Source organism: Adiantum capillus-veneris, chromosome 8 (assembly GCF_014529385.1).
Source record: "Adiantum capillus-veneris isolate H3 chromosome 8, ASM1452938v2, whole genome shotgun sequence".
NCBI classification, from domain to species: domain Eukaryota; kingdom Viridiplantae; phylum Streptophyta; class Polypodiopsida; order Polypodiales; family Pteridaceae; genus Adiantum; species Adiantum capillus-veneris.
In genome coordinates this window covers 39,338,190-39,410,278 of record NC_140938.1, presented here as the reverse complement: position 1 = coordinate 39,410,278, position 72,089 = coordinate 39,338,190, and positions in this window count along the sequence as shown.

The window sequence follows — 72,089 nt, the reverse complement described above, 5'->3', positions numbered from 1 at the left end:
GGCTTGGGATATGCTAGAATAAATTCAGCGGGTTATGTACGAGAGGATGGAAACTGCGGCTCTAGAGCGAAGGCTCGCTATGCTAGAACATTTTAGGAAGCTCATAAATGAGAGATTTATGAAGGTTGAAATTTATCACGATTGGAAGATTACATGGAATGGCAAGGATGGCATTTTTGTTTACATCAATACTATGAAAAATTGAGTACTTATCCACTGAATTGAAGAATTATTGTTGAGCGCAAGAGTTGCGGATCTTCCAAGTTTTCTATTGTTAGGACTTCATGAGAATTCAAGATTACAACTCATGAAGATCCTCTAATATATGGTCACATAACCAAGCATCACAAGCGTCGCACATGTTAGGATTCTCACCCTCTGGAATGCTTCTACGAGAAACAGCTTGAACAATTTCTCTGGTATGAGCTGAGAAAAGAAAAGGACCTTTAAGAGGAAGACTCCAGATGGTATCGAGAAAAATTTTGGAATGTGGGATAAACTGCACAAGCAAAACAAACCTTGCGGAGAACCCAGTATCTTGTGTCCTTTTGACGCAGTAGTATCAAGGTCCAAGTTCCAGAGCCTCTGCAACCATAGCAAGTCGGGTATTTTTGTAGAAATGGTCTCTACTCCAGAGAGTCACTCTTGTGAGATGTCACCATGTCTTCCATATCGTTTGGCTGACACAAGAATTTGGCTGAGGAAAGAGGATATCTTTGTATCGCTCTAAGAACTCTCTTTTAACTGCCTCATCTGCACTCTGCAAGTGAGATCGTAAAAGTAAGAGGATAACAAGTGCTGATAAAGAAGGGATTACCAGTAGCTTATAAAGAGGAAGTAGCGTATCGAAGAAGCCACAAGCGCAATGACTTATTCAAGAAGATGGCTTATTAACAGGGATTTCAAAATGACCTGATCACACTATAATTTCAGGTTAATAACAATATAAATGCAAAATAACAAATATTTTGTTAATTGACATTTATCTTTTTTGACCTCCAGGGAGACCTGGAGACCGGCTTGTAGCCTGCTGGGCTAATTAGTTGGCCCGCCGGGCTAGTGAATTTTCCCGACGGTCACGCTGGGTAAAGCTATTTTCCCGCCGGGCCCGCTGTGGCTATATAAAGGTGACGCCGATGCTTGTTTTTCACAAAAGAGGTACATTGAAAAGTCTTTACCAAAATTTCTGCAGCTTTCCACATTCTCAAAGCAGTGTAGCAGTAATTTTTTAAACCCTTCCTTATTTTATTGATGTTTTTTTGCGTTAAAGGTTTAAAATTTCTTTTATCAAATCATCGTACGTGGATGCACTGGCACATGGTTGCAATTGCAGCTAGGTGTGTCATTGCAAAAGCGTACTATGATTATGTTTTATATTGCTCCCAGTCATTCATGCTTTGGCACATGGTTGCAATTGCGACTAGGTGTGTTGCTGCTAGAATGATAGGAGCATTTGTTTGAAAGAAGTAATCGTGTGTGAATGCACTGGCACATGGTTGCAATTGAGGCTAGGTGTGTCATTGCAAAAGCATAGGGTGATTCTGTTTTATGTTGCTGCTAGAATGACAGGAGCATCTGTTTGAAAGAAGTCACCGTGCGTGGATGCACTGGCACATGGTTGCAATTGCGGCTAGGTGTGTCATTGCAAAAACGCAAGATGACTATGTTTTATGTTGCTTCCTATCATTCATGCTTCGGCACATGGTTGCAATTGCGACTAGGTGTGTTGCTGCTAGATTGACAGTAGCATCTAATGCATGAATGTGTGCTCAAATAATTTCATAATGCTTCATATGCTTGAATCTTGAAAGAAGACATTGTGCGTGGATGCACTGGCACATGGTTGCAATTGCGACTAGGTGTGTCATTGCAAAAGCGTAGGATGACTATGTTTTATGTTGCTTCCAGTCATTCATGCTTCGGCACATGGTTGCAATTGCGACTAGGTGTGTTGCTGCTAGAATGACAGGAGCATTTGTTTGAAAGAAGTCACAGTGTGTGGATGCACTGGCACATGGTTGCAATTGCGGCTAGGTGTGTCACTGCAAAAACGCACGATGACTATGTTTTATGTTGCTTCCCGTCATTCATGCTTCGGCACATGGTTGCAATTGCGACTAGGTGTGTTGCTGCTAGCTTGACAGGAGCATCTGTTTGAAAGAAGTCACCGTGTGTGGATGCACTGACACATGGTTGCAATTGCGGCAAGGTGTGTCATTGCAAAAGCGTAGGGTGACTATGTTTTATGTTGCTCCCAGTCATTCATGCTTCGGCACATGGTTGCAATTGCGACTAGGTGTGTTGCTGCTAGAATGACAGGAGCATCTGTTTGTAAGTTGTCGTACAGTGAGGCATTGGCACATGGTTGCAATTGCGATTAGGTGTGTCACTGCAAAAGCGTACGAGATCTATGGTCTATATTGCACTTTTTCTTTCACGTAGAAAAGATCCAAATGCAGTGGCACATAGTTATATTTCACAATGTGTTGTTTGCAATAATACCATTGCAGGCAAAATGGATCCTTCTGCTACTTCAATGATAGAGTTTAAAAAGAAAATTAGACAATTGTTGATTACGATCGTCAGTGCACTAGATCCCGATGATATAGTGCAGATTGTTGCAGATGAGTCTAGATTGCAATCATTATACAGTGAGATTGCCCGCAAAATGTTGTTGTTATATCCAGTCAAAACAACCGAATCAATAAACTCATTATTGAGCAGTTGGGTGGGCAATTTGCCCAAGGTGGCCTCTGATTTGAAAGAGGAATGCCCTCAAGAAGTAGACAAGGGTAAGCTAGAGCATTGGAACACTAGATGGAGAGCTGAAAAGGAGAGGTCAAGGCGAGCATCCCACATAGACACACAGTTTGGCCTAAGCAAGAAAATGTGAATGGCTATCACCAAAGTTGTGGGAGCAGCCAAGTTGGAGAACCGTTTATTGAGGGAACATCGGGTTCTACTGCTTCTACCAGTCACCTGGAGAGCAGTATGTAAAATTCTGAATGTAGTATGACTCTAGGCATTCCAAATAAGTCCATTAAGAAGATCAAGAAACTTGGGTCAGGGGCTTATGGCACAGGGTGGCAAGTTCAAATCAAAGGGATCAGTTTCCTTCCTGCAACGAATACTTATTGTGCCAAGGAGTTCAAAGGACAGGCCAAGCATCAATGGAAAAGCTTTGCATCAGAAAGTGGGGTAGATCTCAACCATAGAGGGATTGTGAGGAGTATTGCCCACTCTATAACGTTGCCATGGTTTCTAATATTCCCCTACTTCAATGGGGGAACTTTAGGTGATCTTATGGAGACAGTGCCCCATCCACATGGCTCTTTCACGATGCTTGTAGCGCATCAAGAGGGGAAAGGAAAGATCCCTGAAGACTTTAAATGGGAGCAGCCCTGTGAAGACCAGAAAACACGTATCAAGAGCCTATGCAATCATGCTCCCTCGTTGATCCATGCCTTGGTGAAGGCATTGCAATTCACACATGACGAGGGAGTGATCCACAATGATCTCCATCCATGGAACATCATGTTGGACTTTACCAAGGATCTCACTCCCCGTATTGGAATAATTGATTGGGGATTGGATCTGCGTGTTGGATTAGAGACACAAAAGACCAACAATACCGATGAAAACTGGCAAAAGCTTCATCCTTGGTGAGCTCCTGAGTTACTAGATGGCAATCACTCGTGCCCATGGACCAAAGCCACAGATGTGTATGCCATAGGATGGGTGATATGGAAATTTTGTAAGTTTTGTGGAGAGTTCTCTGACTACTACAACACAGATTGGTTCAAACATAAGGTTTCAATGGAGGTACAAGCCATATCTAGGATTGTTGTGGAAGGTTGGGTGAGGAAGAAATCCACAGAGAGAAAGACCTTGGCACTTTTGGACGAAGAATTAGAAAGATTTGAAGCCCAGCCAGAACGATGCTTATGCCCTCCCTCTGAAATGAGTGTAGCCTTTTTTTGATGGATATATGATGTACTTTATGAAACAATTTTTTGATGGATATATGATGTAATTTTGACTTATAAAAGCACTTTTAAAATTTGGGTTTTATGCGCCATGGATGATGTATGAGTAATAAAAACACTTTGTTATATCTCAATAGACAACAAATTTTCTACGAGTTTTGTTTTTTTCTCTTAAGTTTCAAGCAATAAGCCACGTGGAATCACTGATTGTCATTCATTGATTTAAAAATGGTGGTTACTATTATATCAATTGATTGTCGTAAGATGGTGGTTATTCTTATATCAATTGATTGTCGTAAAATGGTGGTTACTCTTATATCAATTCATTGTCGTAAAATGGTGGTTACTCTTATAGCAATTGATTATCATTAAGTTTGTATGCCGTAATTGAAGTATAGTGTTTAATCAGGATATGGATAATGATAATCAAAGGGCTAAGCGCGCTTTTGAGTGTCTCAGATCCATGTGTCAAGGCGGTGGAGTGAATGACACCACTCAAATTGCAGCTCGTTGCTCCCAGTGGGCCAACCCAGTGGGTACACAATGCAAAGAGGTGAACTCTAGGATTGCAAGAAATGGTCAAATCCATATGGCCAGGCGTTGCAGATGACAACATCAAGAAAGGCCGACTCAAGCTATCACAATGCATTAATACAGACATACGAGACAATGGAGAGAACATATATCTCGATGTTATGGGTCATCCTATGCATCATATGGATTGTCCATTGTGGTTTGCCAAGATGTTATACATGCATTATGTCTTGGGTGAAGCAGTGGACTTCAGCTCAAGGACACCTCATATGACGGTTGAGAACATTCGCAACAGTGCAATCACCGTCACATAGCAAGAGATGTCATTGGCACTAGAAGGTGCATCAATGGAAGTGCACCAAGTAAAGGAGGAGCTTCAAACTCAACTCAGGAAAGCATCACAAGATACACAAGGCTCTCATGCAGAAGCAACCCTAAATAGAGACTTGCAAAGGGAGGTGAAGGTGCTATCTCGCCACGTAAAAGAGTTAGAGGCGACTATAAAAAAACAAAATGCTACCACATTGATTGAGCACCCAGCATCTATTGAGGCCCCTCCAGCTTCTGGTGAGCACGGTGGTCCTTGCCCCATATGTAGATCATTATTTCATGAGTGGTGTGGTCACTTCAGCTTGCCATGCGGACATATGTACCATATATCATGCTTGATGCAAAGCATGATGAATAGCTTTCATTGTGCTATATGTGAGTATGAGATATCCAAAAATCTATATGCAATGTTCAAAATGTCTGAAGACTATAATAAGCTTAAAGGTCAGTGTGAACAGGAGAATGAAGATATTCTCACAAATATTTCACTATCACTTGGATAGTGAAAGTTTTTGTAACATTTGAAAACATTTACTCGTTGTCTTGCGAGAATTTATTAGTGAATTGTGAATTGTCTTCACTTCAGCTTCAATTATGATATGTGATAATGCAAAGATTTGTTAGGGCTTTGTATATTATGAAGCTTTAATAGTGATTTGTGGCCTTGTAAAGGTTTTTAAGGGCTTCGTTTATTATTAAGAAAATGTCTAAACCTTAAACTAAATTTTAAAAAAAAGCTTATAACATAAACAGTTTCTGAACTTAAACAGAAGTCACTCAATGGATTCGATAATCTATTAATTAAACCACCGTCGCTTGCTGTGACGGGTCAAAGTTGGTTCAATTTCCAAATTCTCTTCAATCTCTTCTAAAGTACATGTAGTTTCTACTTCATGAGATTCCCCTTGCAGCTCACTGTCTTCGTCCACCTCATCATTGGTTACATCATAAGTCTAGTGCGGCATCTCCTCTTTGTAGTTCTCAGCTTGCACTCTTGCCAATAGCCGATGGTTGCAGTACATATACACCAATTTTTCAGCTCTTGAATTTAGAAGGCGGTTTTTGATGGTGGAATGTACATATTTATATGCACTCCAGTTTCTCTCAGAACTTGAATTGGATGCACATTGGGCTAGGATTCTAACAGCTAGGCGTTTAAGGGTGGGTGCACTACCACCATTCATCATCCACCACTTCCACGCTGGTTGCTCCGTGGCAAGTTTCTGCACAAATTCTATACCAAACTTACCCTCTTTGAGTTTAAACTTCGTAAGATCAGTAATAGCTGATGCATGCTCATCAGGATCAGCATAAAACCTACCTATCACATCATAAAGGTCTTCCAGCACCTCCTCATCAAGTTTGTCTATTTCCATTGCCCAATACTCTGGATCCAATAAGAAAGCTACGCTGTGTAGTGGACTATGTGCTCCAACCCATCGACCATGCACATACTTTCTCAGAATTTCTCTCCTCTTTTGAGCGAATGGTGTCTTCCAAGGCTTCACAATTGGCTCCTGGGACTCGTCTGGATTTGCAAGGCTTTCTTGAACACTCCACCAAGCCATCCACACCTTACCTATGTTAGGCAAGTCAGAATCCAGTTGGCGTAATGTGAGCATAATTGGCATCATGACATTGTGCACATCCACCACATCATCCCAGAAGTGGCGATCAGCTAGTAGATCTCTGATCACCCCTATTTTGCTTTTTATCTTCTCCCTTTGACCGGCCTCCCATTCTGAAAAAGTGGCACAAAAAAATGTCTCCATCATAGCATTCTTATTTTTTATTAATGATTCTACCGTATAGTAGTTGTTGCAAAATCTAGTTTCGCACGACAGTTTTAACATAGTAGACATCCTCTGACGGTACATTTCAAGAACCCTCTGACGCTTCAAAACAAACTTGACTATTAAGCGAGTATTGTCTACTATCCATTTGAACCACTCTGTGTCATTACTCTTGTACCAATCTTGCAATACCAAGTTCAAGCTGTGTATACTGCAACCAGAACTATATAGGTGAGAGAAGCGACTTTCAAGTATCCTACCTGCAACCCTACAATTTTTGGCATTGTCCATTATTACTTGGATAACATTTTCTTTTCCAAGTTCCTCAATTGCGTCGCCAATGATGTCAGCTATAAAACTGCCAGACTTTATTTGACCAAAGCTATCCACAACTTTGATAAAACATTCACCACAAGGACATACAGCATGATGTTGATCGATGGCCGCCTTTGAACGTTGGACCAACCATCACTAACTATGGTGTATCTAGATTGTTCTGTTGCATTTAATATTACCCTTTGAATATCCTGTTGTGTGATTGTGTAACATTTATCCAACAGTTGGTTTCTCATATGGTGATATTTTGGAGGGGTAAATCCAGCACCATACTCCCCAATGCGTTTCCAAGCTGACTTCCATGCATCACGGGTGACAATGGCCAATGATCCCCCAGTGAAATAGACGGATTTAGCTAGTGCAAGTTGTGCTTCTTCTAAGGCAAGTGTTTTGAAGCTCGTTTGTAAGCTAACCTGTCTACTTTTTGACGATCCTACCTGAAAGTCAGGAGATCCATGGTTTGGAGGTGTAGTTCCATCGATATGAGAAGTTGGTTTCCTGCTTTGAGTGCTTCCATTGGTGGGTGTTACACCCAATGATCCCTCGTCCTGGTTTGATCTTATCGATACCGGGGGTGTGATGGTTGAAAGTAGAGAGTTTTGATCTTTTTCTTGTGGAAATTAGCTTACCAATTAAAGTTTTTAAGCGCATAGCTGCTTCTTCTGCACCTAAGCCCTTGCACTTTCCTCCTTGGATTCTGGTATTGCCACCTAGCAAATGATCCCTTATTCTTGGTGCTCCTCTAGATTTCTCTTCGCCACAAAAGTTACATTTCCAATCTTGATACTTATTTAAATTTGTGGCAAAATTCCACTCGGGTCCTGGACTTTTTCACCTGCCTTTCGCTTGCCCTGCCAAGTGGTGCCCTGCGAAGCAAGACCTGGCATCAAGGTAGGAGGTCTCCTCAAGGAAGCCAGGCTTGAGACACCAACATCACCGCTCACATTCCCGGTGGAAGACATACTTATTGGATGCTTGCAATACCAATAAACATAGCTCAGTATGCTATCTCTTCTTTCAAGTATTATTCAAACCAAACATTAGTGTTATAATCAATATCACACACAAGAGTAGTAGTGAAGCCTGAAGGGAATAAACCTCAATCTACTTAAACATGAGCAAGCAAATACAACGGTGAATCAAATATGTGATCATTCCATCCCAAAAGTAGAGATATCGACCCAAAGATTCACCTTCCTACCTCCTTTCATGAATCAGTCTAGTCCAAAAAAGAACTAATGACCCATGATTGGAGATCTAATCGGAATAGCAAGCAAATACAGCGGTGAATCAAACATGTGATCAGTCCATCTCAAAAGTAGAGATATTGACCCAAAGATTCACCTTTCTACCTCCTTTCATGAATCAAGCTAGTCCAAAAAAGAACTAATGACCCATGATTGGAGCTCTAATCGGAATAGCAAGCAAATACAGCGGTGAATCAAACATGTGATCAGTCCATCCCAAAAGTAGAGATATGGACCCAAAGAGTCACCTTTCTATCTCTTTTCAAGAATCAGTTCAGTCCAAAAAAGAACTAATGACCCATGATAGAAGTTCTAATCAATATAGCAATCAATTTAGCAAATATAACGGTGAACCAAACATGAGATCAGTCTATCCCAAATGTAGAGATACCGACCCAAAGATTCACCTTTCTACCTCCTTTCAAGAATCAGTTCAGTCCAAAAAAGAACTAATGATCCATGATCAGAGTTACATTAAGTTTTAATTTTTTTAAAAGACTATTCATTTTTTTACCTTTAGTTTTTCTTCTAAATTTTAAAGAATGACCAAATTTAGAGGAAGAGGTGATGTGATGTGATGTCTATAAAAGGGTTATATAGAGCCACCAAATATGAAGGGGGTACACGACGGGCCCGGCGGGATTCTTGCTTGTCCTGTCGGGCCCGTCGGGTTTCATATTAAACATGCCGGGCCTGCCGGGATTGTTGGTTGTCCCGCCGGTTCTACGTTTTCTACCGGTTTACGTAGGTCATGACATTAGTGTTATTAACATGAAAAAAATAGTGATAATAGCAACAATAATTAACATTTAACAAAATGCGTCATCGCGTTGTCGTGCTGTGACACGTACATAGTGGGAACGCATGCTACAAGATCTATCTTGTATTTTTTGAGATACATAATTATATTTCCTATAGTGTACATATGCATATTTAAGTATAATAATAAGCCTTCTATCTCATCCTATTATTTTTCTCAAGGGTAACATATCCTTACTTTACCATCAGAAAATACTATGGGAAAAGCATCAATAGCTCCGCCTCTTTAACTTGGGGCAAAAAGCATTGATTCTTTATTTCTACTATTTCATTATCATCTCACACCCTAGCTAGATCCTATATCTAGGGTAAACTCCAATATATATATATTCTATGTATTTTTTATACTTTTCTTATATTTCTTTTTAAAAAGCTACTAGGAGAGAATCAAATCCTAGTGGGACACTAGGTGGCAGGATTTCAAAGATACACTTATTTTAATGCATTATTGCAAGCATGATTACAAAACTTTGTCAAAGAGCAATGTCATGCTTTCATATGGCATGATGTGTCCTTTGGAATTAAATGAAAGTCTAGGCTAAGGAGACCACATGAAGACTTTTGCTGCCATAAATGGACCCTATTTTGATGAATTTTTTACACAAGGTTCCAATTCGAATTGGAAAACGATTTTAAAATGAAAATCGTAGCTAATGAGCTGAAGTTTTTGTCCATATTTTTACTTTTTTATTTGGAGCCACGGTTGAGGAGATATGATCAAAATACTGGACCCCAGTCTGCCCACATCATGCAGGGGCAGCTCATTTCCAACTTTTCCAATTCTTGTTCACACTGGCTCCTCTCTTCTTGTGTAAACCCTTGGGGGTTCCCTTCACCTATAAAAGGGGACCTCTTCTTCCTTGAAAAGGAACTCAAGCATTCAAGCCATTGATGAGAGGAATTCTTGAGGGAGTGAGTAGTAATGCCTAATTGTACTTAGCCCCATTAACATAAGCCCAAGCCTACACTTTCTCCTAGAGGAAGACTAGCCATTCTTGTACGCTATCCTTGGAAGATCAACTCTAATCAAAGAAGGTGTTGTACTTGGCATATCAATCAAAGTGGAGTGCTCCCCTCTTCTTCTCTCTCCATCAATAATGGTGCCGAAGGGTTTGTCAAGTAAGATGTGTTCTACATTGATGTTTTCTTGATTTCTTATTGTTTTCTTTTTCATCTCTAATCCGATATATATATATGTATCTAATCTCGTCTCCTTAACCAAATCTATCTCTCTCACTCTTAGTAATTCATCCTCTCTACAAATTTTAGGTTCTCTTTGCTACAGGTACATCTCTCCCCGCAGTATCCTTATTGTCTACGGGCAAGAATAGGGCTTGGGAGGGAAAATTCTCATCTCTTCACTTCTCTCATATCTACATTTCTCACATACTATCCTAGATGAATAACCCACATGATGATCATTTCTATCGCTTTCACTCTGTACAATCTATTAGAATTAACGTATGGATTAGCCGTAAAATACACTTTCAACAACGTATAGTGTTTCTCTTTGGCCCTGAAAGGCTCAATGAAATACTTCTATCACCGGATCCCATCATACTACCTCTCATAGACTATAATTTTTCTTTTGATGTAAGCGTAGTTATCTTGCTATGAACCAAGAGGATTTGTACACACAATTAATCCCAATCACTAGACAAAATATATATATTATGGTAAGCACAAAACTACAATTCCAAAGAACAATTCGTAGCCTATTTGGTCAGCCAAGATTGAATGCCATTAACTCATCCATTAACCCTTTCATATTACCCATGATACGATATGACCATAGCCTTGATGTTTTCATCTTCGTATTGTTTTGACATTCTCTTTTGCGTTCTTTCTTTGTGTGTGTGAATGCAAGAGAGAAAGAGTGAGTCTTCTTTGATTGCACTTCTTTCCAAACCCTAGTCTTCATGGCATCTATGGTTTAACTCCTTCATATAGTTTTTGTTGAGTTCTCTCACAAACTCTCATAGCCATAAGCCCGGTGCTTTCTTGGCAAGACCGCAAATTTCTTGACAGCGTAATTAAAATCCCTGCTTATTAAGAAAGATTTCCCATGACTCCAATATTACATTAGTAAATTTTTGGGGATGAAGAAGTGTAAGAGAGAAGTCAAGTTGAAAGCATTAACAAGAAGTTAAGTCGCAAGTCGTATCCAAGAAGCTTCATCAATTACGTATTTTATTTGCGTTGAGGGTAATTCTTTCTTTTTTTGTTGGGGAAAGATGCTGCCTTCAATAGACTCAAAGACTTCTTGACCTGCAGTCCCGTCCTCATCAACTCTGACTAATTTCACTCCTTAGCTCTTCTTTACCCGAGGGAGTTCAACAAGAAATCCAGGTAGACCCCTATTTTAGACCTCTTCTACAAGAGATTCAGCATGGAACCCGAGGGAACACTTAACTGACTATACCTTAGTAGATGGTCTTCTTTACTACCTGGAAAGCTTCAGCCCCTAGATATTCCTCAGATGAGGTGGGAATGTCTGAGTATGGACTTTGTTACCAGTCTTCCAAAGACAATTGGAAACTATGATTCTATTTTTGTCATAGTAGATAAGCTCAATAAGGTGGCTCATCTAATTCCAGTCAAGCAGACAGCCACTGCCATTGACATAGCCCAAGTATTTGCCAAACAGGTAGTACGATTACATGGAATCCCTGCAAGAATCATCAATGATCAGGATACAAAATTTACTTCTAAGTTTTGGCAAGCCATGTTTCGATCTCTGGGTACCCAATGGAATCTCAGCTAAGCATATCATCCGGAGACTGATGGTCAAACTAAACGAGTGAATCAAGTCATTGAAGATATCCTTTGAGCATACTGCAACCAGCAACCCCAGCAATGGATCAAGTTTCTTTCCCTAGTTGAGTTTGCTTATAACTCTTCTCACCATCGCAGCCTCGAAATGCCACCCTTTAAAGCTTTGTATGGTCAGGAATGTTTAGTCCCTCTTCGATTAGCCGACCCAGCTCTTTATGTTCATGCCGCTAAGTCTACCCTAAAAGAGATAGATCATCAACTTCTAGTCATTAGAGACAACCTCAAGAGAGCTAGTGATAGGCAGAAGAGCTACACTGATCTTCACCGCTCCGCTAGAAGCTTTAGCAAAGACGAACAAGTTTTCCTCAGAGTCAAACCTAAACGCAGCTCCTTAAAGCTAGGAAAATTTCGTAAGCTTGCATTCAGATATTGTGGACCTTTTGGAATCAAATCAATATCTCCCTTTTGTCCAAACCCTTGATCATATTTTGGTTGGTTCTTCGGAACAACTTATAATTATTTTTCAAGATATCGATGACACTTTTGACGTAATTTTTATACAGATGTAATCAATTATCATATTTATGGAATTCAAGCATCTCAAGTCAGTCAATTCTTTTGAGATTCAAATCGTCTATGGTGTTTTAACAAGTCTAGTTGTTATGATACGTGAAGTATCTGATTACCAAGTGAAAGATGAGACAGTAAGTTATAGACATAAGAGAAATAAGGATGGAGAAAATAAATTAGGTACACAAGGGAGGAGATATTGCAAGATTTAATTGAAAGATCAGTATAAAATCCTTAACTGTCAAGAACATGTTATCAGTTGGATGATATTAATAGATAAATGAATCAACGCTCAAAACGGAAAAAGTTAAAGTCTAGTAAGAATGGTAAGATTTTTACAAAGCGTATTGAGGCTACATAGAGAGCGAAGTGAAGAAATGATCTTCAGAACTCACAAGAGAAACACAATCCGGTCACACCAAAGGAAAATACCTAGTTGAGTAAGATCTCACTCAGTAATTAAAGTAACCCCGAGTCATTAAGACTTCTTTATGATTAAGATTTTTGAGTTAGCACTAAAAATACAAAAGAAATGTATTATTCAAGGTCCATACTAGCTTCACTATCCTTTAATCTAAATACCCTAAAGTTACTGACCATCTTCAATCATAAGTTGACCAAAGATAGAGTCTGACTATTCTCTAAAGCATGTCCCGAGCTGAGGATAGCTCTTTCTTTTTGTTGGAGCGTTTGTATGATCCCTCCCTAAACCCTAGAGCCATTCAAAACTTTTTTCGGCCTAGAAAATAATTTAGAAAAAGCAAGACCGACAAAGAAGTCATGCGGACAACGAGACTTTACTCCAGAATGAAAAGACAAGGATATTTTGGATAAGAAATTACGTCATCCCTATATTTTTCCAAAAAGATTAAGATTATTTTTATACTTCTTCGTAAAGATCCGCGTGGGAGCTGATGTAGATTGGGAACTGGGAGAAAAACAGACTACCTTGATTGAAAGATAAAGTAAGAGATAAGAACTAAGAAGAAAATTGGGGTCCAATAGGAATTAAGAAGAGAATTGGGGTCCAATAGCATTTGAGAAGAGAAATGGGGTCCAATAGCAATTGAGAGGAGAATTGGGGTCCAATAGGACTTGAGAAGAGAATTGGGGTCTAATAGGAATTGAGAAGAGAATTGGGGTCCAATAAGAATTGAGAAAACAATACCCACCATTTCTTATATAAACACCCCCTCTCCTTTGTAATTTTACACACCCACATATTGCTAAGCTACTTGCATATACGCTCAAGATTATGCTTAATTAAATCAAGGTTTCCATTAAACCTTGCTCTTGCTCTCTCCCTCTCTTGAAGGCCAAACCCTTGAGGGTTTTGTGAAGAAGCTCCTCTCTCTTTCCTCTTCATCCTAAATCCCTTTCCTTCTTTCTTGAGCCTCATATCTCTTCAAGAAGGACTTCAACCACACTTTCCTCTTGTTTAGAGGAGGTAATCTTCATTTCTAGTAGGATTAATTAATCCATGTGTTTTAATACTACGAAGGTTTATGTGCATCATTTTAGGTTTAAGCTTTAATGGTAACCTTGGAATTAGGGTTAAGTATTGATGGTAGTTATACATCATTAAGTTAAGCTTCAAAGGTAGATTTACACTCGTAAGCTAAGCTTTAGTGACTACCTTGTATTTTTAGGTTTAAGCTTTAATGGAAACCTCACAATTATGGTTAAGTGATAAGAGTATCTATGCATCATTAAGTTAAACTTAAAGGTAGATTTGCACTCATAAGCTAAGCTTCAATGGTAACTTTGCACTTAGATGTAATCTTTAGTGACCACCTTGCACTTTTAGGTTTAAGCTTTAATGGAAACCTCGCAATAAGCGTTAAGTGATAAGAGTATCTATGCATCAATAAGTTAAGCTTAAAAGATAGATTTGGACTCATAAGCTAAGGTTTAATGGTAACTTTGCACTTAGATGGAAGCTTTAGTGACTACTTTGCATTTTTAGGTTTAAGCTTTAATGGAAACCTCGCAATTAGGGTCAAGTGATAAGAGTATGTATGCATCATAAAGTTAAGCTTCAAAAGTAGATTTACTCTCATAAGCTAAGATTTAATGGTAACTTTGCACTTAGATGTAAGCTTTAGTGACTACCTTGTATTTTAGGTTTAAGCTTTAATGGAAACCTCACAATTAAGGTTAAGTGCCAAGAGTATCTATGCATCATTAAGTTAAGTTCCAAAGGTATATTTGCACTCTTAAGCTAAGCATTAATGGTAACTTTGCAATTAGGTGTAAGCTTTAGTGACTACCTTGTGTTTTAGGTTAAAGATTTAATGGAAAGCTCGAAAACTCATAAATTATAGGATGACCTTCTAGCGTCTTAAATGGAAAGCTAGGCACCATAATAAAAGAGTAGTTGTCTAAGCTCGATAGAAGTAGTTCAATTTTTTGTATTGAAGAGTATTTCTAAAGTTTTCAATTTCAAGTTTGTTTGCAAATACGGGATGGGGGAGATAGGGGATAGCTTCGCGGAATTGCTCTCCGTGTTGTTTGAACCGAAAACTCTACAAGCTTCTATGGAGATGCCCCATGGATGGCAAAGGATTGCAAAAACCTGGGAATCATACAAAACGGGGATTGAACTTAAAAAGTTGGCATTTTCGAAGAGACATTAACCTTCAAATGCCTATGGCAAAAACTCGCTTGTATTTTCTAATAAACTTGGCTGGTAGATAATTAATGAAAGTAGAAATTAAGGTTTATCAATGAATGGACCTGAAAATTACCAGCTAAGAGTTAAAAAGGAATCTCGAGAGGTGATAGGAATAGCCCATTGCAAAACATAGATTTAACTAGGAGTTTTGAAGATTGTCTGGAAATGACCGAAAACCAAGATGGATCTTCTTGGGGTCAATTTGATTGAAAGGCCGGCCCATTGAGAGGATTCTCTGGGGGGAACTTGACGGAGATTGGCCCTTTTCAGCTAGGGCAGTGTAACCGGCAGGTTTTTATACCTAGGTCATTCATGCCCGAGGGATAAGGGATGAATGGGTTTGTTTTTTTTTGCCCGGCCAGGTGAAGTACCCACGGTATCTTATTGGAAATCGGCCATAATCCGGGTATGGCCTGATAACAATAGTTGGATGAGAAGGTCATACTCAGGGAGGATGATGTGAATTTAATTAAGGAAATTTATTCGACTTGGTTGCTTAAAAAGGAACTGAAAAGGCTAGGAATTTAGGGGCTATCCTGTGCATCTGTCACCAGATGGTGCTATACCTCTCGTAATAAAATACTTAGGAAGGAATGATTAAATTACTTGATGAGCCTTTCCCAAACACTTGACTCTGGGAAATATTGTGAAGATGTTGCCATTTTGATGGATTGTAACCGATTATCTTGGCCTGAATGTGGAGGCAAGATGAATTGGTTGAAACTAAATGTGTTGCATGATTAGTTAGGAAACTAGTTACAAGCTAATTATAGCAGATAAAGGAAAGGAAATGAATTAAAAGTTTCTAAATAAAGATCTGGCGAAAAAAACCAGATGAATTTCTATGTATGAGGGTATGCAACAGATTGCATGCTGCTTGTTGTTTGATGATGTCTGATAGACTGCTGTCTTCTTGATTTTGTAGTAGTCAAGTACTACCTCGGGAAGGGATTTTCATGAAATGGTTCGGTGGGTGGGCGGATCTGGAGGGTCAAATGGCCGGATGTTGATTACTCTAGGACTACATGGGATAAAAATGGGTAATCGGGGACGAGAGAGACCAGATAGGATTGCAAGATCCCTCTTATTGGGGGAAAGTGATAACTGCCGTGCCTGCTTGTCAGGAAAAAGGGGTTATCGTCATGAACCAAGGGAGAACAAGAAAGCAAGAGCAGATCCCCAAGTTAAAGATAAAGAGAATCAAGACTAAGGACCATGATTTTGGGTGCAGAAAGCTATCAAGGACAGATTGATTATGAGAAGTGGATAGAATCGTTGAATGAAGGGATGTTTACCCCCTTAGGTTGGCATTTGAGATAGACTAGAGTCCTGTCTCAGTGTCGGTCCCAAGTGGGAGGGATACCTGCAATAGATCTACGTCATTCCCTGGAACGGTCTAGAGGGCTGAGGGAGGTGAGTTAGGTTGAGTCTGGGTATGGCCCTCACATGATCTAGGTGACCATTCTTGGTACATGCGCTAATCTAATAGTAAAACATGAAAATGCATGGATTACAAGAAGCCTGAATATACACTCTGCAATTTTGATGAGATACTTGAGCACAACATCGTAAGTTTTCTTGGGATCACATTTTCATGCGGTTGTAAGCAAAGGGACTCTACTACATGCTTACCTTCAAAAGAGATGTACAAAGGGTCATTGATACATTTCCAAAGAATAATGTGTGTGTGAGTATGTGATATATGGACAATAATGATTATAACATATTCTCAATGTGAATCTAGTCGAGATGCAATTGCACTATTTAAAAGAATGCAAGTGAGAAAGGTAAAGCCTAATAGGGTCACCAAACCCTCGACATTTGCAATATCCACCAGGGATTGGTCAATGTACTTTTTTGTGAGTGCTTGCATGAGGGTGTGGCTTGAGCTAAATTGCTCTTAGACAAGCTATTTGAAAGAATGCAAGTGAGAAAGGTAAATCCTAATAGGGTCACCAAACCCTCAACGTATGCAATATCCACCAGGGATTAGTCAATTACTTCTTTGTGACTGCTTGCATGAGGGTGTGGCTTGAGCTAAATTGCTCTTGAACTCTCTCCCAGATTGGTGTTAGAGCAACCGGACCTCAAGAATGCCACCCCAGAAGAGGTAAAACACCAGCTACATGGAGGAACCTAATTGTGTTATCCCAATTCTAGAGGACTCAAAGTGAGGATTTGAAACAGACCAACAACCTGGCAATGAGATAGATGTGGGTCTCAAACTAGGCATAGCTGAAGAATCAAGGGATTCTCAGCATTCTACTCATGGCCAACATAGGCAACCTAAGAGGGTTGAGAGAAGGAATCGCTCCCATGGATCTCAGAGGAGCCATAGACATAATAAGGAAAGTGATAGTAGCTAAAGAAGCCATAGATCAACATGAAAATTAGTAAAGAAGGAGGACACAAGCTCAAAGACAGAAACAGATGACTGCCATGCCAACATTGACCATTACAGTAAGAAGAAATCTAGCGACATGAAACCAATACATAAACCCAAATCTAGTCATGTTATTGAAAATTCCAACAACTTGAAGATCTCATTTCTAGTATGAAAGGTGAAAAACAAGATGACCTTGTGTACACATTCAAGCCTTTGAACAATATGCAGAACTGAAGGGCATTATTGAAGATGAATGGGGGAAATATTTCCCACAAACTCTAAAGGAGGTTGCTCGCAAATGGTACTGTCATTACCCAGCTTGCCACCTCAAAACATACAACAAGCTTATTAAGTTCTTCAAGCTAGAGTATTCAAATAACAGGGGTGATGAAGACATTTTTTGCAAATTGGATAAGACTCAAGCAAGGGAAGTTATCGGTCAGAAGCTATGTAGAAAAGATTAAATAACTGACTAGACAACTACAAGAGCCAGCCTCAGAGAAAATAATAAAAGACTAGTTTTTAAATGGTTTGAAAAGCAATAAACTATGAGAACAAGAATTTCCAGCACCAACTAAGAAATTCAATGATCTGGTACAAACAGCATCGAAGCTAGAGAAACAAGCTAAGAAGGAAAAGGGACATAGGAGGAGATAGCCCAATGAGAGTGAGTCTTCTACTGATGATAGTTCTAGTTCTAGTAACAGCTCAAGTTCATCTGAGAGTGAATCAGATGACAAGGGTAAGGGAAAGAATAAGGGATCCTAGACCAGAAAGATAAAGTAAATGTCCAACCCGTAGTGAAGAAAATAGAGATCTAGTGTTCCAAATGCAAATGAAAGGATCACATGTCCAATGAATGTTCCCAATGTACTTATTGCAAATCCTTTGGCCATGTCCATTTCACAGCACAATGCCTTGATACTCCCAAGCCAGAAACATTCAACCAAAAGGCACCAAAACAATGTTAGTAAGGGTGGTGACTAGAAGTAAAGGTGTAATTATTAAAGAGATTTTTTATGAAGGGGAGAAGAAGCAGATTGTTGAGGCTAAGAAATGGGAGCAGTAGCGAGCGATCTAGAAGACTCAGGGAAAGGAGAAGGTAGTGGAACAATGGCAAGAGCAGAGGGCACTTACATGCAAAGATTATTGAAACTCTATCAAGAAGCTGCTAGAACAACCAGAGTGTTATGAAGGTCACACAATTTAGAAGCTACCACCTTAGCCTTCATAACCCCAAGAGAGAACAACATATGGCCTTGAGGAGTCCATGATTGCTGTGGTGGAAGGTTAATGAGACATGGAAAGTCAGAGAAGACTTGGTTGAGGCACGATTGGTCTGATGAAGAATCAATCAAAGGATTCATCACAGAGATAGCCGACAACCAAGAAAGAAGGAATGGAATGGACCTATGAAGATACTCAAGAAGAGAAGTCTTCTGGTTCAAATAGTAGCAACTTTGGCAATGAACACGATGAGATCTATGTGAAGATACTCAAGAAGAGAAGTCTTCTGGTTCAAATAGCAGCAACTTTGGCAATGAACACGACAAGATCTATGTGAAGGTCTGTGAACGAATTCAAAAGCTGACAGTAGAATTGGATGACATCAAACGCATGTTGCCATAGGCCGCAAAATTCATCCAGCAAAAGAGAAAAGTGGAATCAAAAGCTAGGGCAATGGACTTGGCAGAAATTTAGGAGGATGAGACTCCATTAATTTAAATAGATTACAAGCTTTGAAAACAATGGGAACCATTGTTTGGGGTCATTTTGGATGGTGGAGCTCGAGTAAATGTCTCTGGCAAGCATTGAAGATAGAAGATGGGGATTATTGAAATGAAGCTAGCACCATTCAAAGCAAGGAGTCTTACCAAACGGTGAGCGAACATTCTCAGGCAAAGAGAAAACCGAGCGACTTTCTCACAAACATTGAGCAGAGAGAGAGAGAGAGAGAGAGAGAGAGAGAGAGAGAGAGAGAGAGAGAGAGAGAGAGAGAGAGAGAGAGAGAGAGAGAGAGAGAGAGAGAGAGAGAGAGAGAGAGAGAGAGAGAGAGAGACGGCATGGTGGTGGCATCAAACCTCCCAAAAAAAAACCCCTTGAAACAGTCAACGTGGTTTGTTTTAGGATTTTATTTTATTTTTTGTTTTTGGAGAACTCTTTGAGGGTTTTTTTTTTTGTTTTTGGAGGTTTGATGCAACCACCATGACGACTCTCTCTCTCTCTCTCTCTAACCATTATTTTAGGCTTTTTTCTTTAGTTTTTTAAGGTTTGATGTCACTACCATGCCTGACACTCTCTCTCTCTCTCTCTCTCTCTCTCTCTCTCTCTCTCTCTCTCTCTCTCTCTCTCTCTCTCTCTCTCTCTCTCTCTCTCTCTAAACTTGGAATTTTGATGTTGCTACCACGCCGACCACTCTTCGAGAAAAGTGTGCCTCAGCGTAGCCTTGAGCCAATTTTATCACGAATGTTTTAGTTGAGCATTGGATGTTGAAAATTCAAAATAGCCAATAAAAAAGAGGGGGAGAAGGAGAAAATTTGCTAGGAAAATTCATGAGAATAGAGTCCTATTTGAATCTACCATAAAGGGAATTTAGTATGTTTGCAAAATTGATCTCTCTTTCTCTCTCTCTCTCTCTCCCCCCTAAACTCTCCATATGCCTTGAGAAACTTCTCTCTCTCTCTCTCTCTCTCTCTCTCTCTCTCTCTCTCTCTCTCTCTCTCTCTCTCTCTCTCTCTCTCTCTCTCGTGTATGCACTCTAGTGCAAATGCCTTGTTCTCATCCCTCCCTTGCGTGTCTGAGATGTGCAGAGGCTATCGACCAAGGACTGAAATAATGCTTGGCCATTGGACTACACCATGCAAATCTCCTCAAAGTGGCTGCATCACATCACCTCCCTAACGTCAGGGAGTTGGGCTTCATCCTCCGCAGCTAGAGCCTAGCCATCTCAATCTCATAAAGAATGTGTATCTCTCACATTGCCTCTCTTACAGATCTGAATATGAGGGAACACGCCATTGGAGATGTCATATAGATGCTTAAAACGGATTGGCCTATAGTAAAGTGGGGTGTGATCACTAGGGCCTACATGGTAGCCAAAGTATGGTGTAGTATACCCATGAGCTTCCTTCCATCCATTGCTTGAGATTACTTAGCTTAGCTTCTCTATCCACCCACCAAAGCGTGTTCAAATAGCTCGACTACAACCTTGGCAAGCTGCGTTGTAAGCATAGCTGCCACAACAAATATGCTTGTCCGCGAGACACAAAGAAGTTTCAATTATCAAAAATTCACCTTAGGCCTTCCCTACTTTGCTTACCCCATCTGTATTCTCTTCAGAAACGTGTCTCTCTCTCAATTAAAAATAAAAAAAACTACTGGAAACAGTGCGCGCCGGCATGGACTGTTTCCAATAGTTTTTTTTTAGTTTTTAATAGAGAGCACGGCTGGCCATGCTGACGAGAGGGCTGATCAGTGGGCGCGTTGTGTACTAGCTAGAGAGAGAGAGAGAGAGAGAGAGAGAGAGAGAGAGAGAGAGAGAGAGAGAGAGAGAGAGAGAGAGAGAGAGAGAGAGAGAGAGAGAGAGAGAGAGAGAGAGAGAGAGAGAGAGAGAGAGAGAGAGAGAGAGAGAGAGAGAGAGAGAGAGCTGACAAAGGAGACTGATGCAACGTGGGTTGCTGTTGGCACGCGCGTGTGTGTGTGTGTGCACCTGGAATGGCTGCCGCTTGTCTGGAGAATGTATCCCCTTTGCATGCTTGATTCAGCTACACTACCCATCAGCGCATGTTTATTTGCCTTCTTGATGGTGTTGCTACTTATTGTGCCATCATGGATGAAGGTCTTAGCAAGGGAGATGCCTTCTCTTTCTTGTAGAAGGTGGGTATTGGGCTCTAGGTAGCAGGTGCGAGAATTTCTAAAAGGAACCCGCCAACAACACCGTTGTGTGTGTGTGTGTGTGTGTGGAAGAGAGAGAGAGAAATGCATGCAGCAGTAGCTAGCTTGTTTCATGTAACTCGTGTTGTGTAGTCAAAAGAGGGGAGAGAGAGAATGCTCTTCCACAAGGTAAGCTTGAGCTGGGGAACTTGTTCTACTTCTAGAAGCCATTAGCGTTGAGAGATCTAGTGTAGAGGGAAAAAAAAACTACTAGAAACAGTCCGCGCCGGCGCGGAGGTGTGAAAAGGACAGAGAGCAAGAGCGAGCGAGAGAGAGGATCAGAAGAAGTAGACAGCATGCAGGCTCCTTGACGAGAGGGTACGATCACTAGGGGCCGAGGTGAAGAGAGCATGGGTGGCCATGCTAACGAGAGGGCTCTAGAAGCCAATTCAGCGTTGAGATTTGGTGTAGAGGGGAAAAAAACTACTGGAAATATTCCACGCCGGTGCGGACTGTTTCCAGTTTTTTTTTTTGTTTTCAATAGAGAGAGATAGGGCTGCACATTAATTGATGAGAGAGAGAGGGGGTGTCAAAAGCCCGCAGAGGGAGAGAGAGAGCGAGCGAGAGAAAGAGAGGAGCAGAAGAAGAAGATAGCATGCAGGGCAAGCTTCCATAGCCTCACATGCTAGGGAATCTCCAACTCATTTTTAGGAACCTCTCATGCTCCCGGCACGTCGCCACAATAGACAGACGTTGTGAGCGGGATGAAAACACACACAGTGCCTCTATAACGACCCGACACACACTCTTGGGAAGATACACACACACTATGGGGCACCACTCGGCTTAGACAACACACCTGGCCGAGACAGGGAACACACCTCTGGAGTGAGAGGAAAGAGACTATCCACTTGCCCACTCCACACAGAAACACACACACACACACACACACACACACCCAAAAAATTCAGCTCAAAAGAGGATAATTTCTGATGTTTAGATACAATTAAGCTTGGGCCAACACCAATGGCGCAAATAGCTCACACAATATGGGTAAAATAAGCCAGATACAATCACAAACTAGAGCAGAAACTTCGCTCATAGGAGAAACTTACACAGAAAAACAGCAGGAAAAGAGTGAGGAATTTGGCAAAATGGACAGCACCATCGCGTCCAGAACGGCCCAAAACCCCAGTCTACAATGTCAAAGTGCTCAAATCTGACCTCGGATGAGTAGTTTACGGCCAAAACAAGCTCCAAAATGAGCAAAAACACACCTGCGGCTGTTCCTCCTCTCTTCTCCACGTTTTTTCTGGTCTTCTCTCAGTTTTTTCAGTTCCCACACTTAGCTTTTTTAGTTGGGCACCCTTGGCCTTTTAGATGAACTCAAACGGACCCCGAACATGCCAAAAACTGACCTCGCAGTGCATAGTTGTCACCTTTTTGCATCATCCGCACACCTGGCACTCATTTCTTTTCAATAATGCGTCTCGCAACCACGTGAAGTGGCCCCAAAAAGTGGTCCTAATGATGACCTTTCTACATAACTCTCACAAGAAAACACCCACGTTGTGTTCGTCCTCATCCACGTGCAAATATTGACCCCATTCGCCCTCCTGACGCCACTAGATGCCATCTGACGCACCTGCTTACCTCATGTCGTCGGCCCGCAGATAGCTTCCTCGAGAAGTTTTACGCGCTATAAACTCCTCATTATTGTAGAAAAAACATACTGGTACTGGCGATAGTGAAAATCGATACACTATGTACATGCTGTCCTACCTGTACACATGTGGGCCCCACGTAACCAACTGGCTCTGGAAAATGGGCAATTCTTTATTTGATGCACCATGCATGTGTATGTACATATGCGCAATCCCTTGCTCCAAAAAACTCCTGACATAATTTGCCCCTCCCCTAGCCTGCTAGATCATTCATGATCAGCAGCAGCAAAGAGAGATATGAGACTCGCCGCATCACAGGTCTCCTCATCTCTCACCAACACTGCTTTATCCACAGACAGCTCATCTTGCTCCACTATCATCAATCTAGCATGATACAATTTAAGACGCAATCCATTTACCCTTGAATTATGTAGAACACCATCCAGGTTAGCCAGCTGATATGTGCCATTTGGAAAACACTCCACTACCTTGAAAGGGCCTTTCCACTTAATTTGAAACTTCTTTTGGAAGGTGTTGTCCAGCTTACTGTTGTAGCGCAAAACCAAGTCATGTTTCTTGATATCCTTACTTTTGAACTTTTCATTTATCTTTGCCAAAGCCTTATCCTGCATCTGCCCATAATGCTCCAATGCGCTCATCCTATCCAACTGGACCTCTTGTAACTGCAAGAGCCTCTCTTTGAATGCATCACTAGGCGGCCCAAGTAACTTCTCTAACATCTTGACCGCAGGCAACTCTACCTCCACAGGCAATAGTGCTTCCTTTCTATACACCAAATGAAATGGAGTAAACCCTGTACCTGTCTTCACCGAAGTACGGTAAGCCCATAATGCACTAGGCAATTCCAAATCCCAATTCTTTCCTTGGTGCTCTATCACTTTAGAAATAATTTGTACCAACTCACCATTGAATCTTTCATTTAAGCCATTACACTACGGATAATAAGGAGTGATATGCTGGTGCCTAATCTTCATCTTTGTGCATAAGAAGTCTAGCAGTTTAGCTCTAAATTCTGGCCCCTTATTTGAAAGTAGCTCTAATGGCACCCCAAACTTGCAACATATTTCATCATACACAAATTTTTCCACATCCTTTGCAGTGATCTGTTTTACTGCTATAGCCTCTGCCCATCTAGAGAGACAGTCCACTGCCGTCAAGATAAAGCTTTTGCCTCTGCTTGTGATAGGTAACGGGCCTATTGCATCAATCCCCCACTTTTCAAACACATCAAACGCCATAATGGTTTTTCGTAGCTCTGGCTTCAACACTCTCTTCCCAAATGCTTGACACCTATTGCAAGACCTACACCAATGGTGAACATCCTTGTGCAAACTAGGCCATACATACCCCTCTTGCAAAATCTTATGCAAGGTGATCTTTAGAGAAAAATGGCCACCACATTCTCCTTCATGATTCTCTTCCAACACTCTGTAAAGCTCCTCCCGCCAAGGTACATGTCTCAACACGAGATCAGCCCCTTTCATGTATAAGACATCACCAATCAATTTGTACCTGTATGCTCTACGCACAAATCCATACTTCTTAGACTTCTGAATCTCCTTTGGAATGATTCCTGTTAGCAAAAACTCCTCTTCTTGAGCCAAACTTTCCCGGCCATGATAAAGAGGTAAAGTGGTCCTCAACACAAATAGCTCCCCAATCATGCCTTGAGCTGCTTCATGTGCCTCTCCATTTAGAGCACGTTCAATGTGTCTGATGCTCCATGCTTTGAACTTTTTTAACAGGCCTTTAATTCTGAAGCACATTTCCTTCAATGAGGTGTTCTTGCTCTTCCACACACCCAGCACTTGCTTCACCACTAACAAGCATCACCTTTTATGCTCAACCTTCGAACCCCATGCTTCAAACAAATGTGTAATCCGGCTTCCAGAGTAGCATATTCAGCCTCATTGGTACTATGAGCATCCAATTTGAACCCTCTCTTGCATACTAACTTCCCCTCTGGATCATAAAGTGCTATACCCCCTGAAGCTGCATCATGGCTCTTTCTGTATGAACCATCAAAGAACAACACATGTGCATTGCTGATCTGTGGCACTTCTTCAACTACCTTTCTCACCACCTCTTCCTTAACAATAAGGGGATTCTCCTTGTAGGTCAACAAATCAGCTAGGGTAGCCCTTGTACTATCTTCCACTAGAAAAGAGAACTCAAACTCTTGCAGCTCAATTACCCATTTCTTCACCACATTTGACATGTTAGTACCATTAATTAACTGTGGCAAAAAGGCATAACTCGTCAAGAAAACAAAAGGCCGTGGTAGCAAGTAATGACGAAATCGTCGACAAGCAAATATTACACTGGCCATCACTAGCTCTACTTCCGAGAACTTTCTCTCTGCTACCAACTTCACTCGGCTTGCACAATACACTGGCCTCATATAATGGATGCCGTTTCCCTTTTGCAATAGCATGGCTCCAATGGAATCATCCCCTACTAATGGATTTACATAAAACACTTTCTCCCAATCAGGAGCCTGCATGGATGACAACCCCCCTAACACCTCTTTCACCTCTTGAAACACTTCTTCACACTTGTCATCCCATTGCAATGGATCATGCCTTGCCACTTGCTGTAATGGATAAAGAAGCTACGAAGACAATGGAATAAACCGTGCCATGTACTTCACTTTGTGTATAAAAGTTGCCAATTGCTTCGTACTCGTAGGTGATGGAAGAAGAATAATAGACTTAACCTTTTCTGGATCAGCCTCAATGCCATTTTCTGACACCATATGGCCCAATAACTTCACCCTTGGCTGTGCTAGATGAAATTTCTTTGGATTTAGTTGTCCTCCACATTCATCATATTGAGCCAATACCATCTGCAGCTTCTCATGGTGTTCAGCCCTACTGCTATAAACACAGAAGCCATCCATAAAAGCTTTAACACAACTACCAATGAATGGTTCCAACACCCAATTTTCTCTCTCTTGATAGAAGGAAGGTCCATTTGACAACCCAAATGGCAATACTGTGTAGCAGTAGCAGCCCCATGGAGTAATAAAAGTGGTCTTTGTGAGGTCTTTAAGAGCAATCCTCAATTGAAAATAGCCTGAAAAACCATCACACACACTGTACCTCTCATAACCTGCCACTGAATCCAAGATCTGATCGATGAATGGAAGAGGATATGGGTTCTTCTTAGTGGCTGCGTTTAAGGGTTTTAAATCTACACAAATTCTCCACTTCCCATCCTTCTTTGGACTGACTACAACTGGACTCACCCATTCTGTGGACTGCACAGGGACTATGAACCCTGCCTTCAACAACTTGTCCACCTCTTCTCGCAAGGCTTCCATTTGCTCTTGACCCATCCTTCTTAGCCTTTGCCGTAGTGGCTTAGCACCTTCTTTCAGCTCTATATGCATCTCTTCACCCTTGAACCCTCTGATCTCTTCATATGAAGTAATGAAAAAATCAGGAAAACTAGCCAGCATGTGCATATATATATCCTTCTCCATAGCTGAGAGGTCTCCACTGATCATTTGTGTCATCAATTCCTGCTTCTTTGACAACTCAACCTTGGTTTGCATCAGCCCTTCAATCACTTCATAAGGCCCTTCACTTTCATCTTCAACCTCATTCGCAAATGCAACTAAACCAAACTCCTGGATTTCTTTGTCCATCAAAAGAAATGCAACATCAGCATCCTCATCACTGCTGGTAGTGCTATCACTGTCCTCATCTGTCACTGTGGAAGAGTCTTCATCACAAGACTCATCCTCATCTTCATAAAGCTCCTCTAATCGTTTCCTTGTGTCCATATTATAAAGCTTCTTGGTACCTGTCTTTCCATAGAGGCTAATCGTACCATGTCGCCAATCTTGAACAACTCCCACTGCACGTAACCATGGTCTACCCAGTATAATAGGATATGCTCCCAACCCTGCTGGCATCACATGAAAATCAACCACTGCCTTTGCATCATATGCCTCCACTTCTAAGCTCTTTACAACACCCAAGCATTTTACTTTTTGATGGTTTTCCAATCTGATCCGAAAACCTGACACCCCAGCCACTGTGAGACCCATCTTCTCAACGCATGAGTGTGTTATGACGCATATTTGGGCTCCGCCATCCACATAACCTTGTCCCAAATTTTTCCTTTTATGCCACACATCTACTATTGGACAAATGTCTGGTAGCTCATCCATTGCCAACACCTTTACTGAACCTCTCTCTGGCTCTTTCTCCATTGGGTTAACCATCCTCTTCCACTGTTGCTTTAGCTTAGGCACCATCTCTATAAGCTGCCCAAAAGTAACATCTGCCTTCCTGCTTGTCAGATCCTCCTTCAAGTCATAGCTTAATTGCCCATCCCCTAGTGGAAAATCTGAAACATGAAACTTTCGACGAGCTCTCCTTTTCCTCTTGGCCTTGACATCCTCGCCTTCATGGCTCTTTCCTTTCTTCTTACTAGGACCTGGGGCACTTCTTCCTTCCTTATCCTCTGTGGTCCTCTTCCCAATAGGCATCACTAATGTATCCTCTAGCTTTGATGCCTTCTCCAAGGTCACTACACTTAGCACTTTTGTCTTTCCCTTTTCCTCCTAGGTTAGTCCACTGGTTCCTTCGTCTCCCTTAATTTCGATGCCATAATCATTTGACCTAGTTAGCACCTGTCTTGGCAATGGATACATGTCTCCACCCATCCTTGGTGGCTTATCACATTGCGGGCTGATGTGGCCCAACTCTCCGCAATTATAACATGTGGGCGTCTACCTCCAAAACCTACCATTGCTTTGTCCAACACCATTCCTAGGCCTTTCTTCACCTCCTGGCTGATTTGCAAACCTCCCTCGACCTCGATTATTTCCCACTTGACCTAGCATGTTTAGGATGAGATTCTTCATCAAATCTACCACTTGCCTCATGTCTTGCCTTAGCCCATCGTCTTGCACCGATGTAGTGACCACTGCTGGCATAACCTGAGTAGTAACAGGAACCACTCGTTCATGATGAACCCCTGACATGCGACCTTGTAAAGACTCTATAGGCTGAAATTCAGACCTCATGGGCAAAGACTCCACCCCTAACTAGCTTATTTTCCTTGATACCTCTAGTGCATCTTCATATGTCCTAGGCTTCTTTAGCTCCACTCTCCAACGTATATTCTCTCAAAGACCAGCTAAGAACCTTTCCTTCTTCATCATGTCAGGCGGGGGTACCTGTGGTGCTAAGGCCTTGCACATTCACTCCCATGCCAATGAAAACTTACGTATGTACGCATCTACTGGCTCACCTTCCTTTTGCACCAAAGCTTGTACTTCTTGCCACACTTTGTCAGGATCTTCTATCTTCACAAACTCCCTTCCAACCCATGTTGTAGATTTTCCCAACTCAACCTTACAGGTGGATCAGCCACACGCAAATCCTCTTCAAATGCTTTAGACCAAACTCGTGCATCACTCTTCAAACAAATTTGGAGAAGGCGTAACATCTACGCAGGGTCATGAATCTGGTTGCTAATGCAGGCAACCTCCATCTTTTCCAAAAATTCTTCCACATCTTCATCACTTCTTCCATGAAAGTCCAGATAAGAGAAAGCCATGGCTACCCAAGTTTCAATGCTTTGAGAACCCCTTTGAACACACGTGCAAGAACCCATAACTTTTGACTACCCAATCCCCAGAAACTTCAATGGAGATCAACTTTCGATAAGGACAAACACATGCACATCAAATGAGTTTTCATAGTTGATCATCGGAATTACAACAGGCAAAGGACATTCCAAGATCTCTCATAATCTTCTTGGCCCGAACATAAAGACTATGCGATGCTGGAAAAAAATCTTCCTGGACACATGAACATTTATCTGGATTCTTTGAGTTAAATGAAATGGAGTGAATTGAGGGCCATTTTGATCATCCATTAAAGCCAACCATGAAGCTCCCAAGAAGGCACACCTGACTTAACCTCTGATTTTGCCAAAATTTCAGCAGCATAACAGCATAAATGACTCAAAAGACCAAAAAACCAGCCATTATAACTTGGAAAAATTTTGGCAAAGTTTCCCCAGAAATAGAGCAGTAGGAACCCAAAATATAGATTGTATATGTATGCATAAACTGTCAACAATAGAACCCGAGCATCAAGTAGGACTCACTAGTACATAGCCTATGGCGAGGTCACAAAAAGGGTGCTCCAGCTACCTGTATCACCGAAAGGATCTCTACATTTGAGAATCCCCCAGCTCAATAAAAACCTCACGCTATCGACCCTCACATGAAGGCTAATGCAAATCGCGTATAGTCAAGTCTCAGAAATGACTATCTTCCAGACCAAGTCTCAGAAATGGCTGGGACTGCCAAATACAACCAAGTATGGCTCCACAAATGCGTACAATGGCAGTTTCCACAAGTAACGTACAATCCAGCAGACAATGCGCTCAAATAGGCGCCAAGTGATGCATACCCACAACAATTGCAAGTGACATCACTGCTAGTATATCACTGTACTCCAGCTACCTGTACCTATGTGAATCACTTGTACCTGTACATGTCCCTGTAACCTGTAACCTGTAACCTGTAACCTGTAACCTGTAATCCCGAATCTCAAAGCTCGAAGCTCGAAGCAGAAGGTACTCGAAGAAGATCCTCCGTGGGGGCGCCAAAAGAATGTGAGCGGGATGAAAACACACATAGCGCCTCTATAACGACCCGACACACACTCTTGGGAAGATACACACACACACACACTATGGGGCACCACTCGGCTTAGACAACACACCTGGCCGAGACAGGGAACACACCTCTGGAGTGAGAGGAGAGAGACTATCTACTTGCCCACTCCACACAGAGACACACACACACACCCCCCCAAAAAACTCAGCTCAAAAGAGGATAATTTCTCATGTTTAGATACAATTGAGCTTGGGCCAACACCAATGGGGCAAATATCTCACACAATATGGGTAAAATAAGCCAGATACAATCACAAACTAGAGCAGAAACTTCGCTCATAGGAGAAACTTACACAGAAAAAAAGCAGGAAAAGAGTGAGGAATTTGGCAAAATGGACAGCACCATCGCGTCCGGAATGGCCCAAAACCCCAGTCTACAATGTCAAAGTGCTCAAATCCGACCTCGGATGAGCAGTTTACGGCAAAAACAAGCTCCAAAATGAGCAAAAACACACCTGCGGCTGTTTCTCCTCTCTTCTCCACGTTTTTTCTGGTCTTCTCTCAGTTTTTTCAGTTTTTTGCATAGTTGTCACCTTTTTGCATCATCCGCACATCTGGCACTCATTTCTTTTCAATAATGCGTCTCGCAACCACGTGAAGTGGCCCCAAAAATTGGTCCTAATGATGAACTTTTTGCATAACTCTCACAAGAAAACACCCACGTTGTGTTTGTCCTCATCCGCGTGCAAATATTGACCCCATTCGCCCTCCTGACGCCACTAGATGCCATCTAACGCACCTGCTTACCTCATGTCGTCGACCCGCGGATAGCTTCCTCGAGAAGTTTTACGCGCTATAAACTCCTCATTATTGTAGAAAAAACATACTGGTACTGGTGATAGTGAAAATCGATGCACTATGTACATGCTGTCCTACATGTACACATGTGGGCCCCACGTAACCACCTGGCTCTTTAAAATGGGCAATTCTTTATTTGATGCACCATGCATGTGTATGTACATATGCGCAATCCCTTGCTCCAAAAAACTCCTGACAACGTGGACAAGAAGTGCTATTTCCTAAAATTCCAGTAGGTGTTACCCACTTTTAAAAAAGAAATAGGAGATGAATCATGGCAAGATGCCATGCATGCATTAGATATGCAGCTCATGTCAAATCGGCATGGTATATACTACAGACAGAGAGAGTGTTGGCAAGACTCAGTAGGGTAGAGGCATTTAAAAAACGTCTAAAAACTAAAAGAAAGCCTTTCAAAACAATCCACATTGGCACAGACTGTTTCAAGAGCTTTTTTTAGAGAGAGAGAGAGAGAGAGAGAGAGAGAGAGAGAGAGAGAGAGAGAGAGAGAGAGAGCGAGAGACAGAGAGAGAGAGAGAGAGAGAGAGAGAGAGAGAGAGAGAGAGAGAGAGAGAGAGAGAGAGAGAGAGAGGCTTTCAACTAGGGCTAGAAAAATACTTTTTTGCTAACCAAATAAAATAAGGACAAAATTGAAATTCTATTGGTTGTTCTTCAATACAAGGTACCAGGATTTAAGAATTTCAACAGTTCCAAATACATTAGACCACAGTTTTTCGTAACATTGGTTTCCACTACAACCAATTGTGACTTATGCAGCTTAAAAAAGACACAAGAACATGTGGCCTACTAAGCAGGCATGAATGGGAGTAAAGACGGAGTGGTGGCAAAGACGATATGTGTTGTTTTTCTCAACGGGAGAGAGAGAGAGAGAGAGAGAGAGAGAGAGAGAGAGAGAGAGAGAGAGAGAGAGAGAGAGAGAGAGAGAGAGAGAGAGAGAGAGAGAGAGAGAGAGAGAGAGAGAGGAAAAATTCAAGGTGCCCTAATAATATTCACAAATATGTCTCTCAGCAAAGAGTATCATAAGGTGGTGAGTCCCATTAGTCTTTAGTTTTGTACAAGTTTTTTGTAATAGTTAGGCAAGCAATTATCGCCCTTGCAAGGGAATATGTGCGCATATACACAAAATCTAAGGAGGTGGTGGATACATGCACACGATAGGGTGGATCCAACTAGTGTTGACTGTGTGCATAGTATACACGTAATCGGGCATGCATACCTTGAGAATAGATTGTATACGTTTTTTTGTCGAGACATGAGCACAAAGAGGGAGAGAGCAAGAGAGAATCTGACAAGCACACCTATTGGACCTGAGTGTTGTGCATCCTGCGAGAGAGAAGAGGTGAGGATAAAATCTCCCTCCATGCAAGAGTGAACATTTCTCTGTTGCATGTATTTATTTGTAGATAGTAATCTATGCTCAAGAGCGATTTCAATTATCCAATTTATCATTAGAATACTTTTACGTAATTGTAATCTTCATTTCCCTTTTTTTGGTTTCGTTTGTTTTCGCGTCTTGCCTTCCTCTATTCTTGCTTTTTTTTAAAATGTGAATTATTCTCCTTTTTTTTTATACTAGGGGAATCACTTTTGCTTTTTCGTCCCCTGACTACTAAAATGTTTCAATTAGCCGGGTTGTCTCTTGTCTGCTTGTGAATTCAGTAGGCAGTTTGGAAGGTTAACCTATTAAGGAATCTTCGAATCTATACCTATTTTCGGTTCCTCGAAGCATTGCTCGTAAAGAGCACTCAACTAATAAAATTTCCAGAAACTATTTAATCACATAAACCATAAATCAACTATGCATGCCACTTGTTAGCATCATAATTAAATACCCACTACATACCTCTTACTTAAAAGACAACTATCTTTAATTGTTATAATTGTAAGGTCCCTCTCCCTAAACCCTAGAGCCATTCAGACCTTTTTCAACCTAGAAAATAATTTAGAAAAAGCAAGACCGACAAAGAAGTCATGCAGACAACGAAACTTTACTACAGAATGAAAAGACAAGGATGTTTCGGATAACAAATTACGTCATCCCTATATTTTTCCGAAAAGATTAAGTTTATTTTTATACTTCTTCATCAAAAGTCGCGTGGGAACTGATCTAAATCGAGAATTGGGAGAAAAAGGGACTAACTTGTTTGAAAGATAAAGTTAAGAGATAAGAACTAAGAAGAAAATTGGGGTCCAATAGGAATTAAGAAGAGAATTGGGGTCCAATAGCATTTGAGAAGAGAATTGGGGTCCAATAGGAATTAAGAAGAGAATTGGGGTCCAATAGCATTTGAGAAGAGAACTGGGGTCCAATAGGATTTGAGAAGAGAATTGGGATCCAATAGCATTTGAGAAGAGAAACGGGGTCTAATAGGAATTGAGAAGAGAATTGGGGTCCAATAGGAATTGAGAAAAGAATACCCACCATTTCCAATATAAGCACCCCCTCTCCTTTGTAATTTTACACACACATATTGCTAAGCTACTTGCATACTTGCCATGCTCAAGATTATGCTTAAGTAAATCAAGGTTTCCATTAAACCTTGCTCTTGCTCTCTCCTTCTCTTGAAGGCCAAACCCTTGAGGGTTTTGTGAAGAAGCTCTTCTCTCCTTCTTCTTCATCCAAAATCCCTTTCCTTCCTCCTTGAGCCTCACATCTTTTCAAGAAGGACTTCAACCCCACTTCCCTCTTGTTTAAAGGAGGTAATCTTCATTTATAGTAGGATTAATTAACCCATGTGTTTTAATACTAGGAAAGTTTATGTGCATCATTTTAGGTTTAAGCTTTAATGGTAACCTTGGAATTAGGGTTAAGTATTAATGGTAGCTATGCATCATAAAGTTAAGCTTCAAAGGTAGATTTGCTCTCGAGCTAAGCATTAATGGTAACTTTGCACTTAGGTGTAAGCTTTAGTGACTACCTTGTATTTTTAGATTGCTCTAATGGTAACCTTGGAATTAGGGTTAAGTATTAATGGTAGTTATGCATCATTAAGTTAAGCTTAAAAGGTAGATTTGCACTCATAAGCTAAGCTTTAATGGTAACTTTGCACTTAGATGTAAGCTTTAGTGACTACCTTGCATTTTTAGGTTTAAGCTTTAAAGGAAACCTCGCAATTAGGGTTAAGTGATAAGAGTATCTATGCATCATTAAGTTAAAATTAAAAAGTAGAATTGCACTCATAAGCTAAGCTTTAATGGTAACTTTGCACTTAGATGTAAACTTTAGTGACTACCTTGCATTTTTAGGTTTAAGCTTTAATGAAAACCTCGCAATTAGGGTTAAGTGATAAGAGTATCTATGCATCATTAAGTTAAGCTTAAAAGGTAGAATTGCACTCATAAGCTAAGCTTTAATGGTAGCTTTGCGCTTAGATGTAAGCTTTAGTGACTACCTTGCATTTTTAGGTTTAAGCTTTAATGAAAACCTCGTAATTAAGGTCAAGTGATAATAATATCTATGCATCATAAAGTTAAGCTTCAAAGGTAGATTTGCTCTTGTAAGCTAAGCTTTAATGGTAACTTTGCACTTAGATATAAGCTTTAATGACTACCTTGTATTTTAGGTTTAAGCTTTAATGGAAACCTCGCAATTAGGGTTAAGTGCTAAGAGTATCTATGCATCATTAAGATAAGCTTCCAAGGTAGATTTGCACTCGTAAGCTAAGCTTTAATGGTAACTTTGCACTTAGGTATAAGCTTTAGTGACTACCTTGCATTTTTAGGTTTAAGCTTTAATGGAAACCTCGCAATAAGGGTTAAGTGCTAAGAGTATCTATGCATCATAAAGTTAATCTTCAAAGGTAGATTTACACGTGTAAGCTAAGCTTTAATGGAAACTTTGCACTTAGGTGTAAGCTTTAGTGACTACCTTGCATTTTTAGATTTAAGCTTTAATGGAAACCTCGCAATTAGGGTTAAGTGCTAAGAGTATCTATGCATCATTAAGTTAAGTTTCAAAGGTGGATTTGCACTCTTAAGCTAAGCATTAATGGTAACTTTGCACTTAGGTATAAGCTTTAGTGACTACCTTCTATTTTAGGTTTAAGCTTTAATGGAAAGCTCGAAGACTCATAAATTATAGAACGACCTTCTAGCTTCCTAAAATGGAAATCTAGGCACCATAAGAAAAGAGTAGTTGTCTAAACTCGATAGAAGTAGTTCAATTTTTGGTATTGAAGAGTATTTTTAAAGTTGTCAATTTCAAGTTTGTTTGCAAATACGGGATGGGGGAGATAGGGAATAACTTCGCGGAATTGACCTCCATGTTGCTTTGAACCGAAAACTCTACAAGTTTCCATGGAGATGTCCCATGGATGGCAAAGGATTGCAAAAAAATCTGGGAATCGTACGAAATGGGGATTGAACTTAAAAAGTTGGCATTTTCGAAGAGACATTAATCACCAAATGCCTATGGCAAAAACTCGCTTGTATTTTCTAAATAAGCTTGGCTGGTAGATAATTAATGAAATTAGGAATTAAGGTTGATAAATGAATGAACCTCGAAATTACCAACTATGAGTTAAAAAGGAATCTGGAGAGGTGATAGGGATAGCCCATTGCAAAACATAGATTTAACTAGGAGTTTTGAAGATTGGCTGGAAATGACCGGAAACCAAGATGGATCTTCTTGGAGTCAATTTGATTGAAAGGCCAACCCATTGAGAGGATTCTCTTGGGGAACTTGTGGAAGATTGGCCCGTTTCGGCTAGGGCAGTGTAACTGGCAAGTTGTTATACCTAGGTCATTCATGCCCGAGGGATAAGGGATGAATGGGTTTGTTTTATTTTTGTCCGGCCAGGTGAAGTACCCACGGTATCTTATTAGAAATTGGCCATAATCCGGGTATGGCCTGATACCAATAGTTGGATGAGAAGGTTATACTCAGGGAGGATGATGTGAATTTAATTAAGGAAATTTATTCGACTTGGTTGCTTAAAAAGGAACTGGAAAGGCTAGGAATATAGGGGCTATCCTGTGCATCTATCACCAGATGCTGCTATACCTCTCGAAATAAAATTCTTAGGAAGGAATGATTAAATTACTTGATGAGCCTTTCCCAAACACTTAATTCTGAGAAATATTGTGAAGGTGCTGCCATTTTGATGGCTTGTAACCGATTATCTTGGCATGAATGGGGAGGCAAGATGAATTGGCTGAAACTAAATGTGTTGCCTGATTAGTTAGAAAACTAGTTACAAGCTAATTATAGTAGATAAAGGAAGGAGATGCATTAAAAGTTTCTAAATAAAGATCTGGTGGAAACAACCAGGTGAATTTCCCTGAACGAGGGTATGCAGCAGATTGCATGCTGCTTGTTGTTTGATGATGTCTGATAGACTACTGTCTTCCTGATTTTGTAGTAGTTAAGTACTACCTTTGGAAGGGATTTTCATGAAATGGTCTGGTGGGTGGGCGGATCCGGAGGGTCAGATGGCCGGATGTTGATTTAAAATTTTTATGTTAAACGCTAAGACTACGCGAGATAAAAATGGGTAACCAGGGATGAGCGAGACCAGGTAGGATTGCAAGATCCCTCTTCTAAGGGGAAAGTGATAACTGTTGTGCCTGCTTGTCAGGAAAAGGGGGTTATCGCCATGAAACAACGGAGAACAAGAAAGCAAGATCAGATCCTCAAGTTAAAGATCAAGAGAATCAAGACTAAGGACCACGATTTTGGGTGTGGAAAGTTATCAAGGACAGATTGATTATGAGAAGCGGATAGAATCGTTGAATGAAGGGATGTACCCCCTTGGGTTGGCATTCAAGATAGACCGGAGTCCTGTCTGAGTGTCGGTCCCAAGTGGGAGGGATACATGCAGATAGATCTACGTCATTCCCTGGAACGGTCTGGAGGACTGAGGGAGGTAAGTAGAGTCGAGTCTGGGTATGGCCCTCACAATAATGTTATCATATAAACTTCATAACTTGTTGAAAATGGTGGTTAGAATTACATATCAAAAGCATGAAGCAGCAAAGCTAAATGAACTAATTTTTTTGCATCTTCAATCCTCTAAATACTTCATATTTTAGTGGCACATACCACTACAATAAGCACTATTGACAAATCTACACTAATGTTGCCTAAACCAATGATCTACATCTATGGTCGTCGTTTAAACTGATGAATCTGTACTTGTGCTGCCTAAACCAACTGATCTGTATGAAACAAACGGATGAATCTGCACTTGTGCTGCCTAAACCAACTGATCTGTATGAAAAAAATTGGTGCTACTTAAACTGGTGAATCAGTTGGAAGATTGGGACAATGGGTGCTCAAATTCTTCAAACTTTTCTCTCTCTCTCTCTCTCTCTCTCTCACACACACACACACACACACACACACACACACACACACACATCAAACCTCTCACCATCTCTCCCTTAATCAAGAACACACACAAATAGACAATGAGACACACACACACACACAAGAATAGATCTGATGGTGATAGCTTGTAAGAGAGAAAGATATTGACACAATTACTACATACAACTTAGCATAAGAGAAGAGAGAGGAAATCTTGCAAGAGAATGGCTTAAATTTGTAGCCCCCAAACTCCACAACACCTCTTGTGGAGTTGAGTATTTAATTTTATTATTAACTAAGTTGGTTCCAAAGAATTAGAGTCCTCTTTCCACAGTTTAGTTCATCGGTGGTACCTATTGCTTATTGCATGACCCTTCATAGGGTAAGTTCTCACTAAATTTGTATAACGAATCCATATAGGCTTATTAGCTAAATAATTATAAAATTATGAAAAAATAAATGGCCGATAAGTATTATTTTATTTTTGGCACCTTCTTCTTATCTTCAAGAGTTCCAATCTACACAACATCAACTCACTATAAGTGAAAAATAAAGATAACATAACAATAAACCATTAGACACAAGCTATCGTAATTGTAATGCTATCCACAAACAATAAGAGGGTGCCCAATATCATAGCATCCTTCCCAATAGGGATAGAAACTGTCCTCACTTTCTCAATATAGAGAAGCAATTGGACCAAGAGTGATGGAAAGTGTTGAGAAGATTTCAAAAGTTTATGAAATTTTTTAAAGGCATCTATTTGGCATTTTCTCTAGGGTGACCTTTAAAAGTCTAAAGATAGTGGTTGTAAACCATGTCAGTGCAATGAGTGGTATTGCTATAGGTAAGCTATAAAATATGCAGGTAATCATCCCATTTCTTTAGTTGAAAAGAAACATAAGCTTTCAATAATCATTGATGGTACAATTAGTTACTTTCGTTTGACCATTAAAGTCAGGATGGAATGTAGAAGTAAAATCAAGTGTAATGCCAAGATTTTCAAAAATTGTAGTTCAAAAAGTACTACAAGATTTGGAGTCTCGATCAGATATTATTACCTTTGACGAACCATGAGGCGGAAAGGCAACTTTAAGAAAAAATAATAATAGCTTGATGGGTTGTGAGAGTTTTCTTGCAAGGAATGAAGTATGCTTATTTAGAGAAGCGATCACTGATAGTCCAAATTACATCATACTTGTGAGAAGTGAGTGATATTATTACCTTTGACAAACCATGATAAGAAAAGGTAGCCTTAATAAAAGAAAAGTACAGCTTGACAGTGTTGTGCGAGTTTTCTTGCAAGGAATGAAGTATGTTTATTTAGAGAAGTAATTAGTGATAGTCCAAATCATATCATGCTTGTGACAAGTGAGTGAAAAACCAATAAAAAAATCCATAAAAATGTGTTTTCAAGGTTTTTTGAGAATAGGGAGAAAGTGTTAAAGGCCCAATTTCTTACATGTTGTTGATTTAATCTTTTGGAAAATAAAAAAGATGAAACAAATCGCTTAACATCACTTTTCATAGTCCAACATAGGCTGCTTTATCCAACTCAATGATTAAAAGACGAAAAGCTTTTGTGACACACAATTTTTGTTTAAAATAAAGAAAATACTCTTTGAATAATGTATTCAAAAATGCGTGCACAGACTTTTCAAGCATATGCAACCATGTGGTTTTGAAATCATTGTCTTGTGCATAAGTATCAAGCATCACTCTTTGGATCAACATGAATTCCGTTTTTTGATACAACGTGTCCCAAATATTCAATTTTGGATTGAAAAAATTAACTTTTTTGGGGCTTCAAATACAAACGGTTTTGTGAAATCCAATCAAATACATGTATTGGATGTTCATTATGCTCTTGTTCAAATTTACTAAACACCAAAATATCATCAAAGAAGACAACGAAGAAATCTTGATGGTCAATAAAAATCTTGTTCATCATACGTGTGAAAGTGGTTGGTGTATTTGTCAGACCAAAGAGCATGACAAAAAAATCATAGTAGTCAGTTTGTGTCTTGAATGAAAACATCTTTCTCAAACATTTTGACTTGAGGACACCTTGATTTACGTTCAATTTTATTGAAAATATTTTACCCCTTTCAATTTGTCTAGTAGATCATTGAGTCTGGGGATAGCAAATCTATTCTTAAAGATGATCTTATTTAACGCCCTATAGTCAATACACATATGAAAGGTTCGATTTTTCTTCTTAACAAGAAGTACTGGAGCTGTTTATGGGGAACTGATAGGTCATATAAGTCCTCGATCAAGTAAGTTTGTGATCTGGTTTTGTATATTCCAATGTACAATTGTGTTTACATGATAAGGTGCTCTACAAAGAGGTTCACTACCGGGGATAATGTCAGTTTTATGGTCTTCAAGGTGTGAAGGTGGAATTCCAGGAGGCAAATCATGCATAAAACAATCCTTTAACTATGAGAAGAAGAGATCATGTGAAGAGTGATGTGGAGTTTCAATTTTAGCAGAGAATTGATTTACATGCACTAAGTATGTCTTCTATTTCTTTCTAATGGCTTCTTGTTTGGCTTGGGTACGAGAACAAAGTGGAAATTTATGATGCTTGAGTGTTGATTGGATGGAATATTTCTTGTTTCCATGGGTGAGAGTCAATGTGAGTGTTTTGTAGCTGATTGGTGGGTTAAACTCAAGACAGAGAGACATCCTCAAAATAATATCAATACCATACAATGGTACTACCAAAAATGTACGTGTCTGTGAAAATTTACCAATGCAAACTGTAAAGAATGAGGATGCAAGAGAGCTACACAAGACAAGCACAAAGCACACAGAGATGGAAAGCTTCTTCTTCTTCTTCACAGAAAAGAGAGTACAAAATGACTAAGTCCTAAAGCTGAAAAGTAGCACATATGTACATGCGGTCACTAAGTGTGAACTCGCTAGAAGCGTACTAGGCTGGCACTATAAGTGTAGTCCAGCTGTAGAATCACTGGCAGAGATCCTCCGTGTCGGTCACCTAACGCACCAGTGAGTAAATGCTGTAAGCGGCCAAGACCCGTAGTGGATGCCAGCTCAAGGTGTAGAGCTCGACATCTCAACACTCCCCCTCGAGCTCTGCATGTCGCAGAGTCCAAGCATAGTCCGGAAACGTCGAAGCTTCTCAGCTCCGAGGGCCTTGGTAAAGATATCCGCTATCTGCTCCTCTGTGCTGACGTAGACCAAGTCGATGTCGCCCGCCAACACTCGCTCTCGAACGTAGTGGTAATGGACCTCTATGTGTTTGGTCCTGGCATGGAACACTGGGTTCCTAGCCAACTGCATGCTGCTGAGGTTGTCACAATGGATGAAAATCTGCTGGTCCACCTGCACTCCCAAGTCCTCAAGTAATGTGCATAGCCAAGCTACCTCGCACGCCGCAACTGCTGCACCTCTGTACTCGGCCTCTGTGCTTGATAAAGCAACCGTAGGCTGCCTTTTGCTGCTCCAAGTAATAGCAGCACTCCCAAAAGAGACCATGAAGCCACTCGTAGATCTCCTATCAACAATGCTACCTACCCAATCTGCATCTGTATACCCATACAATGCTAATGGTGCATCTGCTGCATAGAACAATGCGTAGTCAAGAGTACCTTGCACATACCTAAGTGTGCGTCGTACTCCATCCAAATGTGGCTTCCTCGGAAGTTGCATGAACTGACTCTCCAAGCCTACTGTGTAGCTCAAGTCTGGCCTCGTGATAGTCAAGTAGATTAGACTACCCACAATCTTCCTGTACATGTTGACATCCTCAACAACATCACCCTTCTCTGCACTCAGCTTTGCATTCACATCCAAGGGAATAGAAATTGGCTTACAATCAGCCATACCATACTTTGACAACATGTCCAAAGCATACTGTCTCTGTGATAGCCATACACCCTCTGGAGTCCTGATCACTTCAATGCCAAGAAAGTAGCGCAACTCGCCTAAATCTTTCATTTCAAACTCCTGTTTGAGAAGACCCTTCACATGGTCAATCTCCATAGCATTGTCACCAACAATAATAAGGTCATCTACATATATGGTAATGACCACAATCCCCACATCACTCTCACGTACATAGAGTGAATGATCAGCATGAGCTCTCCTAAAACCAATACTGACAAGATACTTGGCAATCCTGTCATACCATGCTCTAGAGCCCTGCTTCAAACCATACAAAGCTTTGAGAAGTCTGCATACATAATCTGGGTAACCTGGATCGACATAACCAGGTGGCTGATCCATATACACTTCCTCTTGCAACTCACCATTCAAGAAGGCATTCTTTACATCCATTTGATGCATAATCCATCCTCTAGATGCAGCCACTGCTATGACAGCTCTCACTGTCGTCATCTTTGCCACTGGAGCAAAGGTCTCCTCATAGTCTATGCCATACGTCTGTGCATAACCCTTTGCGACCAGCCTTGCCTTGTGACGCTCAATGTTACCATCAGCCTTATGCTTGGTTTTATACACCCATTTACAGCCAATAGCTTTCTTGCCACTTGGCAATGGCACCAACTCCCATGTGTCCTTTGCTTCCAATGCAGCCATCTCTTCATTCATTGCATCATCCCAATGCACATTTCCAACTGCATCCTCAAAACATGTGGGTTCCACATCCTGTATCACCTTAGCCATGTAGGCTTGGTGATGCGCTAGATACCCATCATAAGTCAATTTCTGAACTGGATTTCTGACTCTATTAGATCTACGCGGTCCTGGGTCACTCCTTTGCCCTCTAGCATCTTCTTGTACTTTCCTTACACCAGGTGTCCTGACAGCCGGAATTCCAAATTCCTCATCAAGACTTTGTTTAGAACCATCTGAATCCATGTCTACATGTGAAAAACCTGATGATGCATCAACCATAAAGGGAGGTTCATCAACCTTTTCCTTTCCTTTTCGTGATACATTCCCTGTACCTGTTGGTGGAGTAACCTGCGTACGTAGTCTACCATTCCATGGTTTCTCAATAGAGCCACGAGAAGAGGACTCTTATGGTCCACTCAAAACCTGTGACTGTGGCCTCACATTTTGTACAACCACATCATCTTTTACATCAGTCCCAATAGTGCCATGTGCATTACTGTACCAGCTGCTCATCTCATCAAAGACTACATCTCTGCTCACTCGTAATTCTCGTGTAGTAGGATTGTAGCACCTGTACCCCTTTTGTTCAAGGGAATATCCCACAAGAATACATTTCTCTGCTTTAGGATCCAATTTCCTACGCAACTCATCTGGTACATGCACATAAGCTATGCAGCCAAACACTTTCAAGTGTGCCAAATCAGGCTTTGTACGTGTAAACTTTTCCTCAGGTGTTACATCATGCACCGCAGCTGTAGGTGTCCTGTTCATAATGTACACAGCTGTATTTACAGCTTCAGCCCAGAAATGATGAGGCATGTTCTTCTCATTCATCAATGAACGTGCAACCTCTGCAATGTGCCTGTTTTTCCTTTCTGCGACCCCATTCTGCTGTGGAGTATATCTGCATGTAAATTGCCTGTGTATACCATGCATTCGCAGAAAATCTGAAAAATCATTGGAGAAGTACTCTCCCCCTCCATCTGACCTCAATGTCTTGATTTGCATATCTGTCTCCTTCTCAATCATGACTTTGAAGTCTTGAAAGTGACCAAACACTTCACTTTTGTTACGCATGAAGTAGACCCATACTTTCCTTGTATGGTCATCAATGAAAGAGACATAATACCTGCAACCATGTATACTTGCAGTATCGGTTGGACCCCAAACATCTGTGTGCACCACCTCAAGTGGCCTTTTACATACATTGCGCTCATATGGAAATGAGCCCTTTGACTGTTTTCCAAACTGGCATGCTGCACACACTTTATGCATACCATCCACCTTGAATTTGGGCAAACCTTTTACAATCTGTTTTGATTGCATGCTGCGCAATCTCTGCTCATTGACATGGCCAATGCGTTTGTGCCAAATGTCAACATCAGCCACAACACCTGTGCCCTGTGCAAATAATGCAGCTTTTACCTCAGGCATGTCTACATTCAGCGTAAACATTCTGCCCACACATTTTCCCTCTGTGATCAGCTTACAACCATTCTGGAAATCTTCTACATAACAGCCATTTGGATTGAAGCGAACCTGCAAACCCTGCTCAACCATTTGTCCAACAGAAACAAGATTCTTTGTAATGTTTGGGACATGAAGTACATCTGCTAAGTACTTTGATTTCCCACTCTTCGTATTTAGAGGTATGTCCCCTACATGAGCAATGGGGTGAGCTGTATCATCTCCTGTCTGCACATAGCCTGACACATCTGGTTTGCGCATATCTCTAAACCACTCTCCACGAGACGTCATGTGATTAGAGGCACCTGAATCCACATACCAAACATCATCTTGGGTGGAATTCTCTACAGTCATTGTATTCATTACATGTTGCATAACAAACATGCGCTCGTTTTTGCTGTCATCTGCATCTCTGCTAGTAGATGCATAGTTGCCCTGTTCTCTCTTTCTACTTGCTTTTCCCTTTGGATAGTCACGTGACATGTGACCTCTTTCACCACAAGTCCAACATTCTCTACTATCTGGAGTATATTGCTGCCTGCTTGATCCTGCACCACGACCTCTTTGACTCCCCCTGCCTTGAGACTGGTTTCCCCTGCCACCTGTATTGTTTTGATTTGATTGACCTTCCAAAAATTGGCCCCTGCAACCCCTTGGGCCTCGACCACGACCTCTACCTCTACCTCTGTTGGAGTTAGAATAGAAGGCCTGTTCAGAATTATTTCTGCCATGAGAAGAAGATGTGTCAAGGTTCTTCTCCTCAAGAATAAGCATAGAAATCAAATCTTGGAACACGGGGATGTCGTCTCTTGTATTCATGGAAGACCTAAAATGTACATACTCATCTCCTAGACCATCCAAGCATGCACGGACAATGTCATCGTCTTCCACTGAGACTTTAATAGATCCAAGAGCCTCAATGATACTCTTGATCTTCAAGGCATAATCATTGATTGAGAGGTTGTTCCTCTTAACCTGATTTAGCTCCGACTTTAGTTGAAGCTTCCTGGCCTTGGTGTTCACCTCGAACACTCTGCCTAAGTTTCTCCATGCAATGGCGGGGGTTTCAGCATCCTGTAGATAGCCCATCATGTCATCTGTGATGCTCATAGACAGCCAATACATCACTTTGCTCTGGCCTTGTTGCCAGTCCCTCAAAGCTTTCCTTTGTTCTGCTGTAGCATTTGCCTCAGGAATCTCTGGTTCCTTTTCATTGTCTCCTTCTACATAGTCCCAATAACCTTTTCCTTTTAGGAAATTTGTTATTCTGAACTTCCATGCAGGGTAGTTATTTTTCTCAAGCTTCTCAGTAACAATCTGACTGAAACCGTCAGACATCTTGAAGCACTAAGACAAAATAGCTACAATCTGCAAAAACCTGCAAATCTGCTAAACCTGCTATCGTGGTTCCTGTAACGCTTTCTACACTCAACGAGTGTCCACAATCAAGCGTACATACAACCACTGTACTTGTACAGTAAATCTCTGTATACTGCACTTTGGAGACCTGTTCAGAAACTCGTGCGAAAAACCCCTAAAATCTGGTCGTGGATTGCGAACGAAGGGATTGTGATGCTCTTGCTCTCTTAGCCTCTCTTGCCTGCACCAGGTTCTGATACCATGTAAAGAATGAGGATGCAAGAGAGCTACACAAGACAAACACAAAGCACACAGAGATGGAAAGCTTCTTCTTCTTCTTCACAGAAAAGAGAGTACAAAATGACTAAGTGCTAAAGCTGAAAAGTAGCACATATGTACATGCGGTCACTAAGTGTGAACTCGCTAGAAGCGTACTAGGCTGGCACTATAAGTGTAGTCCAGTTGTAGAATCACTGGCAGAGATCCTCCGTGTCGGTCACCTAACGCGCCAGTGAGTAAATTTCGTAAGCGGCCAAGACCCGTAGTGGATGCCAGCTCAAGGTGTAGAGCTCGACATCTCAACACAAACTTCAACAGTTACTTTAGATAATCGTGATTTTGTGGGGTGAAGAGAATTCAAAAAGAGAGAGTTGTTTTGCCAATCGTATAGAAATGAAATCATGACTACTGCCATCATCTAAGAGGATTGTAATATCTTCATCCTTGATTGTGCCCTTCACTTTAAGCAAGGTGTGTGAAGATATATGAGTACTTGAAGAAGGGTTGTCATTGGCATCATATTCGAGAACATAGCTCTCATTATAATTGGCTTCAGCTTCATTGTCATTAGGGAGAGCATCTTCGATGAGGTTAACTATTACACCATTTGGGCGGTTTTTGTTGAAGGACCTTTGGTTAGGATTTCATGCCATTGGAATGATCATTGTTCTTAGGAGTATTATTGAGGTACTTATCTACATAGTGACCAAACTAAAAACATTTAAAGAATTTCATCTTTTTGTCATAGTTGGAAGGTTAAACAGGACATTGGTTTAATGAATGATTATGGTTTCCTTGCTGCTAAATATTGTCATTGTTGTTGTTATGGGACTGAGAAGGTGTAGCAGAATTGTCAAATTTGCATCTCTTGAGTAAAGTTTGTCTTTGATTCTTGTTCCTCTCAAAGTTAGGAGATAATGTTATAAGTAATGTTAGTAGGTTGATTGGTGTGGGTTGATGCCCGCCTTTTTTCTTCTCTATATTAAGAGCTAAGTTAATATATTTAGATACTAAATTTTTCTTAGAAATATCCCCTCAGCACCAATCTAAAGTGCTAACCTGGATATGTATTTACGATTTAGTTTCCTACAATTGACATGTTCAATGGCTTGCAGTAGTTGAATGAGACAATTCCAAAAACGATCAATATAGAATATCTTCATTTCTACCTTGACAAATTAAATCCCACTGACAACATGTTTTAGCTTTATACTACTTTGTGGCTAAAAATTGGGGTAGAAATAGCTTTTTAAATGCTTGTCAAGTATGTGATCATCTATCGTGTTGTTTGGTGACATTCCACCATAGTGTTGTGCTTCTGGTGAGGTGATTTGATGCACATTTAACAATTTCACATTCAGGAAAGTCTTCATCATGAAAGTAGTCATCTAATTGACTAACCCATGCCAAAATAGTGCTAGCATCTTTAGTGCCATCAAAATATTTGAAAGTGAAAGCCTTTCTTCTTTTTTTTCTTTTTCTTTGGACGAGGTGCAATTTTGACACATGCACTGTGCAATAACATGTCTTCTAGTTCTTGTCTTTGCATGTGCTCATATGCAAGAGATTATTGAAAATTTGTGAGTTGCTCAATGATTGCTGGTGTCTATGGAAGATGAGCCATAATGGCATGCTTTACTTTTTTCCTTTTTCCCTTTTTTTTAATAATTTTTGAATGGCTATATATATGTGGATAAGGTTGGTATGCAGGTAGTGAAAAGACATCAAAAACATAAAAGACAGGTTACTTAGTTGTAAGATCACTGATGATATCCAATCCATGTGTGCAGTACTAGAGAAAGGTGAAGCTCGGTGAGCAGATCGTCGTGCAAGAAGCTCAAAATTCTTCCCGGTCTCTCTTTTTCTAATTTTTTAACCATAATTGGCAATTTGATTAATAATCAGATGTTAGATTGACAATAAAAAATTTTGTGGCGTTAAAGAGGCTATGTTTAGCCTAACTTTGATGTCAAATTATTTCTTCTTCTTTTATTACTTCTCTATAGTTTCAAAAATCTGAAATTTTTTTTTCTAAAATTTGTTGATCAATTCTAGGCCTTGGTTTAAGAAAGAGCTTGGAGAGTCTCGGGGTGAGTTTGTAAAAATCAGAATAGGTTGTTGGGATCTTGTAAGGCTTAAATTCTTCAAAGCATGAGAAAGCCTTTGCAGCTGAAGTCAAAGCGATTAGTTTTGTATGGTGTGGAAGCCCTTGAAAGTTAACTCCTTAAAGATTAACTTTATGCTTGGCTTCAAAAGTCTCAAAGTAGTGTTGGCAGCCAATTTCCTTGCGTGACTTTGTGGCCACCCCTTTTAACTTACATAATTTACACAAAAGTGTGAAGCTTTGGCGAAGCTAGCATGAGTAGATGGAAAGAGACAACGCCCTGGGAAAACAGGATGAGAGCGACCTGCACATATATTTTTGGGCAACAAGTAAGAAGAGAATTGATGCAATTTTGATAGGATTTGGTGGATGTCAGCTGCAAGATTGTAGTGTGTGTAAGCTCCACTTCACATGGCTTCAAGCCAATTGGGTCAACTTATGGAATCCCACCTTGCATTGGAGTGTTGAGCTCGCAAGCCACCAACTTGAACATCAATTTAAGTAACCATGTTTCAAACAACAATCTCAAAAACAATAATTTCTTCTTGGATCTGATTGATAGCCTCAATTCTTTTGCTTATTTCTCAAAAATTCCCCAAGTATCATTGATGCTATTGATTCTCTTCTTTCAATCAATTGCTTCTTCTTCTTCTTCTATTATCCCCTTTTGAATAGTACCTCTTCTTTTCTCTACGAATGCCAAGTTTGGACTTTCCAAAGCTCTTTCACGACACTCTAATATCAAGTCAGAATCATCTCTTAGTCACATTTATTTGAAATCTCCTTCTTCTTATTTGGGTCTTGCTCATACATCTCAAACATGAGGCTCTCATACCACTATTGGGAGAGCACATGCTGAAATTCTTCATACTTTCGACACAAGCACACCCATCAAACCTCTCACCAAGTACACACACAAGTAGACACACCATAATCACACACACATGTACACAAGAATAGCTCTGATGGTGATAGCATGTAAGAGAGAAAGATGTTGACACAATTACTACACATAGCTTAGCATAAGAGAGGGAATCTTGCAAGAGAATGGCCTAAATTTGTAGCCGCCAAACTCCATGTCACATCTTGTGGAGTTGAGTATTTAATTTCTTTATTGGTTAAGTTGGTGCCAAAAAATAGAGGCCCCTCTTTACACTTTAGCTCATTGAATAATCCATCATATGGTAGGTTCTCATTAAATTTGTACATATCACTTATTGCATGATCCTTCATAGGGTAGGTTCTAACTAAATTTATATAGGCTTATTGGAAAAATAAGTACAACATTATGCAATAATAAATGATCGAGAAGTATTATTTTATTATTGGAACCTTCTTCTGTAGAATGAGCTGAACGTGTTTAGACATCTATTCCAAGTTGGTCGTTAGAGTTAATCAGATTCAGATGTTAAGACTTTAAACTAAAATTAAAACTAGTGTACTGAAAGAAAATTTAATTGGAAATGGAATGATACTGAAAACAATGAGTGAAACTAAAATTGCATTACTTAGAAGATAAGTGAAGTACACTGGAAACAATAGTGGAAAGTACTTCAACTTATTATGATTACAAGGATGCCAACATGGCTCAAGATATAATTACAAGACTTGGGGTTACAAAAGTCTAGAGATCAAGAGATCTACGGATCCAAGAAGTTAGAACTCGCAAAATAAGTAGTGGATCCTATTTATAGTCCTCAGACTGGTGTTTGACTGGCTGTGTACTGTTGATTACTGTGATAACTCTCTGGTTACCACAATTATGGATCTACAGATCCAGGAAGTTTGAACTCACAAAATGATTAATGGGTCCTATGTATAGTCCTCGGACTGGTCTTTGACTGACTGTGTACTGTTGATTACTATGATAAATCTCTGGTTACCACAATAAGAGATCTACAGATCCAGGAAGTTAGAACTCACAAAATGAGTAATGGGCCCTATGTATAGTCCTCAAACTGGTGTTTGAGTGACTGTGTAGTGTTGATTACTGTGGTAACTCTATGGTTACTACTTCTGGAAGTCAACTGGCTACTAAGGGTTGCTCCCGTCTTCTACATTCCTCCTCCCCTTTCTTGAAGTTTGATATGCACCAAAACTTAGTAGCTTTATTGTTGCCTTGTATTCGAGTATCAATCCCTCCTATGTCAGAATAGAAAAGGTGCCTTCTCCACCTTCGTTACTGAAACCTACTTCAACTTGCAAAATTCCAGCGACAAACACTAGTAGCATAACCAGCGTCCATCCGGAAAAACTTATTCTTGTTTGGTGACCTCTTTGTTTTATGAGGTGCCTCAGACTCCTCTAAAAGTGCTAGACTCGGCATTCTCTTTTTGAATAAATCTGAACAAGGCTTCTTTCTCCAGGTGATCCTTCTTGGCAGTCTTCATCTCAACTTCATAGGGTGTGAGGGGATTCCAAGTCTTGGTGTCTGAATCATACAGAGTGCATTTACCCCTTTTTAACATGGCCCTGGCCAACTTATGATAGTATGATACAATGTGAATCCAGCCTTGAAGCAATGGCTGATTACATTTGATGTGTGTTTCAAATAGGATCTCCACCATTCCTTTGAAATGTGGTTCAGAGCCGGCCTTGCTAGCCAATTCTTTTCTTGGAATCTTGGAGGCCTCAATTGTTAGCTAAAGAAGCTGGTTTGTAATCTTAATGAGTCTTCTGATTATCACCTTCCATCCGCCCATTAAGAGTTGGAACTTTTGTAAATCAACAATGAGCTCACTCACCACTATTTTCTTCAACGGGTCCCACAACACTTGATTTCATTCCATCCACTCTGTGGAGGCTTTCTCATACCAAACTTTGAGTCCACCTGCTATCTGAACATAACATTGTTGATCTGCTGGCTCAGTGTGAGGTGGGTAGAGTGCTAGCAAGAAGCGAGGTAGCTCAGCTTCTATGGCTAGAATGGCATACAAAAGTGCTGGAGAATCATGAACAAATTCCAAAAAGTTCATGATCAACTGATTTTCCTACTGCATCATCTTTTTAAAAATCTAGACCAGATGGAACAGGGTCTTTAAGTGCTCCTTGTGCTCGCTGAGAGTCATTCTGATCTTGGGTCCTTGACTGCTAGTTGCATTGTTCCCCATTAATATTTTGAACCTTTAATCCAGAATTCCTCTGGTACTCTATATCTGTATCAACATTTTTTTAATCTACCACCAAATATTCCTCATACATATGTTGGCCTAGTCTCCAATAGCATTTCTGCTTGTATCCCCAATGACTTTAGAGCCGCAATCGTTAAGTCCTTCACTGCCGGGTTTACAACTTTATCATTATTTTTCACGCACCATTTTGGTACTCTTGCCAGTACTTGGACACAACTGGATGCGGAGATAATTTATAGACTTTTTGATCATGGTAACTGACTGACTTCCAGTTTAACACCATACATCAAGCTCCCACATAAAGCATCTAAAACCTCTCTAGATCGGAATACACTGATTCAACTTCTAAGTAATTTTGAATCTAGAGATGCCGTTGTGTCCTTAGGTTCTTGTTCAATGTCAATAGCTCAGTTGAATGAATATGGTCAGAGTCATAGTCAGGTTCCACTAGAATGGATTTGTCTTTACTTTGACTATGATCTGTCTGTTTACCATTATCCTGATCAAATGGATTCTGTTGGTTGTCCCCAACAAGTGGTGGTTGATCCTCATCCGGCCTATTCTCAACATGATCTAGATACTAGTTCCCTATGGGTGAGGCTCCATGTGCAGCTGACCCTACATTATGTCCCTCTAATCCCTCTATTGTTTCTATTGTTCCTTGTTCTGATCATCCTCAAGCCAGTACTCATCCTCATCCTCCTCCTCATGATTCTTTTGATTTTCTAAATATTTTGCAAGTGCTTCATTTACTAGAGCTGTGGTATATGTGCTGGCCTTTTGTTGGAGATATGACTGCATGGATATAATTACATTTTCTAGATCAGCCACATTCAAAGTCAGGTCACCGTCCTTGTTTGTAATCTGTACCAGAGAATGATAGATGTTGTAATGGAAATGGCCTATGAACTTTGAGGATAGCAAACTTAAGAGCTCAACTATAGCGAGCATTTTTAAGAGACTACTTTGAGAACATAGAGGGTGAACTTAATTAGCAATAGAAACATAACCATTATACTTAATTAACTTGGAATGAACAATATTTTTTGTAAGTGTTAGAATTAGAGAACTTGACAATAGTTGATGACCAGATTTATGTTGAGCCGGTCTCCCTCCAAAAGGATTTTGGAGGACCAGATTTATGTGTAGCCGGTATCCCTCCAAAAGGATTTTGTAATCTCAAACACCTTTGAAGGTGGAGAGAGCTAGGAGGGAATGAGGGTAGGGAAGAGGAAGTAGAAATAGTTATATGAGAAAGAAATAGTTCCTCACTTATCATCTCTTCTTGCTTAGCATAACATAATAGCATAGTAATGAAGATAGAGAAGATGGAAAGATTTTGCATTGAAGCATGGCCCTTGGTTGGATTTTCATTCCATAGCCAAGAGTGTTGGTGTTCCATAACCAAGAGTGCTGGTGTGGGCTCCCCACTTCTCAACAAGCTTGGAGAAGGAGATGGAGTTCTTGCACTTGGCATTTCACACAATGAGAGAGAGAGAGAGAGAGAGAGAGAGAGATTTAGATAGATTTTATTATCGTCCTCGGAGGTCAAATATGACCTATGGGACCAAAGTTACATGTGATGTAGTATGTGTATGGCTGATGAGTGACTCTCGATGCTCCAAAATTGTAGTGATGAGAGTCGCAATGGAGAGCCCACACTTTGGCTGGGAGAGGAAAGTGTGTAGGTCTAAGTTATGGCTGAAAATGTGAGAGAAGCAAGTTCGGATGTGATCAAAAGCTGAGCACTCTAGTAGTGTGTGGTACTCAGACTCTCGAACTTGCAGTGAGCATAATGTGCACAATCGATTTGACTCTTCTCCATTGCCCCAACGCCCTATCTCGCATCGAAGGAAATGGGAGCTAAGCCGAATTGCTGCGATAGTGCGTATCGCGGACAGGGGAATAGGCTCAAGCATGTAAGTGTGAGTACGGTTTCCTCTCTCAGCGAAGAACATGGTTTTGTAGTTGGGGGCAATATAGGTGGTGTAATGTATGAAGCGTGACCCACCGGATTTCTCCCAAGCCGTAATACATTGGCGTTGTAGAAAAGCTCCATTCACTTGAGAGTCAATTGAAGCATCATGTAGCAGTGTAATGCATCCCATCTCCCAAACCACTTCTTTATGTCTTGCATCCATCCCGTGCTCAAGATCTTGCTTTTATGCGTCTTTTGAACTTTTTTGCTTGCTTCCCATGCAATTGTAGGAAGTCGATGTGAGGGGTTTTGACGCATCTTTATCATGTACTCCACAACCCTTTCCATGCCCATAACCTCAATTGGAAGAGATCCCGACTCAAGAAGTAGGAGCATATATGGTGTTTGTGTCTTAACTTGGAGAAAGTTTGTAAGAAAACGCTTTTGGACATTCTCAAACTCTTTCCAAGTAGACTTTGAGATGCTCCCGCCCCACACTTCAACTCCATAAAGAAGAACCGGTGTCACCAATGCATCAAAAAGATACTTCTTGAGAACCCAACACTTGATGTTTCCCGCATTACACATGTTCTCAAATGCATAATATGCTCTCTTTCCCGCTTCCAAACGACGCATAGCACATTCATGCCACTTGTGATTGGATGGAACCTCAAGGCCAAGGTACTTAAAGCTCTCAATAACTTCAAGTGTCTCGTTGTTGTACACAATGCATGGCTTCTCCTTATGGTTGGTTTTCACAAGCATAACCTTTGTTTTGGATTCATTTACAATCAGCCCACTATGCAAGCAAAAGTTCTCAAGGACAACCATAAGCTTTTGTGCATCTTCTAAAGTGTGTGCTAGAAGCACTACATCATCCGAATACAACAAAAGCATGATTACCGCATTGCAAATAGTGACCTCTTCAATGCCTTCTTCTTGCATAAAGTCAAGTACCATTTGTTCCAATTGATTAATGCATAGACCAAAGAGAGTTGGTGACAATGGACATCCTTGTTTAACCCCAATAGTGCTTACAAAAATTTCCGAAATTTCTCTTCCCATGCGCAATTGACAAATCACCTTCTCATAGATTCAAGAAACCGCAAGCATAAACTCACTTGGCACTTGGAGTTCTTCCATCCTTCTCCACAAATTGTTACGTGGAATCATATCAAAGGCTTTCTTAAAGTCCACAAAACAACAATACAATCGCTTGCCTTTCAACCGACTTTCCTCCATGAGAACACGAAGAGTGACAAGATGATCAATGGTGCTATGGCATCGACGAAAACCCGCTTGTCCCTTTGCACGCTTGTCATTCTCTTCAGCCCAATCACTCAATTTCATCTTCATTATGCACCCAAACAACTTTGCCATAAGAGACCCAATCATTATAGTCCGGTAGTTGCTTACATTCTTTACATCCCCTCCTTTATGCAAAGGCTTAACCCAATTAGTACTCCAATCATAAGGCATACCATGTTGAAGTGCAAGGTTGAACATATCACACATTCACTCATGGGTAAAATCTCCCGTCCATTTGATCATCTCCGGCTTGATACCTTGAAGATCTCCCGCTTTGCGAGTGGCCAACTTTTCAAGCCCACCGCATACATCCTCAATAGTAAAAAAAGACGGCATACATGGAGTGAACCATAAAATGGAATTTTTTCAGTATTTTCTTGCTCATATAATTGCCTACAATGTGTGTACATATCCACTAGACTCAAGTTACCAAAATTCTCAACCCGCTTGCCTCTCAAGTTTCTCCAAAATCTTCCACATGTATGTGCCTTTTCTTGGACTTGAAATTCTTGTTGCTTTACTTCCCATCTTCTTCTCTTCTTTTGAATCAATGCCTTGTATGTATGCAAATGACTTTGATAGTTTTCTTTGTCCATAGTTGCATCAAGCTTTATCACGGACTTTTGAGCATCTTGACATTCTTTATCAAACCACCTTTTGCGTGATCTATCTTTGTTGATATCATGGAGATTCTTTATGGCAAAGCATTCTTCCGCACAAGAACAAATAGCTTTCTTGAAAGCTTCCCATTTAGTTTCCAATGGTGCATCACATTGAAGCTTTGTCATCCATAATTTTTGCTCAACCATTTCAATGTACATTGGTGCCCGTTTGAAATCCATACATAGTGATAACTTCTCTTTCCTTTGCCTGAGATTATCATGCTTAGTTGCTTCTCCACATGAAAGGTCAATACATAAGGTGCGATGGTCGGATTCCGGGGTCCATTGACCAAACATAAAACTCTTTATGCGATACATGATGGCTTCAGAGAGTAGCATATAGTCAATCACACTATCCCCATTATGTCTTCTACATGTAAATCCATTGGTTCCACTCCACAAAGATACACCATTGGCAATGAGCATACCCGTGCTATTACACATGTGTAAAAGTAACTTTCCATAGTGATCCGGCTCTTTCTCATCCATTGAAGTATGATCATACAAGTGAACTTCCTCCAACTCCCTTGAAATGTATGGCATATCAAATTGTTGAGTGTCATGTTGCAATGTTTTTGTGCAAGCATTCATATCCCCAAATACAATAACATCACCTTCACCTTTGAAATAAGCAATGTCCTCTTCCAAATCAGAAAATGGTTGATCTCTATCCATGCAAGCATAAAAGAGAGAATCATGATGAGGAATGTAGCAACCGGCTACAAGAATGGGTGCTCTTTTTGGTGTCATAATTTTCAGCCATACATAACGTTTGTACTTGTCATCTTTCACAATTGATACAAAATCTTCCAATCCTTTCTTAACCATACATGCTAACCCTCCTTGTCCTCTTCGTTGCTTGAGATTCTTTGACCACATCAATGAATGTACATTGTAATCCTCCAAGCCGTTAATCCTTTGTGTATCATGCTCCAAAGTTTCAACATGAAGTACAACATCGGATTTGCTTGTTAGTTCATCAATGCCAACCCCCGCATTCCATGGGTATCCATTACAATTCCAAAAGAATATTTTCAATTGTAACTCGGTCTCATAGGTCACGCATCCCTATTTGCTTGAGAGACTTGCCTCCTCCTTGGGCACATTTTCTTCATGAGAGATCTCCTTGTTTTTATTATTCTTTTCCTCATATGCCTTGCGACGCATATTTTGTTGCTTAATAGTGCGATCTTCACATACAAAACATTTTGTATCCCTCAAATAGATCCAACTATTATCAAGGATAATCTTTCTCTTGGTCTCATCCGGCATGGTGCATACAATTGGCCGTTCTCCCGAGCGAGGAGCTCCTTGCTTCCCCACTCTATGTGCTCCATAGACCATAACTCCGGACATGCCAAAGTGGGTTTTGAAGAAATCTTCAATAACAATGGCAAGAGAAGGAGGTGTCTCTAACTTCTCTTCGGGAATTCCACGAATAACAATGTTCTTGGAACGTCGCTCCCGTTCCTTCGACTCCTCCACATCCACATTCTCAACATTCTTTGTTTGAACCATAGCTTGCATGAGTGAGGAATTAGAAACCACATTGCTACCACATACATCAGCCCAAGACTTGTTTGTGCATACATTTTTCATGTCGCATACATCCCGGCTCATAGTGTCAAATTTCTCCTCTTTCAATACATGGTCATGCTCTACTTTGCTCATCCGCTCCTTCAAAGCATTCAAGTCCACAAGAGAGCGTTTACATTCCTTGACTTCCTCTTCAAGTTGCATCAAACGTGTTGTTTGCATCTCAAGTGTCCTCTTGATATTCTCATTCTCAACCACAAGTACCCTTAGTGTGCCATTCTCCATTGCAAGTGCTCGTAAGTCTTCGCCTTGTTTGTTTACGGTCTCTTGCAATGATACCAAGTACGCCATGATCATGGTTTCCGATGTCGTTGGTTGGGTGGTTGTGTTGCTATCTCCACACTTAGGAGATTTTGGATCATTTTCCACAATGGTTGTGGACCTTGTTGAAGAAGAAGAACCCTTGTGAGTGCCGGAAGACATTGTATGTAAAATAGGAGATGAGAATCAATTTTGTTGAACCTGTTCACTTCGGAAATGCTGCTACAGAAACATCTTCCATAACTCTGAAAATTTATTTCTTTACATCAATGCGTAGAGGACTTTGTGCTCTTCGATTGAGGCTATAGATCACCCAAATCGGAGTTCGGATGAAGAAGTTATGATCAAAAGAGTGGACTGCTGTCTACTAGGTCAAAAAACGGCTGCACTGAGAGAGAGAGAGAGAGAGAGAGTATATCTTGCAAGCAATCCCCCTATATGCTTGGGTCAACCCCCTCTTGTAGGTCATGCCTTATGCTCATTGGCCCTTTCAAGCCTAGCCGTTCATAAGCCCGGGTCCATTCAAGCAATAGAGATAGCCTTTGGAAAAGTGTCCTCCTTTCCCCTTTGAAAGAGCGGGCTTGATAAATCCCTAAATAGTTAATTAATTATTATAATGCTCATTGGACCCCTCTTTAGCGTAGCCAATAGGATTCAAGCACCCCATGTGGCTAAGCATAGGGAGAACCTGACATGTGCCCTAGTGTCCCTTGAGGAAGGGGTGCCCTTTGGGTGAGTGAGAGGTTAAGTCAAACATGCTCCTAGCTTTGGGGATCGCCCCCTCTTTTGTAGGCACTTGTTTGACTCAAGCCCCTCAAGCACCATACCCTCCAAGCATGGGAAGCTTCTCAAGCACCTTAATCAGCAGGTAGAGGCTTAGCATGAGCATGGGTTCTCTCTCTCTCTCTCTCTCTCTCTCTCTCTCTCTCTCTCTCACTCATGCCCCTAGCTTGTAGGCTCGCCCCCTCCTTTGTAGGGATCAACTTTGACTTGGGCTTGGACACCTCAAGCTTAGGGCCAACTTGGCTAAGTACCTTAGCTCTATCAAGCATGCATAGCATCTTAATTATTAAACACAAGATTCATGGGCCTATCTTAACCTAAGGCTCTAGGTCTAAGGAATTTAAACACTAACCTTTGGAGGTCTTTAGTGAAGCTAACACTAAGGTCTATAAGACCCATTAGCTAGCATTTCTCTTTGATAGACCATCTCTCATTTGGACCCATTGACTTTGGTCCCATGTTGAGATAGATCCATAAGCACATGTCTATGTTCTAACTCTTGTTCTCATTTATTCTCCCACATTATGAAAAAATCATTTGGGTTAGTTATATATTAGATTTTATGACATTACCTCTTTATTAAAATCATAGTCGTCCTTACATTTGGAAAATTTTGAACTCATTTTTGGGCCTTTTAAGAGTGCCACATCATCAAAGCTGTACAAAAGAAAGCAACCCGATAGACCCCTCTAAATATTGCTTAGAACCCCATGATATGACCTATCATTGGAAAGTTCTTGAAAAATGGATTCTAAAGAGCCAAGGTCCGAAAAGTTTGGATGACTTCTATGAAAGTTATGCCATTTTTTGTCAATTAGCCAGGTTTTGCTACCGTTACAGTAATCTAAAATCACCTTTTTCTAGATCTACATAAAGGCAATGTCCGATACATGCATGCTATATATCAAAAGATAGCATTTGAAGAGTAGATTCTAAATATCCAACCTCTGACAAGTTTGGATCTTATTTGCAAAAAATTTACCGATCCCCACTTTTTGAAAGCTATGCCACATCAACAATTCTTACAAGGCCCATTTTTTAGTCCAAACTTTTCCTAATGACTATGAGGTAGAAGAGGTAAAGCTTTAGTCATTAGTCGATGTTTCTTAGCGGGTAGAGGATCCCTTTTTACCCTAAGAAATCATTCCAAGATGGATGACTAATCCATTTGGGTCTTGGCAAACTTAGTTGCCACAAGCATGTCTACTCTTGAGTTCATTTCATTCTCCCAAAGTAGAGTGACAAATTCTACTTGGTGTTTGAGAGACGTCGTCTCATCCACAAACATGTTTCTAAACATGCATACTACTTATATTTGTGAATAATAAAAAAATAATGACTTTTAAGACCAAAAACTTTGATCATTTAAAAGAAAGATTTACATTTTCTTACTCTAATGTTGCGGTATATGCATTGACAAGGTTCATACTATCCTTAAGTTATATTCCTTGCATCCATCTAGCATCTCCAAAAGGATAATTTTTGAACTTAATAAGAGACCATCGGATAATCTAACATGTTGTATTACCTTGTCCTCATGCCGAAGGATATCTTTAGGTTGTAGCACCTCTTCTTGGTATTCAATTGTTTAGGGGTCTTCAATAATAGGTTCTCTTGGTGGCTCTTCTTTGTGGGGATTAAGTAGGCTCACATAAAAAGCATTGTGTATGATCCAATGGTTGGAAACTTGAGTTGATAAGCCATGTCATTAATTGGGTTCAAGATTTGAAAAGGACCATAGTATCTTTTTGCTTGTTTAGCATAATAATTTTGATGGCACATAGGATTTTTGCCCGTCGTTTGCCTCAATCAAGCCTTGGGAAACTTGAGCAAGACCCAATCATTTTCTTTGAACGTTAAGGTAGCTTTTTTCCTTTATTGAGAGATGGATATAGACTCCTTAATCTTCTGGAAAGATTCTTGTAGGTCATGGCTATACTCATTGGCAACAATGAAGATGTTCCCATGTACTTTAAGTAGCAAGGGACTTTTAGGTCTTCCCTCTATGATCTCAAAAGGTTCCTTTTCCATAGTAGTATGGACAATATTATTGTACGCATACTCTACAAGAGGTAAGTACTTCTCCCATTGTGAGCGTTGATCTACTTTTGTAACAAAATCCTTTAGTAGATTGAGAATCGTAAGATTGGCTATCTCACTTTGGCCATCCGTTTGTGGGTGATAGGCCAAAGAGAGAGTCAATCTTGTACCTAGATTTTCAAAGAGACCTTTCCAAAAATTATTGATCATTGTAGGATCTCTATCTGACACGATGATGCTGGCAATACATGGAGTTTGAAAATCTGAGATATGAAGAGGGTTGCCATTTGGTGTGCCTTAATAGTCTTTTTGTGACAAGAATAAAGTGTGCTTGCTTGCTAAACCTGTCAAACTTTTTTCCATATTCCCGTATTCACATGGATAGACTTGGATAATACAAAGATAAAATCCATGGATATAGTCTCCCATGGTGAATTAGGGATTGGCAATGGTTGGAGTAACCCAGGTTTCTTCCCTCTATCATACTTGGTCTTTTGGCATACCACATATTTTGAAACTACTCTTGTATGTCCATTTTCATGGTAGGCCAATAGAAGTACGTCTCTACTCCTCAAAGAGTAGGTTGAATGCCTCTATGCCCCGCATAGGGAGGAGCATGGGATTCATACATGAATTTCTCACGAAGGGAGTGGGTAGCACATAGCTAATTTCCATGGAGAAGATAACCATCCTGCAAGGTGAATGGTTCTTCTTTCTTTCCCAATGCAAGGGCTGACATTAGGCCTTTAAAGTCAGGGTCAGTAGCATACTCATCTATCATAGAAGATAGATCAATGTGAGTTGCTATAGACACCGCATTGACTCTTGGTCATGAAAGTGCATCGGCCACTTGATTATGCTTACCAACAATGTTAGCAATATGAAAATAAAATTGTAAAAGAAAATTTGTCCACCTCATTTGTTTGGCAAAAAGCTTGGTTTGCGTCATGAAGTACTTGAGACTTTGATGGTTTTTGTTTGCAAAATAAATGGAGTTCCCTATAGATAGTGCTTTCATGTATCTAGGGCATGTAGAATAAATAAAAGCTCTTTTTTGTATATACCCAAGACCCATTCATCGGCATTGAGCCTTCAACTCTCATATGCTATGGCATGCCCTTCTTGAAGAAATACTACTCCAAGGCAATCACCACAAGCATCACATTGGACCTCAAATGGTTTTGAGAGACCTGGAAGCATAAGGATTGGTTGGGAGGTAAGCTTTTCTTTGAGCTTGTCAAAAGCATTTTGCTCTTTAGAAGTCCATGAGTACTTAACATTCTTGTTTTTTAAGTCATGTAATGGTCCTGCTATTTGGGATAATTTTGCTATGAAGCGCCTGTAATATGCACACATACCAATAAAGGTTTGTAGCTCATGTAGATTCCTTGGATTAGGCCATGCTTTTATTACCTCCAACTTTGATGGATTCATATGGATACCATCTTGAGAGATAATATTACCTAAGTACTGAATCTCTTGAAGGAAAAATTCACTCTTCTTTTGATTGATATAAAGCTTGTTCTCCTTAAAGCTTGAAAAAAAGTTTTTCCATTAAATGATTTAATATGACCGGTGCATTAGTCAAGCCAAAAGGCATGACTAGATATTCATAAAGACCAAATGTTGTATGAAACGAGGTCTTTATGATATCTTCATTCACTATCCTTATCTGATGATAGCCACTTTTAAGGTCAATTGAAGTAGGTAGATCCTTGTAGCTTATTTAACAGACCTTTGACCCGCGGTATGGGATTTTTTTTTTTTTTATAGTGATATGGTTTAGTGCCCTATAGTCACACACATGCGATAGGTGCCATATTTATTTTGCACTAACAGAACACGTGAGAAAAATGGGAAGCAGCTAGGTCTCACAATCCCTTTGTCCACCAATTCTTGTACTTGCCTCATGCTCTCCTCTTGTTGAGCTTGGGAAACTCGATAAGGAGGCTTGTTAGGTGGTGAGATTCCTGGGAGGAGCTCAATTCGATGTTCATTATCCCCTCTTTTTGGAGGTAGGTCCATAGGGATATCATCCATAAAAACATCATGGAATCCATTTAGAAAATTAGACAAGTCTAGCTCTTCTTGATTCCTACCATTTTCATTTCATTCAACACTAGGACCTTTTATGGATTGTTTGACAAAAATCATGTATGCAGAAGCTGAGCTTTTCAATAATTTGTCAAAAGAAGGAGAATTTATAAGGGGTATGGTACGACCAAGCTTGTTAGCATATATGTACATGTTCTTTTCCTTATACTTGAAATACAACCTTCTTTCAGGGAACTTTACATTAATACGATCAAACCATGGTGCCCCTAGGATGAAATATTCATGTTTGAGAGGAGAGATGAATAAATCTTCTTTGTCAACATAGCCTTGGACATGAAGATTCAATTTCCCAATCATGGGAGTAACTGCAGCTTCTTGCCCCTTGAAGGCTCCATCGGCTACAACAACTTTCTCCCATCTCATGAGCTTGATTACCTAACTTAGTGGCCAACTCCATTGTTATGAAATTGTGAGTAGAGCCAGGGTCAAACAAGATGAAGGCATCATGATCCCTTACCTTTCCCCAAGCATAGGAGAGAGGTGATCCTTTGCAATCAGCATCCTCTTTTGGAGATTCGATTGTGGAAGCTCTAGGAGTCTCATTGCAAGCATGTCTTTTGGGGCAAGAACGATAGCCATGTCCTTGCTCCGCACACTTAAAGCATTTGTGATTCTTACAAAAAGCTTCTAGCACTTCAAGAGAGAGATTATTTTTACCTTTGTAAACTCCCTTCTCCTTGGATCAATTGTTGTTCTTGTTGTTGTTTATGGAATTGTCTTGGGAAGAGTTTTGGGCATTGTTCTTCCCTCTTGATTCATTTTTGTCTTTGTTTCCATGGTCTTGGCATTCCGACTAGCCCCTTGTTGGAAATTGATGCGCGAAGAAACTATGGTGTCATGGATTACTTCGGTAATAGAACCAGGCCATAGGGAATTGACATACTCGATCATCTCTTCAAGTAATCCCGCACAAAATTGTTGCTTTTGTGCAGTAAAGTCTAATCTTTTGAAAGCCAATAGCCTTGAGATGTAAATCCCAAAACTTGTCAGCATATTTATGACTAGACTCATTGCAGAGAAACTTCAAACTCTGTCATTCAGTAAGCACTTTGTCCTTTGCATCTCTTGTAAGGAATTGCTTCATGATGGAAACTCATAGAGTTTTCCATGTCTTTGCGGCTTCACCGTTGTGACAAATGCTAGCCCACCATTGACGATAAGATCTCTGGAAGTGCATAGCTACATGATGTAGCTTGGAGGACTCTGTAAAGCCCTCATCTCCAAAGGCGGGGTCGGATTGTTGGATGAAGTCCAATACTTAGTGAGTAGAACCAAAGGTTCCATCATAGGTAAGAAAAGAGATACTCTTTTCTTACCAAAGGTTCCATCATAGGTAAGAAAAGAGATACTCTTTCCTCCCTCTTTGAACTTCTTAAGATTTTGGAACCTTCTCCAAGCATGGTAGAATTTGTGATGTCCTCTCCTCTTGTATTCTCTAGGAGAATAACCGCTGCTTTTGTCGGAAGAGGGAGAAGGTGAAGAAGAAGGAGAAGACGGTGACCTCTTTCTTGCCTTTTTCTTCTTTTGTTTCCTCTCTTCCCTTTTGGAGTGGCGAGGGGAAGAACTATATATTGATCTTTTCCTCTTGGGAGGAGTTGGCGATTGTCTAGACCGCCATCTTTGTGGAGCCACATCTTTAGAGGAACTTAGGGATTCATTTCTTTCTTGTTCTTTGGATTCCTCCTCTCTTATGGGAGAGAGTCTTCTTCTGGGAGTTTCATCAAGAGGCTTCCTACGCTCTCTCTCCTCTTGGAGAGGTAGGGAAATCAGGTAAACACAAAGTTGCTGGATAACTTTGGCTTGCAATGCAAGGTTGCCCATAGCTTGTTGCAACCTAGTAGCAATGTAATTAACAAAAATGGAGACATCATCATTAGCACCTTCATGTGCAAAATCAAAGATGTCAATATTCATTCTACTCTCTTGATTATTGTCAGCCATGCTAATTAAACTTATGTATAAACTACTTTGTACTTTGGTACCCTCAAAAACCTTAGTCGCTACTCTTCTTTACCTTTGAAAATTAGTTCTCAAGCAGTCATACCCGTGGTTTAGAGACTGTTGATTCCAAAGACTAGTGGAGAGGGTCTAACATTTCTTGATTGATTATGGTTCATGTTGACGTTTCTAGTAGCTCAATAATGGTTAAACCAAAGACATAAGCCAAAGGCAGGCCACGACATTATTAAGACTATAGTTCCCAATGGTGTACCTCGAACTAAGTCCTTTTCAACCAAGATAATAGATCCCTGTCCCACTTACCCTATTGCAGTGAACATGTCCAAATTTTCATGGACAACTTAAGAAACTCTCTTCTTAAGAAAGAAAAGAGAAACCAATAGCTCTGATAATGGAAATGGCCTATAAACAAGAATCTTGGAGAAGGAGATGGAGTTATTGCACTTGGCACTTCACACAATGAGTGTGTGTGTGTGTGTGTGTGTGTGTGTGTGTGGGAGAGTGTATATCTTGCAAGCAATCTCCCTACATGCTTGGGTCAACCCCCTCTTGTAGCTCATGCCTTATGCTCATTGGCTAAGTTGCATTATACGTTATACAGAAAACATATAATACGTCATATACGGGTGTATTTGACTTGACCCCATATTATATGGGCGTTTTATATAGTGACATGTCATAAAAAACGGGCAATGTATTTTTTCCCAAATTTTTGATCGAAAGATACTTCAATCGAAACATCTTTCGAAAATCGAAAGATATTTAGTACAAATTTTCTTTTGATCGAAAGATGTATTGTTCAACAAAATAATATATATACTGGCAACACGCCTATTGAGACTAGTGCTACTCTCAAGAGGTATTTCTTGTCAACAAAAGACAAAAAAATTTACTTTTGTGATAATTAAAAAAATAAAAATTTCAAATGTTTTAAATGTTTTACAAAACCAATTTTTATGTTTTGCTTCATATAATTTTATAATTATTTATTTTAAAATCAAATTAACTAATCTTTGTATGTTGTGTAGAGCTCAAACTCTCACTCATACAAGGTTTTTGTTTTTTAAGAATCACTTGCTACGAGCTTAGTTTACTAACACGTGGAAGTGAATTAGAATATAGTTTAGAGATTACCGTTGTGTGTAGAGTGTACTCTCACATGAGGTTATCTGTCAGCAAAATATAATAGAATAGAGGTCAATTTTATTTAGGTAAGTTCGATTTTGACGTGCAGATACTTTCTCACCTCAAAGTAAACATAGATAGAAATTTTGTTGTCCTGTGTAGAGCCATCACACTATGCTCTCACTGGAATCAAAATTTAGGAATCTCATGTCCAAATATATTGATATTATATTATCTTTATTTGGATTGCTACGTCTATCATATTGTGTGATCGTACACGTGTATCAAATGCAAATAGATAAGCTTTCAAAGATCTATCGTGGACTGTGAGAACTTCATGTTTGCACTTTAGATAGATATGACAATTGCCAAAGATTGCAATTAATCCTATTTTCAATGAGAATCAATTGCAAGATTTGATCAATATTACCAATTATCGTAATGTGTGAAAGCTTTATGCTTGCACTTTAGATAAATTGATATAGTGCAACGGATTATAAAATCGGTTATTGTAATGTGTGAAAGCCAAAAGCTTGCTCTTTAGATGAATCGATATAGTGCAATGTGATTGAAATGCTTTGTTTGAGGTGATGAAGTTATTTAGTGCATCAAAATATAATGCCTATATAGTGAACCAAATTGACACCTCTTTGAAAGAGAAGACTAGTGATTATCTAGCAAGGATATATGAGTGCTCTATAGCAAAGGCATGTGGACTAAAGAATGTGACTACAATTGTCACAAATAATGCATCCAATTACAAGGCTGCAGGAAGGGCTGTCCAAGTTAAGTACCCAGAAATTACTTGGGTGCCATGTGCCACGCATACTCTTAATTTTCTATTAAAAGATATTGGAAAAATGGCCGTCATAAAGCAAACGCTTCTAGATGCTAATCATGTGGTGAAATTTATTAGAGAGAATCAATTTTTGTATGCTCTTTTTTTTATTAAAATCACCCAACAGAACCTTGCAGATATTTTGTGCGACAAGGTTTGCAACCGCATATTATGTTCTTGCCACCTTGCAAGAAGTGAAGCCTACATTGATTGAAACAGTAGTTGATAGACATTGGGATGCATGGCTCTGTAAGTATCCTAGCCACCAAGACGCAGTTGCAAGATGTGTACAGCTTGTGAACTCGCAAGTTTTCTGGCACAATGTAGAGAGAATTGTCACCCTGGCCAAACCATTTGTATATCTTTTATGAATAGTTGACAAAGACTCTTTTGTCTTTGGTCAGTCTGTTGGTATATGTCAGAGACATTGTGCAAAGTAAGAGAGCATGCTAGCTTTGGTGCAAAGGACAAAGCTTCCATGATCACAGCTTCCAACAAGTGATGGGTGCAATTGCATACGCCGTTGCATGGTGCTGCATTTGTATTAGATCCTAAATTTCAAATGCACCAACAATTGGCCAATAAAGAAGTCATGAGTGACTTCAAAATAGTGTGCTCACAACTATTAGGACAAGAGAATAGGAAGACTGCTTTTCATCAGCGAGTTGATTATGCTAATAGAACTAACATGTTCCAGGATCCATGGCGTATAGATGCCATTACACACACAAGTGCGCCTCTATGGTGGAAGGAGTATGGTGGGGAGAAAGTGGAGCTACAACACATTTGCTATCAAGGTTCTATCTATTGCAACATCGAGTGGAAGTTGTGAGAGGAACTGGTCGGCTTTTGACTTTATGCATACTAAGAAACAAAACCAGCTTTATCCTCAATGTGCTGCTAATTTGGTTTATGTTTTCTGCAACATGAGACTCATTCATAAGCCGGTGAACATTGCGACAAGAGCAACACATAAGCATTATGGTGTTTTTTAAACCCATGAAGCCACAACTGCGGAAGTAGACGATGACGATGATATGGAATGGGAGATAGCTTCAGAATGCTCTGGTATGGATGAAATAGATGATATGGTTGGTGTGTTTGATGGAGACGCAAATGTATGACTTAAGGTTTATAAGTTTTTCTCGCTATGAGTGTGAAAATTATGACACTACAACATGTTCACCTCTCTCTCTCTCTCTCTCTCTCTCTCTCTCTCTCTCTCTCTCTCTCTCTCTCTCTCTCTCTCTCTCTCTCTCTCTCTCTCTCTCTCTCAAGTTAATTTTGCAATAAGAGTCATAATTACAGTTAGATTCAATACAATACAATTTTTGCCGATCAAGAATATAAAAATGGCCAGTTGAGGGGATAAATGATGAGCTGTGATTACAAAAAATTGTAGCCCTTTGCCCAAATAGACAAGGGTAAAGTGAGCAAAGTACTCAACCCAAAGATTGAGTCAGCTCATTGAGTAGTTCGTCTATGTCAAACTCAGAATTTTTAGGAGATGGGCCTAGAGGCCCTTGCTACGAAGGACCAGCTTGATCTGGCAATGGACCGTAGAGTTATACATATTGTTGCAGCTTGGCTTGGGCCAATGATAGCTCTATCTCAAGCTCAAGGATTCTGTCGTGCAAAATAACAGGTGTCTCTCCTTGACTTGCAAGATCTTGCCCTTGGCTTGCCAATGCAACGAGTGTGTCTAATTCTTCAGGAAGTAGAACTATTGGACGTTTGCATGGAGGCATTGGATTATTGGCATGACTTGCAGCCACTTTCTCTGCAATCTGACCATGCCCAACGCCAGAGTTCTTGGGGGCAGTTTGATCAATCCACGTGTCTCCCAAGGACGTTGTGAACATAACATTGTTGTATAAAGTAGAGTGCCTTTTGATTGTTGTTTGGCATAACTCTCTCTCGACGTATGAATCTTTGTAGCAACACTCGTGCGAGTCCTTTGTGCTGCAAATCTAATAGCTTTATAGTAGGCGCCAATTCCTTGGTATTGCCACTGATTTGAAATAAAGATTGATGCATAAAGTGGCTTGGACATAGTTTCCTGCACTCCTTAAGGCTGAGAGGTTTGCCTTACAACCTGGACTCATCCTCTTCGATCCATGCAATAGCTTCAAGATCTTTCTCCTGACCACAATGCTCTCTCTCCTCTTTGTAGATGGCATGTGCTTCGCGTGTTTAAGTTCTTCTTCCATATCTACCAATCAAGCGAACATGTCATCATGAGAAAGATTTGTCGTAAAGTTAACATGTTATCACTTTCAAATCTTCAAAGAAATAGACAAGATATCTTCATCTTGCAGCAATAAAGAGATATAATATTTATCACCATGTCATTAGAAAGAGAGAAGATTATTTGATCAATTATATAATTTAGAAGCGCAACTAAAGAGGACCATAAAAATTTCATCACTTGGTCGTAGACCAAAAATTGTTACAATGTCATAGCCCACTCTATGGGCACCGTTTAGACACAGGGAAAGATCAAAAGTGTTAGGTCAAGCTAAGGGATTGTTTTGCTTGCCACTCTCAAGGTGGTTAGTACATTGCCTAAAAAATCCCTTTTGTTTTGCTCTTGTGGCACTTCCATGCACTTCAAGATCCGTTTACAAGTATGGCACATGGAGTAAATATCCATGGCTTTATTCCAGGGAGGGAGATTAGTAGATATGCATTCTCGAGTAGCCCATGGAAAACCTCTCTCGCTCTTGCTTTCTAGTTTCTATTTGCAAGTTGCTGAGAGGAGGAAAGCATGCCATTGTGGGGGTCTTTGTACATGACCCCCAATCCACAATGCCTGCATAGACCCCCTTCTGTCCAAAGTGAAGCATCATGTTGCGGGAGTGAAGGTCATTGTGGAGATATTCATGCGCATGTAGATACTTCAAGGTCTGAAGAAGAGCATTTATTATCTGCAAAATGTTATTTGGGACAACTCTACTATTCCTTCTGTGGTTACATAATTGCGAATGGCAGGTTGACTGCCATGTGCAGTGCACTCTCTTATCCACTGCTCTACATGGCCGCCATTCCAAAAACGTGAAATGAGCATTGGACACTCTATATGGTGAACCATGGAAAGTGGATAAATGATGCCATGATGAGTAATGTCCAAAGTTTTGGCTTCGTCTTTGACCTGCTGATCCACTATGGATCCATACAAGTGGACTTTGAAGATTTTTATTGCATATATTGGCTCTTTAAAGGCAGGGTGTGTGACACCTACGCGTTTCACGTTTACCCATCTCCCTTTTCCCAGCTACAGAGCCTATATGTTGAAGAATGTAGTTTTTGGAAAAAGATATATCACAGAGGGGAGCTGAGACTGATCGAGTGCAAGAGTGGCACTAGCAGGAGTCTCTACTCTAATCGTAGTCTCTGGCTCTACATTAGCATCGTAAGAGCTGACTTCCACTCTCGTGTGCTTTGCTGCTCTTTCCAGCTTTCCCTTGCTCTTGAACTTAGTATATAATTGTTGCACAAGTTGTATACGAGTAGCTACCCCTAGCAAAGTAATTATTTCAAGGTTTTTTAGATCCTAAAAACTCTTCTCAATCTGTCCACAATAGATTGTTTGACCATGTTCGATAATGAACCTAATGTCATTAAAGATATGCCAAATGCATTATGGGGCGTAAATGCGTGTTGAAGCTGCTCAAAGACAAACTTCGATAAAGCCTATGTGAATTGGTAATATTGTTCCTGGGCCGAGGGATTTAAGCAATGACAAAGCTCAAGCTGTGACATGCAATGAAAGTGACGTATTATCACTTCAAAGATGAACTTTTGGTGATGTTTCTCCAGCTTAATATCTGCCATATCTGAAAGATATAAATTAATAACATAAAGGTTCTCAGAGAAGAAGAAAAACTATCAAATTCGTGTCATGTTTGCTAATCCAGATTTCATACACAATTTGACTTAAGTCATAGCAAACGATGATATATTATGATTGCAATACATACATTGTACAATAGAGAGGAGAATACACAAAGAGAGAAATGGAGAGAGGTGAATAGGCAAGGAGTGTGAGGTACGCTCATCACAAGAACTATTGATAGTTTATCAATCTAATTCTTGATGAAGTGTGTGGAACGCACAACACAACCATCAGCGGATAATTTGAAAATCTCGAATTGTGGTCAAACATCGTACATATTTACATCCAAGAAAACACCAATTCATCTACTGATAAGTGGCATATCTACGGATCAGAAAATACAAGGCGTGTCATGCTAAGATGAAGAGAACATAGCATATGCATATCTTCACTCTTAGGTAGACAAACATATCTCTCATATTTCTATGTAGTAAGAAAAATGATATGACTTAATCCAATCCCTAATGAAGTGTGTGAAACTCACAACACAAACATCAGCAGACAACTTAACAATCTCAGATGCAGGCCAAATACATGTATTTACATCCAAGAGAACACCAAGTCATCTAGTGATGAACAATGACGTGTCTTTGGAGTTCGAAACACAAGAGTAACTAGTGCGTCACACAAAGGTGAAGACGGCATAAACTATGCATCTCTCCGCTCTCTGTTTGACGAATAGAAACTCTTGTGTGTATGTGAAACAAATGATAATTTGAGTTAATCTAAAATTGAGCAACCTATAGGCCACTCTTGAGTGAGAGGTGTATCATCATGCCTATTGCACACCACAAGTCGACCACTAAACCCTAAACTCATCCCTGTGGTGAGAGATAGACATCTGCACCACACGAGTGAGAATCTAAGTCTATCCTAAAACCCTTCTCTGTAGTGAGCCAAGTGGCTGCACAACACAAGAAAAGTGACTAATTTCTACACACTTCTGCAGTGAGCCGGATGGCTACACACCACGAAGTGGCCTATAACCTGCAAGCCAACTCTGTGGTGATAGTAAAACAATTGCACCACACAAGTCTGTCACAACAGACAAAAACAAGTTAGGAAAGAGCAATACAAGTTGAAAATTTTACCTCAAGCTTTGCCTGTCCCAAACTCCTCCTCAAAATTTGGAAATCTCAAGCTCTGCCTGTCTCAACAATCTCATGAAGCTCTACAACTACTTTCAACCGGTGATGGTTTCTTATATAAGATATCTTTCGAGTGAAACAAATAAAATGGCAATACGGTGATTATACAATATTTTGGTGTATAATAGCGTTTTATACGTATAATTATTTTGATACGGGCGTATAAATGCAACGCAGCTCATTGCATCTTTCAAGCCTAGCCAATCACAAGCGTGGGACCATTCAAGCAATAGAGGTAGCCTTTGGACAATTTTCCTCCTTTCCCCTTTGAGAGACAGAGTTTGATAAATGCCTAAACAATTAATTAATTATTCTAAATTCTCATTGGACCCCTCTTTAGCCTAGCCAATAGTATTCTAGAACCCCATGTGGCTAAGCATAGGGAGAACCTAACATGTGTCCTTGTGCCCCTCGAGGAAGGGTTGCCCTTTGGGTGTTAAGTCAAACATACTCTTAGCTTTGGGGCTCACCCCCTCCTTTGTAGGCACTTCTTTGACTCAAGCACCATACCATCCAAGCATGGGAAGCTTCTCAAGCGCCTTACCCAGTAGATAGATGCTTAGCATGAGCATGGGTTCTTTGTGTCTCATGCCCCTAGATTGTAGGCTTGGCTTGGACTTGGACACCTCAAGAATAGGGCCAGCTTGGCTAAGGACCTTAGCTATCAAGCATGCCTAGCATCTTAATTATTAAACACCAAATGCATGGGCCTATCTTAACCTAAGGCCCTAGGTCTAAGGACTTTTACCACTAACCTTGGAGGTCTTTAATGAAGCTAACCCTAAGGTATTTAAGCTCCATTAGCTAGCATTTCTCTTTGACAGACCATCTCTCATTTGGACCCATTGACTTTGGCCCCGTGTTGAGATAGATCCATAAGCACATGTCTATATTCTAACTCTTGTTCCCGTTTATTTTCTGTCATGCCTCTATTGCTAATTTGTAGCTCTAGAGGCTGTTGAGTCCAGCTAGTCTTTCTTTTTTGAGCCTGCTCCAATGCCTCTTTTGTTTTGTTTAGTTCTTCTCTCATGTTGTGTATTTTCAGACTAGACACAAATGCTTGCACCTCCACCATCTAGCCAATACAGTTGACAATGGTGCTCCATGTAGACTGTATGGATACAACATATCCTTGAGTTATTGTTTTCAGGTCAGTGTGGTCTGACTCATAGATTGTCATTTGAAAGGCATAGGGTAGGGAAGATGTGTCGGGTTTCTTCATTAGCAGCCTCCCTTTGAGTGTTTACTTTTAAAGTCTATGGAGCATTTCCAACTTGATGATTAACAACCGAGTATGGGCAAGCTTAGAGCCACTACATGATGCCTCCTCATGTGTGGTACTAGTTTAGGCAACAATTTCTTGTATGTGTTGTGTTGGTGGTTGTTGCTTCATTGCCTTGCTCTATGTTGGATCCATTGGGGTCTTTTCAGTGCTTTCTGGCTTTTGGACTTTGTCTTTGAATGACTTCATTAATTCCCGTGTCTTTTTTTTCTTGCTAGCTGACCTCGTTTCAATCGGGGTTAATTGTCTCTTTGTATGTACCTTTGCTTGCCACTGGCTTTGTGGCAGTGTCCTTTTTTTGTGAAGTAGTCTTGTTAGCTCCTCCCCCTTGTTAGTGTCTTGAGATGATTCTAAGTTTATTCTGGGTGATCTGCTTTGAGTCATCCAATCCTTGAATAGGTTATTGTACTTGGCCTTGGAAATCTGCTGCATCACACTTGTGCACCAAAACTGGCTGATATTTATACTTGCTTCTAGGTTTTGAATCTTCAGCACGAGTAGCATAGCAAACAATTTTTTTGACAAGTAGGTTGGGATGTTATTTAGACTGATGGTGTTGGCTATAGATCTATACACAATAGTACATTTCAACACTGCCACCACTGGAATGCATTGAGCACCAACTTTCCTTTTCTTTCTAGTCTATTTATCCTCTTTAAGGAATTTGCCGACTTTGTCTGGTGTGGCCGGTGTGTAATTCTGTACGTCTAGAATTTTGAAGACATGGACCAATTCCGCAGGTTTCCAATCCAGTGTCCTGCCATTCACAACTTCCATTCCCTTATTTGGTTGGTAGGTAGCCAACACTTTTTGCCTGATGCTAATGTCAAAAGGGAGTGCTCCTACATCAACTATTGCTTCTAGGTTCCATAGATTTAACAAATCTTGTTCTTTTTTTTCATGATGTACTTAGCAATTTTTCTATGCTGCACTAGCCCCGTAGCTTTTGCTAAAAAATCTTTTAAGTTGTCTACTTTGGTGGCAATGGTGTCAATAGTGTCTTGAATTTTCTCAAAAATCTTCTTCTTACCCATGCAAGATTTTGACAACTTTGTGTCAGGCGAAGAAGACTTGTAATGAATTGATTGTAGAAGAAGTAGTGGGGTGTCTTAGGGAGAGAAACAGTCAAAGGAGGGGGTGTGGACCAAGAAAAAGTTGTATGTTGCAAAGCTGAAGTGATCCCTAGAGGTTGCAAGGCAAGTAGCACAAGAGTTTGCAAATAGAATGAAGATGGGCAAACTCTTCGCATAGTTATACGCACTCTCACCATGAATGCTCCACTCTTCGCCCACCCTTGACCTCTGTGCATCATACGTGACGTGTCAATCATGCATTTTCATGCCTAATACATTATTGCTAAAAGATTTGTTTTAGG